Below are 72,089 nucleotides of genomic sequence, written 5' to 3' on the forward strand. Positions count from 1 at the left end.
CATGATTTCGATCTTCCCGGTTGAAACGTGTTTCAATTCCATGTAGATACATAGAGAAAAAAGTAAGATATTCGTTGTTGATGTATGCCTCGGCAATGGAACCTTCAGGTTGTGCCTTGTTTCGTACATATTGCTTTAGTGTGCGTAAATACCTATTTCAAGATCAAACATTGGTTCAGTGAAAGACAATATAATAGAGAGATTCAATAAATTCAAAGTTACCCGTCTTATGATCAAAAGCAAAAGCAAAATCAAAAGCCAAGTCAGGTTTAACAAAAGTAATAGGATTTGGAAAATTATCTAGTATGGGTAGATAGCATCATCAACAATATGTTTGATCATTTTGTAAAATATATCTACCATTGGATTTTGTATCTGATAACTTGTAATATAATCACATGTATAGACAGATCACCAATCAACTGAATTTAAAAAAAACAAGCTACTTATGGATATGTTTATAATAGGTGGCATTAGTGAAGGTTTTACGTAATTGTAATTGTATTTAGAAACACGAACATAATCTAATACGGATACTTGAGCAAAGTATTAAAACCTCAAAAAATGAGACTAATTGTGATATTAATTACCTTTCGATTGGGTACATCCAACGATATTGCACGGGTCCACCAAGAATAGCTTCACGTGGTAAGTGAACTATCAAGTGAACCATAATATCAAAAAATGTTGGTGGAAAAATTTGCTCCAACTTGCATAGTAATACGGCAACATCCGTTTCCATTTTCCCTAGTACTTCCAGTCTTAGTGTCTTCGAACACAATTCCTTAAAGAAACCACCAAGCTCAACTAACGCACTTGATATATTTTTTGGCAGGAAACCACGCAGTGCAATAGGAAGAATCCGTTGTAGAAATACATGACAATCATGGCTCTTCATTCTAGATATCTTACCATCTTTTTCCTTTACACACCGAGCAATGTTCGACGCATAGACGTCTGGAAACTTAACCGACTTCAACCACTCGCATAATATCTTTATCTCTGGAACTGATAAAGTATAAGATGAAGGTGGATTAATTAAATTATTACCTATCTTAGTTAGATGTAGCTCCTTCTTCAAACCCAATCTTTCCAGGCCTTCTCTAGATCTTATGGTATCTTTAGATTTCTTCTTTATGTCCATCAGTGTTCCTACAACACTATCACAATTATTTTTCTTTATATGCATGACATCAACGTTGCGCCGCAATTTATTAGTCTTCCAATATGTTAATTCGAAAAAAATAATCTTTTTTGTCCAATTTAACTCAAAATCATGACGTTTCCTTTTTTTGATATTTGGTGCCTTCCCAAAATCTTGCTGCTCGACGACTTCTAGATACAATAACACATCATCTCCAGACAACTCCTCTGGCTTTGACTTTTTTTTCGGTTTTTCCATCAAATAAATGTTTTCCCATGTCTCTCCAAGCATGAGTTCGTGGCAAAAAACGACGATGACCCATGTAACATATCTTCCGTCCATTCTTCAACCACATCGAACGTGTATCTTTATTACAAACAACGCAAGCTAGATACCCCATGAGTACTCCATCCAGATAAGTTTCCATATGCAGGGAAGTCATTAATCGTCCATAACAATGCGGCATGAAGCTGAAATACTTCCTTTGAATCTGCATCAAAAGTCTCCACACCAATTTCCCATAACTCTTTTAATTCATCTATCAGCAGCCTTAGATAAACGTCGATATCATTCCCGAGACGGTTAGGTCCTGGTATTAGTAGAGTGAAAAATTTGAAGGGATCTTTCATGCATCTCCAAGGTGGAAAATTATGCGGAACAACAATTACAGGCCAAATATTGTGTGGTTTTCCATTGAGGTCATTAGATGGAATAAACCCATCGCTTGCAATTCCAAGTCGGACATTACGTGAATCTTTGGAAAACCACTTATGATTCTCGTCGAGCTCTTGACAAATTTTAGAATTTGGATGCCTAAACATATTTTTCTCCCCGTTCCATATTTTTTCCAATATTTCATATCTTCAGCAGTCATCCTTGACATGAATAATCTCTGCAGCCTTGGCTTAAGTGGAAAATAACGCAGTACTTTCTGAGGTATGTTCTTCCCTTTCCTTCGATAAATTTATACCTCGGCTCATTACACTTGGGACAGTTTTCAAGGTTCTCATTTTCCTTCCAGAAAAGTGCACAATCATATCTGCATGCATGAATTACTATATAATCAAGTCCAAGGATCCTCAATAATTTCTTAGCCTCGTAGTAGGTCACTGGTAGTGTCTCACCTTCAGGCAATGCCGCGTTAATTATATCAAGTATCATCTGAAATGATTTGTTATTCATGTGATTCATTATCTTGATATGCATCAACCTCATAAAAAACTCTAACTTCGAAAAGTTCTTGCAATTAGGATACAACGACTGGAAGGTATCCTTCAAGAGACTATCAAACATAGATATGTTTTCACAACTGTCTTGTGTACCTGAATATTCATTGTTGGTTGCTCTGTTACACACATCTTCAAGAAGTTCACTAACCCCATTAGATGTACCGCCTTGTATTTCTTCCTCATCCACATCGTCGTCGTCAGAGACAATTTCATAATCTTCACCATGGTGTACCCATAGAGTGTAATTCTTGTATATGCCAAAATCTTGCAAGTGTTCTTTAACCTTCTGGATTGGCTCCAAATGCCCATTTTTTTATCGGGCACACTTGCAACGAGTCCTTCCCATGCTATCTGTGTGATCGCGAACAATCTTGATAAATTCTTGGAGACCTCTTTTATAATCAGGATACAACCTAGGTTTTCCTTGCATCCAACTCTTATCCATATTTTAGCCGTTAAATTCCTGGAACAACAAAATAATTAGACTCAATACTTTAATACGGGAAATAAGAAATGAAAATAAGAACGATTTATACTTGATCCAAACCAAGAATTAAATGTCCCGAAAAGAAGCGCCAGAAAAATTTAACAAGAGATATAGGACAAAATACTTGAAAAATATATGTTAACCATGTTAGAATTCCCACGCAAGTGAACTCCACTCACCCCTGATATATTAACAAAATAAGTGTGGAGATCCTGATTATGAGAGACAAACTAATACAATAGACAAACTCAAAATAATCATTTCTGCGACAAACTCTTCGGAGCGATGAATACGTTCCTGCGGTGTGCTACTAGCCAACCATTGTAATTATACTCAACAAAATCACACCCAAGCTAACTTCCCTGACCTGGGTGGTCATCCATAGAAATAGATGAATGTACAACTTGAAAGTCAAAAAAATATGAGTAAGATTAAAGAACCTTCCTAAACAACTTGACTGCCATCAAGTAACATTCAAAATACACATCTTATGTGTTCTAAACTTCTATGAGCCAATAAGATGGTGCTGATAAAAACAAGTCAAACTTCATAGATTTTGGCTTATTCATGTAACATTCAGAATTTCCAAGCTCTACACATAAAAGTTAAGCATTCTTTATTTTCTACATGTTACGTACTAGCACATGAGACACAAAATCATAAAGTATTTGGTTCATCATTCAAGGAAGAAAAGCATGTAGACTTTGATTGATCTAAGATATAAATAATTTGTCTAACTAGCAGAATATGTACACAGAGATAATTTGACTACGGATCCCACTTCCCTGCAACATTAAAAATGAGTTTATGATATTTAAAAAATGCCAACATCCATCAAAGTATATAATGTACATTAAAATATAAACAATTTGCAACTAGAGTTATTGTTGAAGGGTTAAGACCAGAACATGCGATAATTTCCAAAGTAATGACAAGGAAAAGTATTTTTGGCATCTAATTTATTAGATATCGAGGCTTTGATAAAGATGGTTCAGGGTTAGTATATCTTTTTGTAATTTTATGTGATTGCCTTGGTTCTGAAGGTACTAATTTTCAGTAGCACTGAAAGACAAATCGAGATCGTCTTGTGGGGACATATTTTTTTAGGTCTCTTTACTATTTCAGTTTCCCTGTAGTTTCTTTCTAGTGAACAGAGCTACGCAAATTTGGGTTATGAATGCAAATAGACTCTTGGGATTAGGTTTGACTCCAACTTGACATTTAAATCTGTAATGTGAATATCATCTAAGAAACAATCAATTGATGAGAAAGGTATAGACTTAAAAAAAGGGCCTTGTCAATTTCATATGGGTCATAAGGTGATATGTTGAACTTGAACATTTGTATTTGATGTCCCTCTTCAAGCTACAAAAGATGAACCACGTTTTTTTCTGTTTTGTTTCTTCCCGTATGGACAAGGGGCACATATTTTGGTACATCTAAGTGTGGATTTGTTCAGGATTGACAGATTGGTCAGAGAGTTTGGCATTTCCAGTAATGTTTTTGCTCTTCTTCTGGTACTTCCTTGCTTGTGTAATATCCTCTGGTTAATAGTGCTCCATTTAATTCCAGACTTCAGGACATAACTGGATATGAAATTGGAATTGCACCTGGTAAAGTGTTAGCATCTTCCTTCGGAGATCGAATGTTGAAGAGTCCACTAACTGATCTTCTAATGAAAGACGGAAGAAATGGTACAAAGGAAAATCTTGTATTTTTTTTTATCTGAAGATTTTAACAATTACTCGGTGTTACCTTTCTATTATGTTGTGGCTTCTCTAGCCAATGCCTTTGATACTTATTTGGCTTCATGCATTGATTTTGATGTTTCGGGTAAACTAAATGGTAAAGGGAAGCAGACCAAAACCCGATACAACCGTACTTCCAATCATTGACAAGTTTAGAAATCTTGCTAATATTATGCCTGGTGGAAAGGTTTTACTCATTCTCTTAGTCATTCTTAACTTAATATCTTCTTCACATGCATATATCAATATAAATTCATGCCTAGGTTGAGTAATCATCTCACTCATGCTGGAAAAATTCCAATGTTGTGAAAAAACACAACCATGATCTCATTGTTAAACAAATGAAGAAGTTTTGATGTGTTTCTTCCCTTCTATTTTTATACTAATAAGGCTTTACATCATTTTTTGAACTTCTATAACACATTAGTGTACATGATTTTCCCATACGTGACAAAGAGTGCATTGACAGTGGTACTGAACATGATTGCAGCGTGTATCCTTGATCGAACAAGAGATTGTGGAGATGATAATGTGTCATGTAGTGATATGGAATTTTTGTTCCATCTTTTTGGGAGTTAATCTGCTAGAAAACCTTTGTTTAAACAGTTAAAAATAAGTGCTAGAGATATGAAATTTTGATGGTTTTTCTGCACAAATAGGTAATGGAAGTGATTGCTTATGTGATGGAGTTCGAAAAAACCATGGACTACATCTTATTATTGTATCTAATGTTGTTTCAGTTAATTGTGGGATTCCCCCCCACCCAAGTCCCAAGATTTTTAAAAGTTCGGGTACTTGATTTCATATTCTGAAAATTATTAGGTTGATTTTTTCCCCCAAAAGTGCTAATTAGTAAAGATTAGATGAATTTTTTAGGTCAAAGAGGTGCCCTCCTACAGTACTTTGTTAGATGTGAACTTAATATTTGGCTATATTTAAATTGTATATACTGGAAATATATGTAGATTGCATTTAATGATTTTACTTTTACTTACTGATTATTGGGCATAAAATCCTTTTAATCGTGGAAAAAGTCTATTACTAGTCCGCCAAAAGAAAAAAGATATTCCGCCAAAATTTTCATGATATTTCAAAAAGTCCGCCAAAATTTTCATTTATTCTAGATTGTGGCCATAATCTCGGGATAACTGACCACGTTTCCCTTTTTTACTGAAACAAAACCTCTTTTCATGTATAACAAAAAAAAACTCAAGTACAAAACCCTAAATATGAACTTGAAAGAGGTAACCGTCTTAACCTTTGATTTTGATCTTCAATTAATTAATGAGATTCTTCAATCGACCGACAACGCGGCTGCTTCATTTCGTCTAGTGAGAACGCTTTCTCTTTATTAGCGCTCTGTGGCTCTCATAGGTCTCTTTTCTTTGACTTGGCTCATAAGGTTGTTGACTCGCTTACTTGTTATAGTAAGGACCTACTTGACTCAGCGGTTAGAGTATTACTTTCATACGACAAGAATCATTGGTTCAAATCCAATAGTAGGTAAGGTCACTAATGACTTGCTTTGTAAGAGAAAGTAGCTTCCAATTCGAGGACTTTCATGGCAGTATAATACAACCTTCCATTTCCCAGAGCAGAAGAAAGCAATTATAATTACAAATCAGTATTCCTAATCTCTCATCCTAATTATCAGTATCCCTAATCTCTCCTACTAAAACAGAGATCTGTTTTGGGTTTCTGATCAGGGACTCAAACTGGTATTTAGAAAGATTATTGATTACTTCTTTTTTGTGCTGAAAATTTGAGAAAAAACATCTTGTGGTGATTTATCAAAGTTTTTCTTTAAACTTATTCCTTCAATTTTTGATTTTTATTCTCTGGTTTTCTCTTTTGTTATCTTTTGTTCTTTTATTAATTTGGTTTTTGAGTGTCTACTGTTCTTTCTTGTTAACCTTAATGCTTCCGGTTTATTTTCCTTTTAGTTTGTTGATCATATACTTTTGTGTTTCATTTTCAGGAGTACTACCAATTTTAATCAAGGGATAATGGCACCGGGTGGAGTTAGACCCCCTCGCACATCACAGGAAGCCTCTCAGTTGTCACGCACTGGTAATTGAGTTAATCACATACCTACAAATATATATTTTTTTTGGAATTATTATGTTCATTATTTGAAAACGCAATATTATCTTTTTTTTTAGTTTAACTCTCATATCTCTTGAAAAATATAGATCTTCCAAAGATTCATAAACAAGGAAGAGGAGATGCTCTTAATGCAAAGCTTAATGATCACATAAGGAAATACCAGAAAAAACCTACAATAATGATCGAACTAGGTCAAAATATTCCAACTGGGGATTGGGCCACCGAGTTCTGGACTGAAATAGGCATCATCGTCAAAAAGTTTGCACCGTGGTCGACTTGCTCCAAATGAAAGTCAATTAAAAAACCAGATCTGAAGAAATTTTATGATCTCATATTGGTAATCATATACTTTTGTTTAATCATTTTAGTGTCCCTACTATTCTATTCTTCTTGCACAGACTATAGCTTTATTAATTCATTATTGATGATTGTTACTGGTGCTAACAGAACTTTGTTTGGTGATTGTGAACTTAGGAAAAATTCACTATTGATCTGTATATAGTACACATTCATAAGGCGGTCAACACAGTACTAGCAAATGATTACAAACAGTTTAGATGTATACTTCACAAACATTACCTGCAGTACAAGAAAGATGGAACAAATCGAGAAAACCCGGATCATAAGGTCAAGCAGGAGGATTGGGAGAAACTTTGTACTTAGTTTGAGTCTGATAAGTTTCAGGTAATATTGGTGTTCAATCCTTGTTGTATTTATAAGATTTATTTGTGCATGGTAGTCATATTGGTGGTGCTTAATATTTATAACATCTATGTGTAGTAGTGATCTGTATGTAACTGTCTTGTTTGGATTTGAATGCAGACAAGTAACACTCAAGGTAAACAAAGTCGAGAAGCGAATACAACCGTTCATTGTACGGGGTTAAAACCTTTTGCGCGCTATAGAGAAGAAATGGTACTTGTGTCTTCTCTGTTACTCTTTTATAAATTTATGGTTAATACTGAATCTAATTCTTTTTGGGGAAACCTTTAGTATGATCTAGAAACAGGTGAAGTTGTTGACCAAATTGAATTCGACAAGTTAACCCATTGCAAAAATGATGTTTGGTCCTGTCATACGGCTGAGGAGAACTATGTAATACAAGGATTTTTGTTGTGATTTTCTTTGAAATTTTTTATCAGATAGCTATTATTTAGTTTTAGCTCATGTTCTGTTATTTATTGTTAATTATTGTGTAGGGTAAAATGCTTGAACTCCGAGCTGCGCCTACTCCGAAGGTTCAACACCATTGACCGATGCTCAAATATGTGAGGAAGTGCTAGGTGTAAGATCCAGTTATGTCAAGGGTCTTGGTCATGGGTATGAAAAACGTAGCTCGTCTAGCATTGAATTTATAATGCAGAGTTGGGCGAAGCTCTTAGGCGGGCAGATGAAGCAGAGAAAAGAAATAAGGAACTTGAGAAAGAGTTTACGAAACAAATCGCACAATACAGGGTCTGGTAACTGACACAATGGTCAAGCAACCGAGCAACAGAAACTCCATCGCTCGATGGTCATTCCATCGTTGTCGCTAGTCAAACTGTCGCTCGATGATTAGAAAATCGTTAAACAGATCTTCATCCAACAGTTAGTATTTCCCCCTCTATAAATACCTAATTTTAATCTCATTTCAACTCACACCAGAATTTCTTAATCTCTCAAGATTTTTTCAATCTCTCTCTAGAATTTCTCAATCTCCAATTTTTTCCATCACTCATCCAATTCCTTAGAGAGCATGGCTGATAATATGAATCTGGCTGAGTGTATGGCAAACCAATGTACTATCCAAAATTGAAGAGCCGATAATCGTGCAATCGTAGAAACTAGGAGAAGTCAAATTAGGAACGTCAAATGAGGCGAAACCTAAAATTCAAAAATGCGGAAGATGAATGTATTTGCAGGAATTATATTGATTTTACAATGGATCCAGCATTTCATCACCAACTATTGTGGGAAAGGATTTATGTTAGATTTCAAGAACAAACAATGAACCTACGCGGTGGTAGTCTTTCAGATTTGATTAACCGCTTCGGTATAATTAGCAGGAAGTTAGTTGTTATGTTGCTATACTTCAACGAGAAGGTCCAACCTTGAGAAGTGGTGAAACCTTGATGGAATTTCAGGAAAGGTGTCATGTGGAATATCGTCGCATCTACGGGGAAAAATTCCATTTTGAAAATTGTTTCGAGATTTTAAGATGTTCGCCCAACTATTTTAAGTTGTTTCCATTTTAAGATTTTAAGATGTTGTAATTTCTCAATTATCCACCATTAATATTTGTTTAAGTTTTAATTAATTTGCTATTTTGTTTAAGTTTTAATATTTGTAATAGTTTTAATATTTAAGAATATAATTAATATTAATTTTCAAAAATATTCGTCAAATTTTAAATTTTATTTAAACTTCACAAAATTTAAAACTTCAATATTAAAATAGTCATTTTACAAGACATAAAACTAGACAATAATTGGAAAGACTCTAAAAATAAAAATTTGGGAAAATGTTCTTCATCTTGTTCATCTTCTTCATTTCACCAAACTTCCAATCAATGCGCTCATGAACGGAATCACATTTGTTTATCTTCTTATTTGGCTTCAAATTTGTTTTGCCTTGAACTTGAACTTTCTTTGCCTTCATCTTGTTCATCTTCTTCCTCTTAGCTGCGGTTTTGACTTGGTTAACATCCAAAACTTGAAGACATCTTTGCTTTTTTTTGGCATATGCATAGGAATAGGCCTTACAAACTAACATTTATTAGGGGGAAAAGTTATTGCGTCTGCTAAAACATTTTTTATCTAGCATCATAAAAACAAACCACCGATAAATACAAACCAACATTTCATAATTAAATTTTATAACTTTTTCATTTATCAATTTTTTTTATTAAATAACATGTAAAAAAGTAATTTCCTTTTTTACAAGTATATCAACAACCAATGATGTGTAAATGGTGAATAGTGACACTGCTTGGCGTAGATAAAAATGTGGTAAAAATATTACTCCTTATTTGCCGTGGTACACTCTACACAAACAGGCACAACTCCCGAGTCCCAACCGCTCCGCTTCACTGAATTAACTCTCAAACCCTTAGGCGCGCCTTTTTGGCTGAAAGTTTTCACTTCCTTCGCTTCTTCTTCTTTGTTTACTGCTAAGATCTTACTTAGTGCTGCTCATGTTGATGTTGTTTTATTTTGGATCATGATCTGCAGCAGCAGTTACTCATCTACTTGGATAATGGATATGGAATAGGTGGAAGTGCTATTCATTTGGCTGCTGCTGGAGGGATAGTTCGATGTTCTTAAGTACTTGATTGAGGAGATGAAACTTATGTGGATGTGGAAAGTAATTGAGGTATTTAGTAATTTTGGGGGAATTCTTGTGATTCGATGATTCTTTGGTGTTGAGTGTTCTCGCTTGTAAACTGCGTGATTGGATTTGTTTTTTTCCGTCTATTTCTGTGTTAGGGTTTGGAATTGGAAATTGTTGTTTTTGTATTGATGTATTGGACATGTTTAAGGGTTTTCTGAATGCCTATTGCCACACCAAGTTACATGATCTCCAACAATATTTGTTTTCTTTTGTGTGGTTCTCTTTTTCGGTTTCTGTCTAATTGTACTGAAAATGGTGTGGGTGTTTTTGGATTGGATATTAGATGATGATGAAGCCATGACAACATGGGTTAATGAACTATTTTGGTTCCAATGTGTTATCCAGACATCTTAGAGTAGCCTAAATAAGGCCCTGGTGTTTTTTTCGTGTTGCAGGGCATAACGATATCATACCTTTGTTACTTCCAAAAGGTATTAATGTGGATGTTTCGAATGGTAATGGCTCACCGCTACAATATGCTGCCGTTGCTAGCAAATATGATATTGTTAAAGTTCTTCTGGATCATGGTGCCAATGTGAGTAGCATTTACCTTCTCTTCATGAATAGGCGTGGCATTCTGATTAACGAAGATTTAAATGAACCCATAATCGTAAGCTAGATATTATCCTGATTGGATGCGGTCTGCTTGATCATGACATCTGCTTATCTCTAATCGTGAATTCGAACTAAAAGCTTACATCTTCTATAGTTGTTGAGTTGAATCTCTGCCTAATGTTGGTTTATAAGTCTTTGCCCTTCAGCATACTTGTTGGGATGATAGTGTGTTCATAATACACCTCCTCTCTATGTACATGGTTGTTATGTGAAAATGACAAGAACATAGAATCTTTCCTTCTACTTCCACAGTGTCTCCTTCGGTTATTCTATAGTCAAGGGGGATCACTGAATCTACCTTCTGTTTATCTTTGCAGCCAAATCTAGTCTTGTATGATACATTTACTCCACTTCATTCATCTATATATGTCCAATCTTGGCAATGCGCGGAAGCATTACTGAAGGTAGAAATATTTTCTAACTATTACATTTTGCTATATTTACAGTTAGTGTATTTTCAAACTACATTCTTGTTGGATTCATTAAATCTGTTAAGACTAGTTTGTATGATTCAAACTATTACTTTTTGCTATATTTACAGTTAGTGTATTTTTCTTGATTTCAGATGTATATTAGGGAACTTTCCATGTTTTTCTTGGTTCCATTTCTTTTCATCCGGCCTTTAGGGAGTTTGTACAAGTGGTGATGGGGTTTTCGTCATATGTTTATTATACCATTTTTGGGTTTGTAAATAATCCCTCTACATTTTTTCGTCTGTGTAGGAATGTGCTGATCCAAATGGTGGATCAGATGGAACAAGAGCTCTGCCACTAGCAGCTGTAATGGGGGTAGTAAAAATCATCAGGCTGGTGCAGATCCATATGTTACAAATATAGTAAGCTAGTTATACTTTCGGTCTCTGTTCATTTATCGGACATCATTTTGTGTATGGAATGAGCGTCTCTTTAGATTTTATAAAGCTCCAAGGGCCACTTTGAGTCGAGTGATCAAAAGGATTGCCTTGAATACTTCGTCCTTGTGCTAAAAAGGCGCAATTTTTGATTTTTTTGTGCTTTCGTGATATGAAAAGAAGCGGCACTATGAGATGATTCGTTGGTCTCACTATGGTAGTCTGGGTTTTGAAAGTCAACCCTTTTTTGTCAGCACGGACTAAAGCCAATTGAAGTCTCAGCTTATAAAGATAATCACCGAGGTGTTGAAATTCTTTTTCCTGTGACTTCTCCTTTTCCATCATATGTTGAGTGGAGAGTAAATGGAATAATTGAAGCATGCAAATTCTAAGGAGTTTGACAATAAGGTAAATACAATATGTATATTTATTTTGAGGTTTTGAATAGTGTCTTAAGACAATAAGCTCACTATCTTTTCACTGGCATACTGTAAATCAAATTACTAGAAGTTCTGGATCGCATTAGGTTTGTAGTATCATGCCATACCATTTTATACTTGTTTTTGTTGCTCACTATCATAAATGTGTAGTTCATAGAAACTTTTGAAGTGAATTTATTGTATTAATATCCATTATTGACAAATGATTCGTCAAGCGAAGGCGGCTTTTGTTGAGGCAAAATCAAGGGGCACAAGTGCATTCCATAGAAAGGAGTATTGGCTAGCAGTGTATTGGTAGACAGAGGTATCTTTTTGTAACTGAAACACTATAAGGTTGAGCGTTTAAGTGAATTTCAATTTTATTGAAAACTTTTGAATGGAAGGTGAAATAGAAACAAACACATGTTCCTTATATATTGTTGTGAATTGCAGGGAATATTCACATTTATATTAGAAATGTGCATTTGCCATATCATGATCTAGAAACGAAATAGGGTACAAGCCTTCATTTTTCTTTTGGTCAGTAACTAAATTTTCTATGCAGTTTCTTACTTTCTTATATGCTTATTTCAAAATCTATGGTCTTTCAGAACCGGGGTTCCTTTCAAGTCTCAACTGCACGGTTTTGCACAAGAAAGAGGGCTTCTTTGTTCCTATCATTAGTACTTACCTATATCCAGTTGAATGACCGTGTTTTTCGTATTACAGGCAAAGAAAGCATTAAGAGGTTTTGGGGAGATTCTTGTTCAAGTGAAGAAATTTGTTGAAAGAAAAGATATGGGTGATGTGCAGTCAATACTACCACGGGAGATTATTTAGTCCTGTTGCACGCCGTCAATGGTCAGATGGTAGGAAGATCAGAAGCCGAAAATGTGTACATGGGCAAATGATTTTCAAAGGATCACGATAACATGAATTGTTGTCGCATTTGCTTAAATGGTTTCATAGAGGTAATGCTGATACTTAAATTCAAAGTTTTGCTTCGGAGTATAGATTAAATGATTTATCCAGACATAATTGCAAGCCAAGTTCTACTCTGCAATCATCTAGTTTCCTATATCCCTTAGAAGTACATCAGTAAAAATAATATCATATATTAAATCTTAGAGTTGATTTATGAAAATCTTTAGCAGCTTTCAATCCTCCAATCCTAGTTTTCTTGTATCAAAGTTGTATTGAGTCATTTTATTTCGTACAGAGGCATCATTGTCAAAGCTTTTTCTGCCTCTTAAAGTGGTTAAGCTTATATTTCTTCAATGATTTAGTATTTAGAATAAGTCCAAACTTCACTTGGTAACATGTAGCCTCTAGAGTCTAGAGTAGTCCTTCCACCATACCTCGATATCTTTGTCCTATTGGAAGACTTTAGCTTTCTCATGGAATTTGTGGGCTTGCGAGCAAACATCTGACCTGGTACTAGTATGTCTAGTGTTAGTTTGTGCCATGAGATAATGCGTCTGGAGTTTAGCTACTCAAGCACGTTTTGTTTTTAGATTACATCAATCACAGTAATCATTAGTATTGTTTATTGTAATTACTTTGAACAACTTGTTTGTATGCTTTAATCAACTTCTTGTTTTGCTTAACTCTTAAACTATCTGTAATTATTTTTCATGGGTGTTGGGATGAGCCCTTTGGAAAATTGCCCTTTGTACATTCATGTTTCTTTGAAAGAAATTTCTGTTAGAGTGCAATGCAAATTTGTTCGAAAAAAATATAATCTTTGAAAGAAATTTATGTTAGAGTGCAATGCAAATTTGTTCGAAAGAATATAATCTTCATTAATGGTGTTCTGAACATTTAATCAGGTAACCAAATCCCAATGTTTCGGTGATACAATTCATATATGTGTTTGCAGTGCAAAAATGTCCATTGCATCTGAAGAAATATGAAACCTTGAACTTCTTTTCTCTGTTATAATTTAGGATGTCAGTTTTATATCTTCTAATTTCTTCTTGTTTGGTTTACGTTTTAGCAGAATCCCATTGACAACTATGAGTTTTGGATATATTGAGAGCTTAATGCAGTCCTCAGAAAAGAATTCAAGAAGCAAGTGAGTAGCTGATATTCAGAAACAAGTTTAAGAACTCTCACTAACATTGGCTGCTCTGAGATGAAATACCAATTTTTACATTTTATATTGAAGAGGGCACTGGCTAAAAAAGGCTCTGTAGGATGGAAAGGTGTGGCACTGAGAAAGAAGAAATAGATTTGTTATCAAAGAAGCTCTTAATAAAAGGTAAGGATGATTAAAATTTCTCTTCAAGAAGCTCAAACACTTCCTTTATCTTGATTATTTTCCGATGTAATTTTTTTTTCCTGAAGCATGATGTAATATTATTATTTATGTATCTAATTGTATTTTTTTCTTTTGCAGTAATTTCGCATTTGGAGTCGTTGATCATCAACTAAAGTTGTGTCTTCACGTTCCCCAACCAACCTTTCAGAAACGAAAGACGAAAGGATTACTAAGCGATTCAATCATTTTATCAAACTTTCATATTTGCTTAGAACTTGAAGCATAAAATTGCCTTAACAGGTTTGATAGAGTGGAATCTTTAAAAAATCAATCGAAAATGGAAAGTGCTGGTTGCCATCTCCAGATGTTTCTGAACCAGAGCATTTAGGGAGGACACGGGATCTAAAGCATAGCGATGCAATCTCTTTTGAAGAGAGAAAAAATAACCATATATTGTTTTTCAGATATGAAAGTAGGCACGACAAAAACGTTGATATGGAAGCTGTTCATATGTTTAGATAGATCCGCATAAGTTTAATCTCTTGATATAAGTTGATGAGCTATCTAATACATGCATAAACTCATTAATATTGTATGAATTATTATAATGCAAAAATTCTGGTAGTCGTGATTGCTAATTTATTGCTTGACTCGACAGGATCAAAAGGAAGAGCTCAAGATGCAGAGAAGAGTTGGAGGAATGTGAGGCGCAAAATGGAAGTGATAAAGAGAAACTTATCGATGAGAAACAGAAGGTAACATCCCCTCCTCAGTATAATGATAATAGTTCCAATTTGATTTTTAAGAGAAACACAAAAAGATCCGACCACACAAGACTAGCTACTGTTGTTCCTTGATGCTGTTTATCTTAATTCTGGGTTATCTTAGGTGCGGGCACTTCAGTTAGCGGGACAATGCCGTTAATGTAAGGAGAATTCAACTCAAACTATTGCTGCCATGATGGTCTCAGTGTGGTATTTACCATAGTACTTGGGCATAAAGTTGCTTGGTTTCCCTTTATCGCAGCTTTATTTGTTCGTGAACTATGAACCTTACTTGCAATGTTGCAACTTGTGTTACTTATCCGAATCAAGATTTGTACAATGTGTTAAATGTAAGAATGAGCTGTCTGTTTAACTTATCCTCGGATCTTTATTTGGTTTGTTGTTGATTTCGCACTAGAGATCTTCCTGATGAGCAACTAATCGTAGTGCTGCAGTGGTATGCTAAGCTTAAAAAACATTTAGGTCGTTAAGAGAACCACTGTCCACTTCTTCATAGGTCGTTGTTTCAAGCATCTGCGATAAGACTAGCGATCCCAGTATCTGTAGCTGTCCTTCCACTAAACATCTGCGATAAAACAGTGGAATTTACATGCAAATTCAGGAGTATAGAAATCTCTGAAGATCAGTTGCATAATTATTATTATTATCTTTCTACATCGATACTACAAAATCTGCTGCAAAATCCTTGACTTGTTTGTGCTGGTAAACAACGACCTAGAGGTTACAGCAACAGCACTGAACTCCATTATTATTTATCATCTTTAATACGTAAACAAAAAAATTATTCTAATGCTTTTGAGAGAGGTGTACGTCAATTTTAGCACACGACTCCCAACTACTGCTGTCAAATCCTTTGGCATGTATGGCTCTTTCTCTGTCACAATTTCAACTTTCAAGAGGTGTGCACCTGTTCCAATGATTGTCGCCGCCATTACTCCACGCGTTTTCCTTGTTTAACGTGATTTCTCGACTACCAGAATAAAACACCAACACGTACATTGAAAGCTTTCTGATAAACAGACTGACATAAATGGCATAGGGAATGCGCTAGTTCCCAATATCGACCTGAACCATGCGCATGGTAAGGGTGTTATTAGGTTTATCTCAATTTCAAGTTAAACTCGATAATACCACCGAAATTATCGTACCAGTCTCTTTAAAGTTCACAAAATTAAAACGTAGGCGTATAAAAATTGGTCCACAGTCCGAAAGCCTAGAAGCCGTGGGCGTAGGGTTGTCACTTCAAATGCGCCACTGACTAATTTAAATGAATACTTGTCAGTTGTCACTTCAAATGCCAACCGGCCAACTCTGTCAATCAGATGGATCAGATAATGTTGATTCAAATCCTCCCAATCATGACCGAAGATCTCAATCATGTTATGCGCACCTCCCATTAACATGAGGAATTATATTTCATTGTGGTAGATTTTGAGAAATATACCTCTTCCGGAACTGGAATCTTCAAAACTTGATGCTCATAAACCAGAATGAATCAAACACATTTGGAACGATTTTCATGCATCACCTTTCCTTAACCCGGTGGGAAGTCTAAGTTTATGCTTGCTTCTTCGGGATAATTAGAGAAGAAAGAAATCTGATGATTTAATAATTGTGAAAATTAAATTAATAAGAAAATCCACATTAGATTTGACTAGACACCTTGCCAAGTACTATGTCGGTAGCTCATCAAGATTCAAGACTCCTAGCTAGCCCTCGTGACCTCATAGGCCGTAGCTAATATCGTTTTTATTTTCAACTTCAGTTTAAATTTCACAAAATATATTAATTAAGTATTTTTACATATAAATTAAATTTGGTAAAAACTAAAATTGACAAAAGAAAAAAAAATAGTTAAATTTTTTTTTCTTTAATTTATCGTCTTTACTAGTCACCTAAATATAGCTCCATAACAATAATAAAATCTAGCCAAAATAATTACGGAGTATTTCGACCCTGCAAGGAGTCTAGCCATAGCTACAGAATTGAAAAAGATTAAGAACAAATGTTATAAAAATTTAAAGTAAATTATGCTCGGAAAGAGGGCACTTTAATTTTTGAAAGATAGCAGTACATCCATGATCCACCCCACTTCCCTATTATTATACGCAAATTGTGATTGATACCCTTTCAAGGGTACCTGCAAAACAAACAACAAATATGGATCAAGGTTATATCACACAATTGTACTTCTCTATCGTATCACTACCACTGTCGAGCCTTTGCAGATTATTGTCACTATCGTACGAGACACCTCCTCCTTCGAATCATTATTCACAAGTGTGGTGGGGACAGAATTTCCAGTTCGCTCCGAGGATTCGCATACCACCATTGCAAAATCTCTGCCATCAAAATCTCAGTCTCTAATTTCGCTGTTTTTGATCCAGAATGGTTTAGTAGAGAGTTGTAACTAACTTGTAATCCTCGTTCATGTAATCATAACAAAAATATGCTAGCTGGTAGCAGACTTGTAATTGTGAGTAAGGTGAATCGGGTATCCTTTTATACTCTTTAGTGGCTGGATTCCAAAGACTAAAGAATTCTGTACCGGTGCTGCAGGCAGACCAAACAGTTGCAAGAACCAACCATACCAACTAACTTTAAAGATTTAAATGGGTGATGCTCCCTTACAAGAGCGTTATCATAAAATTTACTTGTAGAAAATAACAAATCTTTTGTTATATTGTACATATGAACTGCCTGAATTTTCTCTATCATAAACACTAAGCATGAACCTAGAGTACTTGTTGATTTTGAGTGTATAATGAAGATGTAACTTAACGAAATCGGGGTTGGAAATTATGGAAAACCATGTCTTAGAAACACACTTACATTGGTAATGGTATGTCTTTCAAGCTAAACAATTCTTTTTTAATGTAAAGAATCAACTTCATTTTGAAGCCGTTTCCAGAGAGTAAAAGTGGTGCCTAATGCCGTGTTGAGTTAGCAAGTCTCCTTTCCGCGTTTGGTATAAAGCAATAGTCTCTTGTTTCCAGTCAACACTCCTTTGTAGTGAGGTTGAAACATGGCATCCCATTTATTATTGTTGGAATCGCTGGGCATACCTTTGCTAACTCAGAAAATGATGGTAAGATTTAACTGCCATCATTTTCTGAGTTAGGCATACCTTGTTTCTGAGTTAGGCATATCCAATATGCCTTTCTTTGATGGTAAGATTTAACTGCCAAGGAAAGCAATTTTGTCCAAGTTTTTTTTCTTTGCTGTTGGACTGAAGAAAAGAAAACACTTTTTTTTGTTGGTCGGTGAAGCAAATGATGGTATGATGTTTAACGTCGCTTCTGTAGATTTTGCGGACACAAGATATCATTTTTCTTAGCAGAAAGTTACCTTTTCTTGGACACAAGATATCATTTTTCTTAGCAGAAAGTTACCTTTTCTTGGACACCGATTTTACATTGGAAGTTCTTCAGTAGAACACACAAGAATGCAACCAGTTCTGTTACACCAAGTCCAGATAGAAAGTAATCTAAATGCGCTTGATTCAGGTTTTCTGCAATCCATCCGTGTATTGACCTGCTGCACTGGTTGCCTTCTGAATGACGGATATATGGAAATTGAGGAAATGTCCTATGCCAAACTGGACTTCAAAACAAAAATACAGACAAAATACAGCTTGCTACTAGACCACTAGCATCCATAAAACAGCATCATAAATCTATAATAGAACTAGATTCCTAAGACTTAGTTTTCTTAAATATTTAGATATAGACCTCTTTCTTGACCTCTTTCTTTGGATAGACCTTATACGACAAGTTTACACACTCATCTGGAGTCAAATCTGAAAAATAGGTTAATCCAAGAATGCAGGAAGACTTGGTTTGGTTATGTTTATGGACACCGGCGGTTTTCTTGAAGATTTCAAATCTCTCTTTGAAAGCTTTTCTATCATCCACATCGAAATGGTGTTCATTAATTGATAACCACCTCAAAAACAGAGCAGGAGCTTATCCTCAGAATTGATGATATCATCAGTTACCTTCACAGCTTCACGTTCCCTTGCAATTTTCAGTGCCATTTTTGATTACAACCAGGGTATCCTGAGCTGCACATGAACAAACATTTAGTAATGAGACAACAAACAAGGTACTAATAATTCGTCGCAATACAAACCAAACACAAACCTGAATATTGTGGCCACACTCCCCAATCTCCAACTCAATGGTATAGCAGCAGTCCAAGCCTTTGCACCAGTTGCAGGCAGCTGCAAAGTGAAAGGGAATTACTATTGCATCTGACGATATCAGAAAGGCAAATCCATCCAATGGAAGTTCACTAACCATCAAACAAATGCCTACAACATTCGACCCTAAATCAAACGAGAACAGTTGCATCTAGCAATATTAGAAAGGAAAATCTATTCCAATTGAACTTGACAAACCAACATCAAACACCTACAACTTTCAACCCCAAATCAGACCATAACAACCCAACATCTCCATTTTTCACTGAAAATTAGCATCTCAAAACGACAATAAACAGCATCATAAAACTAAAATATAATAAGGAAAATAAGATATTAATAATATTGGCATAACAAAAAAACATGATCATCTGTCATATATTACGATTATGAAAAACCTCTGTCATGCCTTGCATCTGACAATCTATTCCCAACAAAACCTCCATTTAGCATAACAAAGCTATCAAATCATTGGATCTAAATCCCTAAATCAAACAAAGTCATGATTATTTCTACATCTAAGAAAAATCCGAAAAGAAAATGCGTAAAACATCACAAAAGAGTTACAAAATCACAGAGCCAAAATCAACATTTTCAACAAAAATTGGAAAATTAAAAGTGATAGAACAACTTAGAGGTCAATTAAACAAAAACTTACGCATCTGGAAGCTATATTAGCAGATTTAACAGCAGATCTAGCTGATCTCAGGAGAATCCAAGTAGCCATCAACACAAGATGATTTCAGAGCAAGATATTTTATTAGGGTTTCGGTTTTGGAACCTCTTTTTTCTGAGCCGCCTTTAAGTAATGAGGTGGTAGAAGTTTCTGGACTGGTTCTTTTGAACGAGGGCTTCGTTTGGGATCGCCAATGGGTCCGGTTCCACGCAGATACCACTAGATCCGTATCCGACTCATTGAACGAGGGTTTTCAATGATCCGAGATAACAATTGGCTTTTTTTTTAAAAAGAAAGAAATTTGTTTTACAAAGAGCTGGTTGGAATCCCAACCATAAGTTGGGCTCCAACGCTTTTTAGGGACGGAGCTGTGTATTGAATAAAATACTGAAAATCTCCACTAATCGTTGTTAAATCCTTTAGTCTTTCGAAAAAATTACATTGTCAATCCCCCTAAATAAATTGCAAATACTGTAAGGACTATTTAGAAATACTCTTTTAAGTTTGTTAAGCTTTTTGCAAACACGTGGGGAATGGACTATCGAAAATGATTGATACATTTCGGATTAAGCATCGAAGATGCACCATGGAGACAAGAGCAGTTGACCCACTTCCCATGGTTCTAATCCCACTGCTGAGAAGCTGTTGGAGACCATTGATTTCCCCGAAGTGTATTCCACGGTCCCTAAATTCGGTGTGTTTATCAATGCTCATGAACTATTTTCTGCACTTTTGTTTGACTTTTCTTAGCCTGGACACGTAATTATGCTTGTTAGATACGTGTATTTCTTTATAGTTTATCTGTTTTAATCTTTAGTCCTTAGAGATTTGGGGATTCTGTATTGATTTTTTAATAAATTTATATAGGAAAGAATATCGAGAAATGAGAAAGAAAGTGAACAAGAAAACTAAAATAAAGCCTCTTACCTGTGAAATTTTTCATCTTTGTTGGATCGACAAGAAAGTGATTGTATTGATCCTATTGGGGGTATTTTTTTACTTTTTATCAAAATTTGAGAGATGATGGGCCAGATGACTTAATTAGTGAGGCAAGTGCATTTTGTGCTGCTAGAAATATAGATGTCCTAATTTCGATTCTAATTATGTTCCATTAGTAAGAGGAGTTGGAGCTCGTCATCATTGAGTACTTTTACGATTATGGAACATTATCGTGTGGATAATTTAATGCTGCTATAGATGCTCAGTTAGAACTGAATAGCATGTTCAACGAAGAAACGATGGAATTACTTATCCTTAGTTCAGCTTTGGATCCTCGTGAATGGAAAAAATCATTTAGAGTTGATGATTTTGCAGATTGGTCGATAAGTTTTATCCAAAGGATTTCACGGAACAAGAGAAATTACACTTGAAGATACAACTTTGACATTATGAGCATAACGTCGTCTCTTATGAAGAGTTTAACAAATTGAGGAATATATCTAGTTTGTGTGAATGGTTGGTGAAGAATGGAAAATCGACTACATATTCTCTTATACATTGAATGATAGAACTTGTGCTTACCCTACCAGTTTCTACCGCAATAACAGGGCGGGTTTTTTCAGCAATGAAGATTATCAAGACTAGACTTCATAGTAAAATGGGTAATGAATTCCTGGGAGACTCTTTGGTAGTGCATATTTAAAAAGAAATTGCTAAGAAGTTTAGCATTGATTCGATTGTTGATGATTTTCGAGATTTAAAAGAACGTTGTTTAATATTTTGATAATTAGTTTAAATGCTTTGGTTTAATAAAAAATTTAATGATTTGTGTAAAAAAAGATTTAGCTTCGCCCCCTTGTTTGAAAATCCTGGCTCTGTCCCTGCACCTTTTTGAATAGCTAAACCTATTATAATGAAAAGAAAATTACCAAATTTAATATTTACATCATGCTAGTTATATAATTTTTCAATCTTAATAAAAACTCTATAGTTTCGACACCAATCTCACCTAGAGTAGTAAAAGCCAAGGTACTAAAACTATACCCATTAGTTGTACAAATATCAAGGTATTTACATCCTTTTACGCTCAACAGCTTTAAGCAAAGCATGACCCGGCTTAAAAGCTTCTACACCACCCCCGGCAAAAGGAGAAACCACCGTCACATCCAAACAAGTGTCACGACCTTCCTCCCAATTGTAGACAAGAATATCCGCTGGTCTAGAATCACCTCATCACGAGATAAGAAACCCAAAGACGCTTCAAATTTATGGTGCCATGTAACAAATATCCGCAAGAGTGTCGAGCAATGTCATGTCTAAATTTGATACCAACATCATTAGCACAATGTAAGGCGTGGTAGCCATATACATCCATATCCCTGTTACAACACAAGCACACACTGTTTTCTGCAAAGAGGGGAATGCCTAGCCAATAACTAAGAACTGCACAAAACTGACGCGGCCCCAACTTCTGTCCAAGATCATCCACAAGTAATATTGAGCATGCTTGGTTTTATTACATTGCCAAAACACTGAGTCACGCCTTGACATATTGAAAAATGAGGGCATGTCTTTCGTCACACCTGCAAAATACTAAACTTTTAAAGAATGCATAGGATAGGGGAAGTAAGGAGATTACTAAGTTGATACGAATCAATACCACACACTTGAACAAAATGTTCAAAAGCCTATTGATATGATGGACCTTTAACTGAAATATTATCTGATGTTGACACTAGTGATGTATTGCATAAGATGTTCTTCCGTAAGTGTAGGGTTTGAGAAGAAGAAGCCAAAAAAAATATATTGCATTGTATCAAACATAGAATAGATACCAAGACCACCATCTCTGATTGGAAGAGACACTAATCTTTGTTGTAATGGCCCAAAACCTGGTCCATCACCAGTCACTAGTTGCCTCATATACTTATTAAGATAATTGTGGAATATTACATGTGCGTCTTTCAAATAACTAGGAGCAGTAGTACGCATCGCAAAAGTAGAATTTAGAAACACATGTGCAATTCCGGGAAAGTAGCAACTCGCTTTATGGATCTTCAAGTTTGCATACTGCCGTCATCAACTGAATGGTCTTATGTACTCTGTCAAGAACCAATTGACTGCAAAAATTAGAATTTATACTCACATGACCACCAAGTAATTTAACTCCTATTGAAGATCTACCCATATCATAGGGAAAAATATCCTTTTGCAGACTTCTTACATCAAGAGAGGGCCAAAATAATTCAGTTTTTTGTATGTTAAGACGGAGACCAACAGCCGCACCTTCATTATTAATAATATGAAAGGCCTTAGAAACCTGCATGGGTATCTCCTATAATGGTACCATCATCTGAGTACCATGCCTTCAAATCAAATTTACATTGTTGAGAGATCTTTAAAATTAGAGGATGCAAGTTCAGTGAGAAAAGTAGAGGCCCTAAAGGGTCCCCTTGTTGTACGCCTTGGCAAAAAAAGAGTAGAAGCACCATAATATAGTTTCGCAAGAGAAGCATAACAGAATTCAACCCATTTAGAAATACTAGGGCATTTAAGACGCATTTCCCGAAGCATGGCAGACCTTTCCACGAGGTTAAAAACATTACTGAAATCTACAAGAAGCATAGACATGGAGGTAAGACTACCTTTCTCATCCAAAATACAATTCACTGAATGTAAAATAGACTCACCTCCACATAGTACACCAACGCCAAATTTGAAATCACTTAAATAAGTGGTCATATCCTTACTAACAAGGGATGCAACAACCTTGGAATCTAGTCTTCTCGATATAGTACAAACTGATAGGTCTAATCCCCCCTCGGTTTAAGTAAAGGAGTAAGTGGTGCACTAGCTATAAACTGACCAAGCTTGGAGGAACTTACCATCTAAAAGAATTTAAGCATATAAATCTTTAACATTTTTCAACCAAACAACTACAAGGAAACAACACAATCACTAAGTCACTCATTTCTAGCCTCCGTTGCGCAACTCTAATAAATCTGCAAGGATGTCAATTGGGTGAGATGACAGCTCAATAAAATGCATTCCCAATTCTTTAAAGATGCTCAAACATATTCATTTTATCAAGAAAAAACATATAACAAAAACGCATTACAACTTCAATGATTTACTTATATGTCCATCAAACAAACTCATTTTTTTTATCTTTATGCACGAGTTTCCTCGGTTCGTGCCCCGCATTCAAACAAGCCTATATATTTATTATAAAATCACATTCTCATACAACATACAAATTGATGTTCCAAACATATCATGAACAAGTTGTAATTTCCCAATAATTCTTAACTTGGCAATCACACTATCATATCACACAAGACATATATAATAGGTTCACACTTGAGTTCAACAATTTATTGAATATTTTTCGCACATTAGTTCATAAAACCAATAATATTTTCCAACAAATCAATAATCTAGATTCATTACATGATTCAAAAATTAATATTGTCATCACAACAAGTAAACATGAGTTCACTAATCATCCATTTGGGATTTAACGCATCAATTCACAATTCATCCATTTAAGTTTCGACTCATGAGTTCATAAAACCAAATATATGTTCCCAATAAATCATTTAATCTATATTTCAACACATCTCACTAACAAATCTTGAGTTCACAGTACCAAAACCTTGGTTCGTACACCCACATATCGTTTATCAGCACGGACATCCTCCATCGATGGTCTAGAACAAAAGTTCCTATGGGGATCATACCCATTTTATCTCGGGGATCATTACCCATTTCATTCGTAGTACGAAAACCTTGGTTCGTACACCACTTATCATTTACCTGCACGGACAGCCGCCATCGATGGTCGGGAAACACAAGTTTCCATGGGGATCATTACCCATTTAACTCTCGGGGATCATTACTCGCTATTAGCATGAAACAATATTCCATATAACGGAAAAACATGAACTCATTTCCTTTTATAAAACATTTTCACATGAAACACAAACAACCATGGCATAACAACATGAATTTATTTCAAGCATTTATACAAACAAGTTAACTGCATCCATATAACATCATATGTTTCATAGTGATACCTTTATCAGATCAACCTAAAAAATTTAGTTCACATTTCTGACACCATAATGTAAAACATATGAAAATTTCATAGTAAACCAACGGTTAAAACAAAACTTATTGAATTTACAATTACATTATAGAAATTAGGCAGATTACATGTAATTACTAAGCAATTTATGATAAATTCATATCAACCTGAAATTGAGCAAACCCAAAGCAAAATGAAAGATATAACAAATATACACAACTTTTGTCAAGACTAAAAATCATTATAAAATCATTAAGATTTCCCAAATACAGCAAAATCACAGAAAAGAGAAATTGTCCAGATGTTCAGAAACTATCGGTCAAATTCAAAGAAACCTTCAACGGTCAATTTATGGTGGATTATTCTCAAATTTGAACTACAAATACCTAATTATATTATCTACCATTAAGCAAAGGCCGATCATCAATCAGATTCATAAAATTATACTTCTAAATTTCAGAACCCTAATTAAATAAGATTAAAGAAAGATAAAATCAAAGTATACCAAAGAAAAACACATAGAGAAAGGGATTAAACATTCTACCTTTCAATTGCTACAAAATCCTGTTGATTTTTCTTTAACCTTCTTCTCTAAAAATCTCTAGCTGCATCTTTCTTGTTCTCCTAGCCTTATGTTTCTAACTAATAAATTTTCTTTTCTAAACCATTTTATTTTATTTTATCTTTTCATTTTCCATTAATTTGTTTATTATTGGTTATTCTATTTCCACCCTAACTTGTAGCCTTTCTAATTCAATCCACTCACCTAATCTAAGGCTAAGGAATAACAACATAAGACACAAGGTTAACTAATCCGGTATAATCCGATCCGAAACAGTAGCTAAAAAATACAGGGTATTACAATTTAATTCCAAGTCGGCCGTAAGTTACATTTGTTTGTCTGTTGCTAGTATCCAACCGTAACTATTTACGGTTGATAACGTTTAAGCCAAAGCCAACCGTAATCAAACTCAAAATTAAACTTAGATTATTTTGCTCAGGATGGTACTGTTAAAATTGAAACTAATTAACCGTAAATAATTTTACGTTTACAAAATGAACCGTAATTGGATATTTATAATAGTTTTTTAAGATTTACGGTTGGTAGTTCTTCAATCACCAATCGTAACACCTTCAAAAATGGAGTTTACGCTTGATAATTGAATAACCAGCCGTAACCTCCAAAGGTGTGTTTTATTAATTGGCATGTTATGCATAATTTGATCCCTACAAGGAGTATGCTTGAGAATATAGGGGTGGTTCTTTCTTTTTACAACTGTCTTTGTTTGAGCATTGTTCGATCGAACTCAAAAGCATTGCGATCTTAAGCTTGTTTATCAAGTTTATTTGTCAAAACAGTCTTGATGTCTAGTCTACTTATAGTTAAGTCTCAGAGTATGATAGAATGTGTAGTTCAGCTTTATACTCCACGACGTTCATCGATTGAAAACGAAGAACTATTAAGGGAAAATTGTGGAACTTCATCAACAAAAGGTATGTGGAGACTTAAACTCATCTATAACTTAGAAAGTCTATGTAAAAATCCTCAAGCTCGTCAACGCTAATAGACTAATCTAGCAATGGTCAAGAGAGGAATTAGCGACTAATGACTCGATTAATTAGAGATAACCTTAATTATAATAAATTAATCTAACAACGATTTAGATATGAAACTAGTATCATTGAATTGGTCTCGAAAAGTTATATGAAATGGACTGCTTGCACACATCATTCATTCGGACACCGGATGAAGATAACCCTACTGGCTGCACGTGTCGAAGCTAGTGATGACTAAGAGGAGTTTTGGGTTCTTCAGAGATGAAGAATGAAAGGGGTATTGTTGGATTAAGGATGTGGAGATATTTTGGTGGTGAATTAAGGAATTAGGGTTTTATAAAAGAAATTCAGAGAAGACTCAAAAGAGGGAATTGTTGTTCTAGGATGATGATTGGAGTTGGGTATTAAGTAATTAAGTAAATTAGGCTGGAATTGTATGTGAAATATTATCTCGGATGATGATATGTATGGTGGTGATTAAGTTCAAGATTTGAAAACATCAATTTTAAGGTTTTGGTAGAAATAAATTGGGGGAAGAGCAATTCAGTGGATGCTGGTATTGGGTAAGATTTTGATTGCTTTAATTTTGGTATTTGAAGGATTATTAAAGATTTGTTGAAGTTATAAGAATTGGAATGAATTTAATGAGGTTGAATTATATATTTGGTGGTGATGTTGTTGATCTAGTAGGAAGGTTTCTAAGTTTCATGGAGGAGTGGAACTAGTGGTGATATGAGGTTGACCAAATTTTAAATGAGGGTCTGGGAATTGAGATGTTATCTGGACAAGATTCAGATGTTGAATTAGGGAGTGGTAATGATGTTGCTGGTGGTCTGAATTGTGTATAGGCTGTATTTGCAGTCTAGTAAGAGTGTTAGTTAAGAAGATGGTTAAAATGGATGTTATGGTGTTATTGCTGAGTTGCAACTGTTAATGGTAATGAAACTGAGATGTGCTTTAGATGAATGTTAGGAGATTACAATTGTGCAGATTTGTTGGTGGTATTGAACTGGTGGTGTTGGCTGTGAAGATGAGATTTTGGGTTGAACACATGTGATAGATGGGAAGAGACCATGTTTAGAATTGGATTGAATTCTGGTTGTTTTTAGTGAATACATGTGAAATGAGATAGAGAAATGGCAGTGATGAATGAGATAACTGAAAGTCAGAAGTTAAAAGGAGAGGAAGAATTCCCAGATTGGTTGTGTTGAGATTGAGTTACAAAGGTGACTATTGGTGTAGGTAGAGAACTGGAATGAGTTTGAGGATTGATATTTTGTTGGGGATTGCTTGTACTGATAATGATTGCAGTTGAGTATGTAATATTAGGAATGGTGTTACAGGGAGTTGTTTTGGGTTTAGTTGGTAGCATCTATGATGAGTTTGAGAAGATGGATTGGTAATATCTACTAGGAATGGATTATACCGTGAAGGGTCACCGTGGTGATGAAATGAGAACTGACTGTGAATTTGGTATTATGAGATTGAGTTATAAGAATGAAGATTAGATGAATGTTGTGGAGTGGAATCTCTCTTGTAGAAGCTTAGAGCTGCAATTGCAGGTAATTAGGTTATTTGTGTTTGTAATTTGATTATGAAGTTTTCTTTAAATAAATGTATATAGAATTGAAATGTTAAAGAAGTAGAATTGGAAATGAGATTATGGTAGGGAGGAATAGTTGCTCAGTTTGAGCTTAGTTAGTGTGTTGAGTCACCATTATGATGTAGTTCAGCTTCTGGCCTGTGGAAGGGCCTTAGTTTGTATAACCTGGATTAATCTTGTGGACTGAGTCGACTCACTGTTTTTCCTGACTTGACCTGAGTTGGACCCTTGACCCGTTTTGACTCAGTGGACCATTTGACCAGGACCTTGACTTGACTTGGACGTTAATTGTTAGTTGACCCTTGACCGTTAGTTCGACCGTTAGTTGATTTTGGTGGACTTGAGCTTAGGGCAGTTTCCTTAATTAGATGTTTTGGACCTCTTGTGGTCCGAATTTGACTTTGGTTTTTTCTACAAAGTTGTAGACGTTCACAAGACTTAGTTAATGGGCTTAGAACCATTAGTTATAATTGTATGAGCCATGTATGAGCCTTTTAGATAATCTCTTAGAGTACTTGTGTGATTAACAATTAGTTATTAACAACGATCGATTCAAAGGATGAACCAGTGGATCGTGGATCTCGAGGTGCGCGTAGCTTATCATCAAAAGAGGTGGAAATTCAATTAACTCTTTTGCAACCATTGATGTTTTATTTTTAAAAGATTTATGTTTTATAAACTCATGCATTGTCTGATTATTCTTTCCATGCATTGTTTAATTTAAATTCCGATAGTTATGTTATTTCTTTTAATATTTCCATTGCTTGGAAAGGAGTGCTTTGTTTTACTTTGAATTATGTTCCATTGTTTGGAAATGAACGGTAATAATTGGTTTGTTTTATGAGTTGTTGGGAAATAAGAATTTCTTTATGTGGTGTATAAGATACGCTCCTTCATTTATACTTTCATGCACATTTGGGTGCGTAATTGTCACCCAGAATATCTAGGTGTGTAATTGTCACCAATTTCGGGTGTGTACATTCACCCACAGATTATCTAGGTGTGTAATTGTCACCACTATTACGGTGTGTAAATGTCGCCACAGAAATTATGATTGGTGTGTAATTGTCATCAATCCGGTGTGTAAATGTCATCACATAAATAAAGAAGGAGTTAGTTCGATATACATGTTGTAGTTCAATGAGTTGGTTTCTTTTAATATTTGGGAAAACATGTATTGTTTTCCAAATCATGCCTATGTTTGCTCAAAATTTAAATGTTATTTCTACTGGGCACCCCTTTTAGGGATGATTTGCTTACCCATTCCCACTTTCAGTTTCATAGTCAGATCAAGATGTGCACGTGGTGATGGAAGCTTCGAGGATTTAATTATGATAGTTAGATAACTTCTGTTATTTTTGATTTGTGTTTATATTCTATTTGCAAACCAAAACACTAATGTATATGTATCATTTGAGAGGAGTTCTTGTATTTATTTATTTCTAAGCGGGGCTAAGTTTTGTAGCATATTTATTAATTGATCATTTAAGTAAATGATTTAGTTTTTAGTGCCTTTTATTTAGTTAATCTCTTGGATTAGTCAGCTGCTAGCTTAGGGGGCGTTACAAAGTTGGTATCAGAGCTCACTGTTAGATCTTAAATGGGAAAAGATAGAGATAGCCGGTGCCAGTTAGAGAACTAGATTAGTTTAGAACTGGGTTGGGTTTGTGAGATAAATCTTAATTACTAAAAGCTATCAATAATTAAAAGATTTATTTGATTGATTGATTGATTTGTTTGTTTGGTTGGTTGATTGTATATGTAATGAAGTAAAAATTGTAGGGTACACCAATAACTTTAGCAAATAAGAACTTGAGAATAATTAATCTAAAAAGGGTGAACACGTAGACAATATAATACTAAAATAATAGTGAGATTAGTATTATTGATGGAACATGTAAATCACATGGCAAATTTACTGAACATATTGATTTTGAAGAGTAAACAAATTATAATTACATAAATGTTGATAATATTTTCGGGACTTAATAATAATTGTAAGAGTAGTTAGAATAATAGTTCAACAATCAATGTTAGTAAAACAGATGTAATAGTAATAAGTTTAATAAAGTAATGTTAGCATTTATCAATTAGTATCATATTAAATTTAACTTAACTAAAATTTCAATAAGGACATATAACGAAAAAAAAATTATGACTAAATAACTACATAAATTATTTACGCTTATCTACAAATAAGTTTTGTAAATTAACTAATTACAAATTATCTTTAATCTAACAAATGATCTAGTGGATCTCTAAAATGAAACAAATATAAATAAAATAGTAATCATAGTATTCTGATGCTTAGTGCAATATTGAAATTAAAAGAAAATCAACTTGTATATTAATAGGACACTTTACACTAATAGCAAAATCTAAAGACTATTAGGATGTATTATAATCTTATGCAGACTCAAATTTCATATTAAATTATCAAACCAATATTTAATAAGATATAGTATGCAAATTCAATCTGAGTAAATAAAATATTTTGCATCAATTTTATGTGAAAATAGAATTATATTTAGAAGATTAAGGCTTAGTGTACCAACTGGACTAGCAACTTAAGGATTATGGGAATAATAATAACACAGTTGATGAAAGTACTTGAGTAATTAAATTAGTAAGAAATTTATAATAGATAATATTTGGAAAAAAAATTATATATGGCATTACAACAAAGTTAAAAATATCAGATTTTATAAAATTGAAGTGAAATCGAAATTGGATTATTTATATTGGTAAAAGAAATTTATAAATAAATAATAACAGTAAGAAATAAAATAAAATAAAAAAAGTGAATTTATTTACAAGATTTACACCGACTACGATAATATTTAGAGACTAATTAATCTTAATAAATTAATATTTAGTTAATCCAGCACTGGGAATAGTAAGGTTGGTAATTCTGATGTGTTCGGGTGATACTTGTTACGTAGGTAGGATTGTCAGGAGTCATGAACCTAGACAGGGCAACTGCATTCTTGTATCGCTAGGCATTGAAGGGAGACTTGTTTCTTTTAGTGGACTAATAGATCCCAAATTTTACTTGGAAACTTATTTATAGAATAATTTCTCTCGCAATTATAACTAGTAACTCATTGAAATGGAAATTAGTATTTTGAACCTAGAGCCACACATTTTAGTTGTAGAAGTCGTATATGTTTGTGCTTTATTTCTTATTGTTTGCGCTTAGATAGGAAATAAGATTATTCTTTAAGGTGGGAGTTTTTGAAGACCAGAAGGACATGGTTTGATTTTCGAGGACGGAAATGAATAAGGTGGGGAGAATGTAAAGACCCTCAAGCTCGTCAATGCGAATGACTGGTCTAGCAATGTTCAAGGGAGGAATTAACGACTAATGACTCGCTTAATTAGAGATGAACCTTAATTATAATAAATTAATCTAACAACGATTTAGATACGAAACTAATATCATTGAATTGGTCTCGAAAATTTATATGAAATGGACTACTCGCATGCGTCATTCGGACACCGGATAAAGATAACCCTACTGGTTGCACGTGTCAAAGTGAGTGGGTGTCTCATCACCTTGGTCGGCCTTATCTTCAGATAGAGAAGATAACTCTCGTTTCTCTTCATTATTTTTCTTCTTTCTTTCTTATTTCTCCTTCCTTCTTCGTTTTTCGTTCTTCTTTTCTACGAATTCGAGAGATCAATTGAGAGATTTATGAACAGTATAGGGTGGAACAGATTATGGCTAGCTCTTAGTGATGTTGTTGTTGTTCGTTGCTGATCCAGACTCGAAGGAGAAAGTGAAATAGAAGTTAGGGTTTCTGAAAAATTATTTGGAGTTCAATTAGGTGATGATTAAGAGGAGTTTTGGGTTCATCAGAGATGAAGAATGAAAGGGGTATTGTTTGATTAAGGCTATCGATATGTTTTGGTGGTGAGTTAAGGAATTATGGTTTTATAAAAAAAACTCAGAGAAGATTCAAAGAGGGAATTGTTGTTCTAGGAGGATGATTGGAGTTGGGTATTAAGTAATTGAGTAAATTAGGCTGGAATTGTATGTGAAATCTTATCTCAAATGATGATATGGATGGTGGTGATTAAGTTAAGATTTGAAGACATCGATTATAAGGTTTTGTAGAAATAATTGGGGGAAGAGCAATTCAGTGGATGCTGGTATTGGGTAAGCTTTTGATTGCTTTAATTTTGGTATTTGAAGGATATATATTGAATTGTTGAAGTTATAAGAATTGGAATGATTTTACTGAGGTTGAATTATATATTTGGTGGTGATGTTGTTGATCTAGTATGAAGGTTCTAAGTTTCAGGGAGGAGTGGAACTAGTGGTGATATAAGGTTGACCAGATTTTCATGTGGTCCGAATTCCACTTTGGTTTCTTCTACAAAGTTGTATACGTTCACAAGACTTAGTTAATGATCTTAGAACCATTAGTTAGAATTGTATGAGCCATGTATGAGCCTTCGGCTAATCTTAGAGTACTTGTGTGATTAACAGTAGTTATTAACAACGATTGATTCAAAGGATGAACCGGTGAATTGTGGATCTCGAGGTAGGCGTGGCTTGTCATCAAAAGAGGTAGGAATTCAATTAACTCTTTTGCAATCATTGATGTTTTCTTTTACAAAGATTTATTTTTTAAAAACTCATGCATTGTATGATTATGCTTTCCATGCATTGTTTAATTTAAATTCCGATAGTTATGTTATTTGTTTTAATCTTTCTTTTGCTTGGAAAGGAGTGCATTGTTTTATTTTGAATTACGTTTCATTGTTTGGAAATGAACGGTAATAATTTATTTGTTTTATGAATTGTTGGGAAATAAGAATTTCTTTATGTGGTGTATATGATATGCTCCTTCATTTATACTTTATGCACATTTGGGTATGTAATTGTCACCCAGAATATCAAGGTGTGTAATTGTCACCAATTACGGGTGTGTACATTCACTGGTAGGCCTCAAAGATATTAAATTTGAATGCAAAATGTTCCCCGGCAACGGCGCCAAAAACTTGGCAGGCGTCTAAAAGGTCCTAAAAATTATCCCCGGCCAAAAACTTGGTGGACCCGGGAAAGCGTGAAAATTAAGCGTAATAAAACGCGGGCCTACAGTAATACCGCAAGTGCACGGTCGTTAGTTGTAGCTCGTGCAAGTACGGGTCGATCCACAGAGATCGGGTGTGTTTTGGAAGTGTTCTAGCTAATTGGGTTCCTAAATTGCTATTGGGCTATGAATCCTTTTGGCTTAAATTGGGCTTTGAGTACTAATGGGTTTGAATGCCCTTTGAATGAATTGGGCTCTGGTTTCAGTGACTGATTTGAGCTTTGGGCTCAACAGTTCAACTGTGAATTGGGCTTAACTATTGAACTAGGCCTTTGGGTTAAACAACTGGGCTTTGGTTAAGCCTGAATTGGATTGGGCTCAGCTTGATGGGCCTTTGCTTGGCTGCAGGAAGCAGCAGCAACAACAGCAGCAGCAGCAGCAGAAGGGCAGCTGCAAGGGAAGTGGAGTGGCAGCAGGAACTGCAGAAAGGCAGCAACAGCAGCTGCAAGGGAAGGAAATGCAATGCAGCACAAGTGCTGCACAGCAGCTGCAGGGTAGTGGAATAAGAGAAATGCAACAGAGTTGCAGCAAGCTAAGAAAAGTAGCAGCAATAGAGGTAAATCAGCAAAGAAGAAAACAGCAAACAAAATGAACATGGAAATGAAAGTAAAACAGTGACAGAAACAAAGAACAAAGCAACTACAAGTATAAAACAGTGCAAGATGAACCAAGGCCTAAGGCCAAGGGCAGGGATGTGGTGAAACTGACAGAGCAAGGCTAAGGCAAAGCTAAGGCAAACAAATAGAATGGGAAGAAAACTAGCTTGCTATGAGCACTAGTTTCTCCCAATGCTCAATCACAGTGCAACCTAAGCATACAACAAGAATGGCAAGATAATCAGCTTGCTATGAGCACTGATTTCTTCCATTGCACAATCACACCAATGCTTCACAGATACCTAGCCTAGCATTCCATCAAACTAACAGCAATTTTAAACATAACAGGAACATTTAACAAGATATTCTAGAGTCTAACAGAACCTTAACAACATTGAACTAACAGGATACTAACACAACTAACATGAACATAACTGAAATTAACAATGAACATTTAACAGAAACACTAACATGATATTGCACAGACATTAACAAAATTTGAACTTAACTGAAATTGAACTGAAACATGAAAATTAACAGAACTTGAAAGTTCTGGATGCAGGCTAGTCCAAACATGGTTTTTACAACACACCCATAGTTCCTATTTATAGTCCACAACACAATTTCCCTAAATTACAAAATTAGGGTTCTTCCCCAAAAATCAGTTGAATTAGGTTTTGGTAATTCTTACCCACAGTGATGTGATTACACGCTACTGACTTCGACCCACGCCTCTAATTGTTCTCCTGATGTTATCCACGCCTCCAATTGCAACTCTATTTCACCTAATTTGTCAATTTCACCTCTAGGATTCCTGACATGGGAGAGGCGTGAAATTGAGTGATTAGGAGGACATAGAGTTGGTGAAAGGGGAAGTAATGATGTGGGTTAGGGTTGTTGAGTGATTTGAGAGCTCGTATTGAGCTGGTGGTGGTGGCAGATGGAGTGGGTGGCAGAGGTGGAGAAGGTGGTGGTGTACGGTTTCTGCAGAGGGAGGTGATGGAGGAGAGGGCGACTGAGTTTGGGGTAGGGTGCGTTTGGGTGGCTGGTATAGGTTCGGTTGCTAGGGTGTTAGGCGGCTTCATCAAATTGGATGAACAGCGAGGATGAGCCGTGGGATATGGAGCTGGTAGGTAGATCGGATGGTGATGTGAAGTGAGGCTTGTAGCGACCGCTAGATTATATAATACAACAAAATCAACGATGCCAGATGGAGTTAGGTGTTGTAGTGTTAGGCGGAGATATCAAACATTGATGCACAGCAAGGGAGCGACCGTTGGATTCAACTACCATCTAATCTGAAGGCTTGGAATTTCAGCGCTGTGGTGCTTGGCAGAGACTTCAGATTTTGATGCTCTATGAAGGAGCGACCATCGGATGCTTCTGAGAACTGATCTGACGGCTGAGAACGGAGGCGTTTTTGTGTGTAGAAAATGAGGTTGTGCGCACCATTCTTCGCAGCTTCCTTGCGTGATTTCTCCCGGCTTTTCACTACTTTTCTGCTCTTTTTGCTCCGCAAGTCATCCAGACTTTATTTATTACCTAAAAATGCAAAATTAATTAATAAAAATATTTATTCTTGAAAACAATGAAAATACAGAATATGGGATAAAATGTAGAATTAATGCATAAAAGATGAGTTAAATGCCAACAAAAAGGGATAAATATATACAATATTTGGCACTCATCAAATACCCCCAAACCTGAATTTTACTTGTCCTCAAGTAAAACAAAACTAAGGAAATCCTAACTATACCACTGTCGCTGGTCTCTCGAATGCATTTAGCGTATGCACTAAGCCTTTTAAACCACTAAGTGTCCCTAGTGGACGAGTTGAAGTCTCGTGAAGGTTTACCAGAGGTGTGCCTACAAAACCTAAGGACAAAATATAAGCTCAGATTCCATCAAACGTGACATGTGCAAAACAGTTAAGCTCACAGCAAAATGGAGATGTCAATCTAGCTATCGAAGGCACAATCCTAGCACTGATAACAAAAAAAGACATGTGATAAGAGTGTAAAGTGTATCTACACATGTGTAAAGAAAGATTTGAAGTCATGACTACTAATCACCAAGAGATAGTTTCTCAGGCTAAGAACTGAGGTCGAAATCTAGCTAGCTGTCCGGACTTTACGAGAATTGTGAATGAGTTGGAGGTATTTCACAATTTCTCGCGTTGTACATCAATGGCATACACCCTCCTTGCTTATAACAACGAAACAACAAAAGATGACTATTTACATGACTCTTATTTACATTGACTACTCTCTTTTATTTTTGGAACAAGAGAGGATGGAATTGAACAATACTTGATTTTTTTGGTATTTTTCTGATATATATATATATTTTTTTTTTCTGAATATATACATCGTTTTTTTTTTTTTTTTTTTTTTTTTTTTTTTTTTTTTTTTAAGGAAACACTTTTGATACATAACAAAAAGGAAACAAAAATTACATGACACTTTGCAAGAGGTAGCCCTTTTTGATGCACCCAGTTAAATTCGATGGTTGTCTTTCTTAATGTTACCTCCATCTTCTATCCCAACCAACCAAAGAACAAGCTAGTCAAGTTTCGTTCAGTATTCTAAAGTGATTGGCAATCGTAACTTCCTATCCAACACCTTGAAGATCGAGGCCATACATGTATTGGTAGATCGTGCGCGTGCAAATTTCTTATCACTATGTGAATTGTGCTAGAATCAGGGTGCCTAAATATCTAGACTAAGACTCCTAAAAATAATACATATTTGCACAAGAGTCAACATTTCAAGGTAAATGAGCTCCATTTTTATGATTTTTCATTTTTTTAATTTTTTATGAATTTTGATTTTTTAATTTTTTTTTGGAATTTTTTCAATTTTTTTCAAAAAGAAGAAGGAGTTCGTTTTTAATTATAGCATATTATCGTGGCATCTACTCTATACCCCCAAACCTAAACTAAACATTGTCCTCAATGTTTCAAAATATGGAAAGAATTAAAATGCAACATATGGAAAGGGATATGCTGAGTAGAGTAAAAGGAGAGAGAATACCCGATTTCGGCGAAAGCAGAATTAAAACTCCGTTATTCAAGGCAAAAATCCAACATATTTCAGCCGAGATCATATTGGATTAGCAAAATATATACAAAAGGAACAAAATGGTTTTTAAAATTTTATCTACTGGATTATATACAAAAAAATTCACCATACACTAAAAGTCTAAAGAGTTGAGGATCAACCCAAAAGAAAAAGTGTAGAGATAAAGGGAGTTTCAAAACACTAAAATTGGACTTAAATGGGAATGAGAGTGAAAAACCGAATGAATCACCCCTAAACCTAAATTTTTCAATAGGTTCACTTTTAAGCACAAAATCTTTTAATTTTAAGGGTTCAGGATTCAAAAGGTCTAACTCATAATGGACTGTTTTCGGGATGGGCAAACATGCAATTTCCAACTGTGGTTCCTTAAAAGTGTTATATTTTGAAGCAAAATAGTCCAAGAGGACTTGGGAAGCACACAGTTCCAATCCTAGATTAGGAATTTTCAGAAAAGTTGGTTTAAAATTTTTGTTACAAACCAAATCTAGGTTGGGTGGAAGGCCATCAGATTGTGACTTAGGTAGAAGAATAGGCATATTATTATCAATCAAATCAAAATCTTCTAACTCATCTACACATGTCACATCATGCTCACAATCATCAATCACATTGGCAAGATTACAATCAGAATTATCAACATCATCAACAGGTTTATTCTCATGTATCGGCACATCAGGGGAAACATCACATGGAATACTAGAAGAAATATCATGCATTAAGGTCGGGGCAGAGAAGCCTAATGTATTTGAACCCAGAGGTTCCATAACATTTTCAGTATAGACATGTTCTTCTAACATAACATCATAATCATCATCATCATGATAGGCATTTTGCAATCTAGGATAATTTTCAATCCTAAGGTCGGAGCTATTACAAGAATAAAACTCTAATTCATGAGGGTGACTCATATCATGTGGTGTTGTTCCTGTTTCCCTAACGGATTCCCATTGATGGGTTTTCTCTACAATCTCGGCTAAAAAATTCCATGCATCATCCACAGATTTATCAATAAACTCACCATTACACATAGATTCAACCATGGTTCGAGATTTAAAGTCTAGTCCCTCATAGAGGATGACGACAAGTCTCCACTTCTCAATTCCATGGTGCGGACATTCACTCAACAAATCATTAAAACGTTCAAAATAGTGAAAAACAGTTTCCTCATCCAATTGGACAAAACAATTGATATTTGACGAATAGCGATGGTCCTATGATGTGGAAAAAATTTTTGGAAAAATTGATTAGTGAGTTGTTCCCAAGTGGTGATTGATTGTGGTCTCAAACCGTAAAACCATGTTTTGGCCCTTTCTTTAAAGAAAATGTAAACAAACGCAATTTCAGAGAGTCTTCGGACAAATGATCAGGTTGCATAGTCCGACAAATTTGTTCAAACTCTCTTACATGAGTATAGGGGTTCTCAGAATCGAACCCTCGAAATATAGGAAGTATTTGTATCATGCTTGCATTTATTTTAAAAGGGTTATTGGTTTGAGGTAATACAATACATGATAATGGAATTTTTATTGACGGATACATGTATTCATGGAGAGCATGAGGTTGGCCCATTTTGAAAGACACAAAGCCCACTATTTGGTTTTAATGGGTTTTCAAAAAAAAATTTGGTTTTTTTATGGGAAAATTTTGGTTTTGATGGGATATATTTGAAAAAGAAAATTTGGTTTAAAAATGGGAGCAAAGTAGAATTTTTTTTTTTTTTTTTTTTTTTTTTTAAAAAAAAAATAATAAAAAGAAGAAAATAAAATTTGGTTTTTGAAATGGGAGCAAGCCCACTGTTTGTCCTCTAATGGAATGGAAGGTTGCGGCTCAAGAAACACTAAGTTTTAATTTTGAAAGTTTAATTTGGCCCAGTTGGTTAAGGCCCGACGTTTGTTTTAAAACTTTGGTTTCGAGGTCCACTCTTGAGTGGAAGCAAGCCCACAATCGGTTACAAGCTCAGCTGGGTTTAAACCCAGAGTCCAAAATACAAGTCCAATGGAAGAATTTAAACAAACCCACACAAAATAAATACAAGCCCACAAATTAAACAAACAAGCCCAAAAATAAATTATTACAAACCCAAAATAGAAAAATAAAAAGCCCAAAAAATTGGGTTAATTATTACAAGCCCACAATTAAAGAAATTTGGAAGCCCACAGGTTGGGTTCTCTCAATGGAATGGGTTTAGGCTTACCTTTTTAGCACAGCCCAGCTGCTCTGATATTGTTGCAAAAACCCAGTTGGGTTTTGGTTCTTTTCCTTGGTGGCGTCCCAGCAGAAGAAAAACAGGTTCAGAACAGCAGGTCCAACAGCAAATGAAGTGAAGCAGATGCAGATGCAAATGCTATGAAATGAAATGCAAAAATAGCTAATAAAAACACAGATAAAACACAGCACCAATCCCCGGCAGCGGCGCCAAAAACTTGGTAGGCCTCAAAGATATTAAATTTGAATGCAAAATGTTCCCCGGCAACGGCGCCAAAAACTTGGCAGGCGTCTAAAAGGTCCTAAAAATTATCCCCGGCCAAAAACTTGGTGGACCCGGGAAAGCGTGAAAATTAAGCGTAATAAAACGCGGGCCTACAGTAATACCGCAAGTGCACGGTCGTTAGTTGTAGCTCGTGCAAGTACGGGTCGATCCACAGAGATCGGGTGTGTTTTGGAAGTGTTCTAGCTAATTGGGTTCCTAAATTGCTATTGGGCTATGAAGCCTTTTGGCTTAAATTGGGCTTTGAGTACTAATGGGTTTGAATGCCCTTTGAATGAATTGGGCTCTGGTTTCAGTGACTGATTTGAGCTTTGGGCTCAACAGTTCAACTGTGAATTGGGCTTAACTATTGAACTAGGCCTTTGGGTTAAACAACTGGGCTTTGGTTAAGCCTGAATTGGATTGGGCTCAGCTTGATGGGCCTTTGCTTGGCTGCAGGAAGCAGCAGCAACAACAGCAGCAGCAGCAGCAGAAGGGCAGCTGCAAGGGAAGTGGAGTGGCAGCAGGAACTGCAGAAAGGCAGCAGCAGCAGCTGCAAGGGAAGGAAAGGCAATGCAGCACAAGTGCTGCACAGCAGCTGCAGGGTATTGGAATAAGAGAAATGCAACAGAGTTGCAGCAAGCCAAGAAAAGTAGCAGCAATAGAGGTAAATCAGCAAAGAAGAAAACAGCAAACAAAATGAACATGGAAATGAAAGTAAAACAGTGACAGAAACAAAGAACAAAGCAACTACAAGTATAAAACAGTGCAAGATGAACCAAGGCCTAAGGCCAAGGGCAGGGATGTGGTGAAACTGACAGAGCAAGGCTAAGGCAAAGCTAAGGCAAACAAATAGAATGGGAAGAAAACTAGCTTGCTATGAGCACTAGTTTCTCCCAATGCTCAATCACAGTGCAACCTAAGCATACAACAAGAATGGCAAGATAATCAGCTTGCTATGAGCACTGATTTCTTCCATTGCACAATCACACCAATGCTTCACAGATACCTAGCCTAGCATTCCATCAAACTAACAGCAAGTTTAAACATAACAGGAACATTTAACAAGATATTCTAGAGTCTAACAGAACCTTAACAACATTGAACTAACAGGATACTAACACAACTAACATGAACATAACTGAAATTAACAATGAACATTTAACAGAAACACTAACAGGATATTGCACAGACATTAACAAAATTTGAACTTAACTGAAATTGAACTGAAACATGAAAATTAACAGAACTTGAAAGTTCTGGATGCAGGCTAGTCCAAACATGGTTTTTACAACACACCCATAGTTCCTATTTATAGTCCACAACACAATTTCCCTAAATTACAAAATTAGGGTTCTTCCCCAAAAATCAGTTGAATTAGGTTTTGGTAATTCTTACACACAGTGATGTGATTACACGCTACTGACTTCGACCCACGCCTCTAATTGTTCTCCTGATGTTATCCACGCCTCCAATTGCAACTCTATTTCACCTAATTTGTCAATTTCACCTCTAGGGTTCCTGACATGGGAGAGGCGTGAAATTGAGTGATTAGGAGGACATAGAGTTGGTGAAAGGGGAAGTAATGATGTGGGTTAGGGTTGTTGAGTGATTTGAGAGCTCGTATTGAGCTGGTGGTGGTGGCAGATGGAGTGGGTGGCAGAGGTGGAGAAGGTGGTGGTGTACGGTTTCTGCAGAGGGAGGTGATGGAGGAGAGGGCGACTGAGTTTGGGGTAGGGTGCGTTTGGGTGGCTGGTATAGGTTCGGTTGCTAGGGTGTTAGGCGGCTTCATCAAATTGGATGAACAGCGAGGATGAGCCGTGGGATATGGAGCTGGTAGGTAGATCGGATGGTGATGTGAAGTGAGGCTTGTAGCGACCGCTAGATTATATAATACAACAAAATCAACGATGCCAGATGGAGTTAGGTGTTGTAGTGTTAGGCGGAGATATCAAACATTGATGCACAGCAAGGGAGCGACCGTTGGATTCAACTACCATCTAATCTGAAGGCTTGGAATTTCAGCGCTGTGGTGCTTGGCAGAGACTTCAGATTTTGATGCTCTATGAAGGAGCGACCATCGGATGCTTCTGAGAACTGATCTGACGGCTGAGAACGGAGGCGTTTTTGTGTGTAGAAAATGAGGTTGTGCGCACCATTCTTCGCAGCTTCCTTGCGTGATTTCTCCCGGCTTTTCACTACTTTTCTGCTCTTTTTGCTCCGCAAGTCATCCAGACTTTATTTATTACCTAAAAATGCAAAATTAATTAATAAAAATATTTATTCTTGAAAACAATGAAAATACAGAATATGGGATAAAATGTAGAATTAATGCATAAAAGATGAGTTAAATGCCAACAAAAAGGGATAAATATATACAATATTTGGCACTCATCATTCACCCACATACTATCTAGGTGTGTAATTGTCACCACTATTACGGTGTGCAAATGTCACCACAGAAATTATTGTTGTTGTGTAATTGTCACCAATACGGTGCGTAAATGTCACCACAGAAATAACGAAAGAGTTAATTCCATATGCATGTTGTAGTTCAATGAGTTGGTTTATTTCAGTATTTGGGAAAACATGTATTATTTTCCAAATCATTTCTATGTTTGCTTAAAAGTTAAATGTTATTCCTACTGGGCACCCCTTTTAGGGATGATTTGCTCACCCATTCCCACTTTCAGTTTCAGAGTTAGGTCAAGATGTGCACGTGGCGACGAAAGCTTCGAGGATTTATTTACGATAATTAGATAACTTCCGTTATTTTTTATTTGTGTTTATATTATATTTGAAAACCACAAAACTAATGTATATGTATATGTATCATTTGGGAAGAGTTCTTGTATTTATATATTTCTGAGCGGGGCTAGATTTGGGTTAAGCTTTGTAGCAGATTTCTTAATTATCGTTTAAGTAAATGATTTTGTTTTTAGTGCCTCTTATTTAATTAATCTCTTGGAATAGTCAGCTGCTACCTTAGGTGGCGCTACAGTCTATTTCTACTATATCTCCTTTTTGGGACAAAATTCGTATAGTTATATATAATTCAGTATATGCACATTTGATATTTCGAGCTGAGTTTAACTCACTTACATATTTATCGATATATGTATTTGTAAGCTTTCTCTTTAACCAAGTTCATCTTATGTTCTTGACGATAGTAAAACGATAATCATGTCAAAATCTCCTTGGATCATCTTACATGATTTTTGTGAGACAGTAATTTGATGTAGACTTAGAATATTTCATATTGATCATTCGATCACTTGAAAAGTGCTTTGAAGCTAATAGTTTATGTGTGGAATCTATTCCTGTTTTTCGAGAATGTTTCAATGATTGAAATGAGAGTTTAGAACTATTAACTATGATTGGATATAGCACATTATGCGTACTTGCATATGTGTTGTCTAAGACCGGAAATCTAGTATGCATACCCTTATGCATACTGGTTGGTCAGTTAAAGTCCGGGAGCTATAGTATGCATACCTGTATGCGTACAAGCGAATTCAGTTGAAGTCCGGGAACTTTGGTATGCGTACCCGTACGCACACCATATTCAACTGAGCTAGTATGTGAACGGCAATATACATACCCGTTCGCATACTGGAAAACACAGTTCAAGTCCGGCTACTTAGGTATGTGTACCCGTTTGCATACTTGAGTGGGTTAAGTTCTAAAATTGCTTTATCGTGAACAATATATTTAATAATAAGGAATGCATTTTTTTGCAATGCGTGGATATAATGTTCATGAGTTGATTCAAGTGTCAAAACCGATTTTGCTTTAATTATGTCTTATATACTTCTATGAAAATATATACAATTGAACAACTCTATAGCTAGTTTCATTTGAGTCACTTGAACTAGTTATGATTGAGATGAACAAGGTTGATAAGAAAGTGTTCATGTGGCTAACTTTGGTTAACTATTGTTGAACCAATCATGTGTCCACGTTCAGGTACGATTACCCATATCTAAATGAAGGCACATTTCATTTGTGTATAACAAGCTATGTTCGATGTAACGGTTGAAAGATATTAGCTTGAATCCAATCAAGTTTTCATCTAACGGTGAAAACTGAATGCTTTGTTACCAAGGTAACTTAGAGTGCAAACCCTGATTTGAAGACTATATAAGATGGAACTCTAGCAACTGGGAAACCTAATCCCCACACCTCCTGTGTAATATACTAGTTGCGACTAGAGTCATTTCTCCTTTAACCTTAGGTTTTTTTCCAAAAGCTAGATTCTCAATACTTTTATTTTTTGAGCCAAAAAAAAGTAATCAATTTTCTTCTTCGTTTTGTTGGTTGTTTCACACTTTGAAATTTTTCTGGAAAGATTTCAATAAACAGTCTTTCTGTGTGGACTTCCCATTCTTTCATAAAATACTAGCTTTCCTTCTACGACTTGGATGGCTAATAAATTATTCATTGTCTTGAGGTATGCTAATGCTAAGAAAATCTGATTTTTATCTTGCTTGGTTTAATTTACAACATCAAGTAATTGGCTTCTTTGTTTCCCCTGGATACAAATAAACCTTTTAGGACATTAGGAGTGAAGACACTATGAATGCCTATATACTAGCAATGAATGTCCCTTCGCCAGAGGCACTGAATGATAATGTCTCCCACATCGTTTAAGCTGTAAGACATTGTGGGGGTGATCCCGCCACATTTTTCATTTATGCTGGGGCATGGGTTCTCACGCGTTTCCTCTGTGTTGCACTACTGCAAAGGCACGGCGCACCCCCACCGAAACTAACTAAAATACTTTAGTTCTGGATCTACTTCCAGGCCTGATGCACCCATATCCAAGGTAAAATGCAGTTCTTGGTTATGTTGTGGGTTATACAATAGGTGCCTTTAATTCTTGTTGTTGAGCTGATAAGTTCGTTATTTGTTATGATCTGAGAAGTCTAATAACGCTTGATGATCTCTGAAGTTCAACTTTTCTTGTACCTGCTCCAGATTTATCACCAAGGCAGCAAGCAATGAAAACCATTTCCCTCCAGGCTCAATATCAACCACCAAAATTTACTGCGACTGTAACCTTGCACCACTGATAAGGTAGCATATTCAATTGAATAGTTTACAGAAGTCACCAACAACGATCGTCTCAAACCCAAACTTCGATTTCCTTTTTTCCCAGAGATACTGTCAAAAGGACCCTGCTTTTGGGCGCAGTGTTGGCAAAAAGATTATAGGTCTACAAGAGTATGTGTTATGCATAATTGAATAAAGGTGATATTGCTTTTGAAGAAGCTACCCAATGCATGTTGGGAAGACCAGACTGGCCTAAAGATTTTTATAGGGAAGCAGTAGTACTCAAACTTCCAAATGTATATCTCCGTCAATATTCAACATAGTTCAATAAAACAATCTCCAGTGTTCCTAAAACAAGTATTGTTAGGTCGTAATCGTCTATTTATTTCAAACAAACAAACACACAGATAAAATATCAAGCAAGCACTCAACAAAGAAGGAAAAATGAAAGCAAACCAGGACATAGAATTTATAGTGGTTCAGCAATTTGCTACGTCCACTGGTGATGATGATACCTTTCACTATATGAAAATCTCTGAAGAACAACTTACAAGAAAACCTTGGTGTTAGCCCCTTCACGTTTCTCCCTTGTTTACATCCCTAAGAGCAACTGCAGTGGTGCGATCAAAACCAAAGATCAAAGATCAAAAAAAAGATCAAATTTTGGGTTTAGTCCGTGTTGTCACGTAACGGTGGCGATTAAAATTTGGTCGCGCGTAATTTAAAGATCCGCCCCAAAATAATTTCATCGGGCGTATCTCAAATGTCCGCCCAATCAATCACCATGCGGACTTTAAGTTTACGCCTGTCAACAGGCGTACTTTAAGTTTACGCCTCATTTTTTTTTTTTTTTTTTAATTTGAATTTTCATCGGGCGTAATTTAAATCTCCGCCCGTTAACAAGCGTACTTTAAATTTACGCCCAGCAACAAGCGTACTTTAAATTTACGCCCGACTGTATTAGGATTTGGTATTTGGTCGCGACCAAATATGGTCTGGAATTTGATCTTTGGCTGGGATTTGATCTTTACTCCGTCCCACTGCGTCACGATCTCATCCCAAATTTTTGGTTATACTCGCCCACTGTGGATGCTCTAAGAAAGTAATACTCTCAATTCTGTAACCTCATAAAAAAGAAACAGGCTCTCACTGTACGAAAAACTATTAGATTCTAACCCCTATTTATACTAGACAAAACTTGGATGTCAAGTATACACTCTTGCAAGACACGCATCCAATACTTGCGAGATAAATCCTGTCCCAAGTGTAGAAATACTTTACTTCCAAGTCTTAAACACTTGGAGACCAAGTTTCTGCCGTAATGAATTAACAGAAAACTTCACAAATCTCCACCTTTGTTGATAATCGTTCACATGTCATTATTATTCTTCAATTACGTATCATCACCCCTCATTGCACCTTACGATGCCTACACTGGCAAAATGTTGATTAAGTTCAAACAATGTTTGAACTTACTCAATGGTACCACCTTCGTCAGCATGTCTGCAGGATTATCGTCCGTGTGAACACATTTATCAGATTCATTAACCTTGAAGCCATTAGATATCATTACATGATTAAATTTTTCATGCCAATGTTTAGGTGTTTGTTTTAAACCATACAGAGATTTTTTCAGTTTGCATACTTTATCTTCAAAACCTTCCACAACAAAACCTTCAGGCTGGTCCATATAAATCTCTTCATTCAATTCACCATATAAAAATGCAGATTTAACATCCATCTGATGTATATGCAAATCATAGATAGAAGCAATAGAAATCAGCATCCAGATAGAAGTGATTCTTGTGACCGGTGACTAGGTATCAAAGAAATCTAATCCTTCCTGTTGTTTATACCCCTTAGCTACCAACCTAGCTTTGTGTTTTTCTATATTTCCATCTGTTCTAAGTTTAATTTTGAAGACCCACTTGTAACCTATGGTTTTAATACAAGGAGGTAAGTCTACAAGCTCCCAAGTTTCATTTTGTTGAATGGAATCCCACTCATTATTCGAAGCTTCTTCCCAGAAGGGAGCATCCAGAGAAGTCATAGCTTCCTTATAGGTTTTGGATTCAGACTCTACCGTAAGAGTCACAAAATCTGGACCAAAACTTTTCTCGGTTCTAACCCTCTTACTTCTTCTAGGTTCGGTTTCAACATCTAGAGACGGGGGTTGACTAGTCGAAGGAACATATGTGAGATCATTGCGGACCCTTTTGAGAGGGCCATACCCTAAAGGGAAAATGTGTTCGAAGAACATTGCATCTCTAGATTCCATTATGGTGTTCTAACCAATGACCATGAACCTATAAGCACTAGTGTGCTCATGATAGCCTAGGAAAACACAATCCAAAGTTTTAGGTCATATTTTGGTTTTCTTGGAACGAGGAATGGCCACCTTGGCCAAACACCCCCACACTTTAAATTATGCACATGAAGGTTGTCTTCCTCTCCATAACTCATATGGAGTTTTGTCAGAATTCATAAATGGAATTCAAAATATAGCAAGCAAAGAGAATTGCTTCCCCCTACAGGTTCGAAGGTAGCCCTGAACTAGCTAACATAGCGTTCACCATATCTATGAGTGTTCGGTTTTTCCTTTCAGCTACTCCATTCGACTCAGGTGAAGAAGGTGCAGTAGTTTCCTGAATGATGCCATTAAGTTTGCAAAATTCTCTTATAGGTATCACATACTCACCGCCTCGGTCTGACCTAAGAGTTTTAATAGTAACACCTCTTTGGTTTTTTACTTCAAGTTTATATAATTTGTAAGCATCTAAGGCTTCATCTTCACTTCTAAGAAGATAAACCTGACAGTATCGTGAGTAATCATCTATAAAAGTGATGTACCATTTTTTACCACCTCTAGTTGGTATTGATTTCAAATCTCCCAAATTCGAGTGGATTAATTATAGGGGAGTTGTACTACGTTCAACCTTTTTGTTAAAGGGTTTTCAAGTTTCACATTTATGACCTCTGTCAATGTTTATTTTAGGAATGCAGCCTAAATTAGCAAGTCTTTCTATGGATTTGAAATTAACATGTCCTAGTCTATCATGCCAAACATGTGAGGAGTCACAAACATAAGCAGAATAAAATGCATTATCATTCAAGTTCAAAGAAAGTACACTAAGCTTAATCATGTTTTCAGTGACATATCCTTTTTCTACGAAGTTACCACCCTTAGAGATTACAACTTTGTTAGACTCAGCTAAAAATTTAAAATCTTTCCCAAGTAAGATGGTTTCTGAGATAAGATTATTGCATATGTCCGGGACGTGATACACGACATTCAATGTGAGAGTTTTTCCTGAAGTGAGCTTCAATTCAACCTTGCTTTTTCCTACCACTTTATAGGTAGAAGAGTTTCCCTTAAACAATTTCTCATCGTCTCCTACTTTGTTATAGGAGGAGAAAGCATTTATGAACTTACAGAAATGCCTGGTGGCTCCAGAATCTAGCCAATAGTCTCTCACATTGGTCATATTAGAGACAAGGTTGACTTCAGACACCATGCCAATAAAATATCCAGAATCATCTACTACGTTTGCCTTATTTTTCTGTTTAGGATCATTTTTGGTCTTTTTAGGTGCCCTACAGTCTTTGGTCATATGACCAGTTTTTCCACAGTTATAGCAGTCGCATTTGATGGTGTTTTTGGAGATATCACCCTTTGGTTTAAGATGGGTACCTTTGGAGTTACGACGTTTGTTACGTTTACCATTTTTGCTGGATTCTCCGTGCCTTTTCTTTGACGCAGAATTATCATCCAGGACATGAGCTTTGTTGGACATGTCTTTCCTCAGCATCAGGCTCTTGTCCTTGCAGCACAGAAGTTCCTTCACCTGGATATTTTTCCCTAGCTCCACCATGGTGATTTCGCGATTCTTGTGTCGCAATCTCCTCTTGTACTCGTTCCATGATGGTAGTATATTTTCAATCACTGCAGATACTTGTAGAAATTCATCAATATGCATGCCTTCAGAAAGAATTTCGAAGAATTGTTATTCCAGGAACCTAGCCACCAAGAAAGAATTTCGAAGAATTGTTATTCCAGGAACCTAGCCATCAATATGCATGCCTTCAGAAAGAAATTCATCAATATACATGCCTTCAGGAAGAATTTCGAAGAATTTCGAAGAATTGTTATTCATCAATCGACGAATTGTTCTACATAAGGATTTTCATCAGTCATCTTATATTCCAGGAACCTAGCCACCAAGAACTTCTTGCTTCCAGCAGCCTCAACAAGATATTTTTCTTCTAGGGGTTCCCATAAATCAAAAGCAGTAAAATTTTCCTTTGCATTATAAAAGTCGTACAAGGAGTCACCCAGACAGTTAAGAATATGGTTTTTGCACATGTTATTCTTCCCAGTCCACCTAACCAGTCTATCTTCATAACCACAGTCATGAAGCCTTCTTGAGGGTCTTTCTAAGGCAACTTCATTTAACCTTTGGTCTTTTAAGAAGAATAACATTTTGGACTGCCATCATTTAAATTCTTTTCCACTAAACTTTGGGGGTTTGTCTGCAGTACTCTTTCCCATGTTGTTACAACAAAAAAATATAGTAAAGAGGATATTTCCTTTAGATTGTTGGCGAAAATGTAACAACAATCGTAGTAATTGAGAAGAGAATACTTAGCTCAAATCGACGCTTGACCGATGTTCATGGAGATGCACAGAAAAAGGTAGAGGCACGTATATTATATGCTGTACTAAAGGCAATATAGCCTGCCACTCCTCTGAGATGCTATAGCAGTTGGCGAGTCACCTCCAGGATACAACTACTGATAGTACCCCTTGATTTAAGATTTTTCGTGGGGTTGTAGTAATGAAGGTTCGAACTCTAAGACTTGTGAAGGTGAAGGATTTTTAGATTTATAAAAATTATATACAAAAATATTGACAAATTGGTAGAGAGGTACTGGGACTAATGATTCGGCCAATTTTCATAACATAGGGCTCAATGATTTATTCTCAACAATAATCGTTCAAAACATATATGGACTCTTATTTTGCCAAAGTAGATTCTCAAAACATTGATTGTAAATGTTAAGCATGGAACATCAAATCACCTAAGCTAAGCATGACCCATCTAATCAAATAACACCCAATTTAATCAAATATTTCAATTATTTTAACGCAAAAGTCTAAAAAAGAATTAATAAAATTGCTTATGTATGAAGCTCGGCCTCCTCCGTCATCCCAGTGTTGGGGTTTAACTCATCATAGTAAAAATGCTCTCAAAATAATTTATTATGGCTCAAAAATGGTTTACAAATGATGAGAAGAAGAGAAAATGGTGTAAAACTGTAATCTGCGACGCACAAAAAGCGTCACAGAATGAACGATAAAAGACAAGTGCTACTGCTGTTTAGACTGTGATGCGACCAACGGCTTGCGTCTTAGACACTGTTCATAAACGACTGTCCTTGCGAGTCCGTTCTTCGTGTTCTTGGCGTTCTTCATCATCAGCAGCAGCAGCAACAGAGTTTCATCAACTCTTGATTTCTGCTTCTCTGGACCTCCTCTCGACCCCAAACTCTCGACACCCCTTCTAGTAGACCCAAAGATCATATTTATACTCAAAGACACGCTGAAATCCCTCTCCATAACTCCAAATAATTCGTCTTTACTCGCCAGTGAATAACATTATTTTTGAATATTTTCTTACCAGATTTGGAATTTCACACGTAAACTTCCTCCCAGCACGCTCCAAATCGATTTATCACGACCCAAAGTGTTGCTCGAGCCATCAAACATGAGCAGAACACTTCCAGAACTCTCCATAATGCGTGATTATCTTATCCCTGTGTGTGTGTCTGTTTTGAGCTCATGAATTGTCTAGAAAATTGTAGCCATTTCTGGGATAAACGAACACTCACACTAGCTTACTTATGTCATATCACAACTTCCCACCAAATTTCAGCGATTGAATCGCACTAGGATACCTTCATTTTCTCGATCACAAATCTGCCAGTTTTGAATATATTTTTCCCGCCAAAAAGCTGCTTTTGAATTTAAATAGAAGAAGGATGCCCCTTAGCCAGAGCTTGGGTGTGAATAGCAATTGGGGTGGAAATAGTAATTTTTGGGTGGAAATAGTAATTTTTCGGGGTTCCTCCGGGACATTTCTGGGACGCCCTTAGTAATTTTCTCCGGGGTGTAAAACGCTACTTTTCGAGCCTATTTCGCCGCAAGGGATTATTTCTCTAAAAATTCCTACAAAGACATAAAATAACGAAATTAGTACAAAATCGAGTGCCAACAATATATAGTATTGAGATCAAATTAGACACAAAAATGCGTCTATCAAATACCCCCAAACTTATTATTTGCTAGTCCCAAGCAAAACTAAAAAATAAAACCGAGTTAATCTCGGGCGGGTTTAACAGAGGTGTACCCACAAAAACCATGACTTCTAATTGGTCACAAGTATCCAAAGAGTTATGAGGACATACATATTCTCAACCTATCTCCAAGTGACTAGAATGCCAGAGAAATTAAAGGTGTCATCTCTAAAGCTGACTGAAGAAAAGGGGAGACACATCCGCACGACTGCTAGATAAAGAAATATCCGCTACCCAGCTAGATAAACATTGTAAGATGCGTCCGCTGCTTTACAACTGGATAAGATTAGGAGAGAGATAAAGATGAGAGGGACATCTGCTACACAGCTGGACTAATTACGTGTGATGAGTTAAACCAGTGCTAGAAAGATCTTGTGCCAGATTGAAAGCAGACTAACAAAGCAACCAAAATGCATCTTTCTTCGACTCTCTCACAGTGCTCAGTAGAAACAACGCCTTCTTCGGTCTTCAATTGTTGATGATAAACTCTCGAACCTCATAGAACCTTGACAATTAACTCTTCTCTTCGATTTCTTGCTTGACTTATAAATTTCTTCTTCCCTATGGCCTTATTGAATCAAAAAGAACGTAATAATGTTTCATTTTATTTTATTTTTTTCATTTTTTTTTCATTCATTTTTTTCATTCATTTTTTTTTTTTTTTGAAAACAAAAAATTACAAGACAAAAATTTACATGGCCATGAGAGAAGGACTTTCAAAACTTGGATCTTCACAACTTGTGATGTCTTGGTAACATGAACTTCAACAACTTATATCATTTGCTCTTGTAACTTCTTGTAACTAAGTCTTCAACTTTGATTTTTGAATTATTTCTATTGTTGCTTCTAAACCTTAAACGTCTTCAACTTTTTCATAAATTTTGATGTCACTCCGCTTGTTGATGATGATAAGTTTCTACTGAGAGAGAGTCGTAATCCAGTAACTAAGACTACATTGTGAGGTTTCTCTGTCTTTCTGGCATTTCCTTCTGACCTACTTGCCTTTCCATCATGGATGGTTAGGTCCATCACGGTTACCCTCTAAAAGGAACAAGTTCTCTCCTGAATTTCAAGGATCTCAATGTATTTTTCTCTAATGTCTCAATAGGTTGTTATCTCTAGCATTCCAATTTCTATCTTTTCGGTGAGAAACAGTATGTAAACTTAGCTAACCGGGTACTATGTGACGCTAGAAGTTTCAAAAATGCGACTAAAATGTTTCTCCCATACCCCCAAACTTAAATCTAACATTGTCCTCGATGTTCTAAAGATGAAATTAAAAGCATGAACAAGGAGAAACTGTTACCAATGAAGCAAAAGAGATAAGGAAATATATTACCATGTCGCATGAATATTGGGTTACCTCCCAAGAAGTGCTAAGTTTAAAGTCTTCAGCCAGACTAAGCAAGGATTAGTCACCACGTAGAATCATATAGTAGTAGCCGGAATAACTGTGGGTCATCTGGATCAAAAAGTGTTACCCACAAGAAGAGGAAACTGCAGCAGACCAAGAAGATACCGAACATACCCTTTCTTAAGACAACTACATCTAGTTGTGGTTCAGGTTCAGGCTCTATAAAAGGGTCTAAATAAAAGGTTTTCATCGGTTGGATTTCCTCAAAGCTAATATCCGGTTCAGGTATTAGAGTCTGGAAAAACTCAACTAAGAACTTATAAGCACATAACAACAACCTGAATAACTGGGGATCCTCTAAGTCAATCAGATTTGACTCACACAGCTGACCACAATGAAAGAGGTGGTCTTCCTTAAGAAAATGCGTCGACCCTAATATCCTAAAGTGATTAGGTTTAGTCTCAAAACTTAATAACCGACACATCTTAAAGTCAAAAGTTCCCACAATTGGTAGAAACGTTTTTGGTGGGAAAACAAAGTCAATCTTGGTATTATTGCCTGGGTTAACCACATCAACCATAGGATGGGTTTCTAACAGTTGAGACTCGTGTTGAATATTATTAAGTTCGGGAAAACGAGTACGAATATAGTCTCGTAAGATGGGTGAGGCATTGATGTCAAGTCCCAAGTGAAGGATATTTTTAAGAGTTAAAGAACACGGAGAATGATAATCACCCCCAAACTTAGAGTTTTCGGCGTCTCTAGGTAGACTGGTCATAATCTCCCTAATTTCTAGGTCATCAGATTCCTGAAAGTGGGCGATTGATTTTTCTAAGTCAAGTTCATCCCGCTAATCTCTACGAGTTCTTCTAAGACTATTGTTTCTAAATCGTTTGACTCGAAAACAGTACTCTCAAGATAAACTGGTTCCTCTAAACCATCATCGGTTTCGTAATCATCGTCTAAAACGGGGGTATTTCTAGTCAAATCCTCGTCCTTTTGAATAGGTAAATAATTATTAAAATTATTTGGATTTGAACTAGAAATATCATTATAATCATCATCACCATCCTCCTCATCATCATCATCACAATATAATTTTTGATATTCACGAATTCTCAAGCTTTGTTCCCAACTACATGGTCTATGTTTATAATATTTCTCATAGATCGTTAGAGGTGATTCCTCAATAAATGTTGGAGTATCCATATATCGCTGCCCACGCATATATTCACCAAGAGTCATTTCCGAAGACGTTTCTTGATAACGAGAATTTCTAGACATATATTCTCGCAACGTCATCGCAGGTGGCGTCTCCTCAAAAGGATTCATCACCGAAGAAATATAAACTATAGAGGGATTCTATACAATCACAAACAAGGCCGACTCGACTCCACCAAAGCAAACCTAAATATTTCTAGCAAACAAAAAGCATGATGGCTCCACTTAGATTGTTTCTAGACCAGCTTCTATCTCTCGAAGGGGAATTCGTTACAGTTTGAGCAACCCCTCTGGATCAATCCGAGCTAATGTGAGATGAAACTGAGGTGAGGGAAGCTCAATGGAGCTTTGATACCCAAGGCCTCACCGGCGTTACAATGCGGCTTGTTTCAACTCCCAAAAGTCACCATGAACTTTGAAGTTGCTTAAAAGGTAACCAATATCCTTCGAAAAAAATTTCCTAACAAGCTCGATACCTTATAGGTCTCTATCTAATCAGATTTTAAAGCTTGGGTTCGCATTAGGTTTTGTTTTCCTAAAACGGGCAAGAAGGGAACGGTGATGAAATCCGAACCCTTATCTTGTTTAGGCCAGGCCTTGCCCTTTACTAGGAAAATAAAGACAGTCTGGTTCGTCCTCAAACAATTATCACCTTAAGGCATACATTAACTAGCTTGCAGGGGATTCGCGAGTGTTTCGATTGGACTTACCTCCCGTACCAGACGGGGGATGAACCGTTGTCGTCGACTCGGGCCACGACTCCTATGCCGTGTACGAACCCGAGGGGCCGAGACGATATCGTAATCGTCGTCCTTCCCTGCACACAGTTTATATAAGTTTTTTTTTTTTTATTTTTTTTAATAATAATACCCTTCCGTAGGGTTAAAAAAAGAATAAAGTCCAATTGTCCAGAATAAAGTCCAAATAAAAAGTCCAAAAATTTCAAAAATTATGAAAGATAAAGCCTATTTACAAATCCTAAAAAAAAAATATGTCTCTTTTTTTTTTTTCTCTTTTAGCTTTTAGCTTTAAGCTTTTTGTTCCCAAGTCCTTAGTATTCCACTTCGAACCTGTAAATCAAAGACACAAAAAGAAACGTAAAAAGGAACAAATAATAGTAAAAAAAATAATAAAAACCTAAAAATTCTACCTATACACAAATCCGCGTCGGCGGCACCAAAATGATTTAAGATTTTTCGTGGGGTTGTAGTAATGAAGGTTCGAACTCTAAGACTTGTGAAGGTGAAGGATTTTTAGATTTATAAAAATTATATACAAAAATATTGACAAATTGGTAGAGAGGTACTGGGACTAATGATTCGGCCAATCTTCATAACATAGGGCTCAATGATTTATTCTCAACAATAATCGTTCAAAACATATATGGACTCTTATTTTGCCAAAGTAGATTCTCAAAACATTGATTGTAAATGTTAAGCATGGAACATCAAATCACCTAAGCTAAGCATGAACCATCTAATCAAATAATACCCAATTTAATCAAATCATATTTCAATTAATTTTTAATGCAAGTCTTAAAAAGAATTAATAAAATTACCCATGTATGAAGCTCGGCCTCCTCCTTCGTCCCAGTGTTGGGGTATAACTCATCATAGTAAAAATGCTCTCAAAATAATTTATTATGGCTCAAAAATGGTTTACAAATGATGAGAAGAAGAGAAAATGGTGTAAAACTGTAATCTGCGACGCACAAAAAGCGTCACAGAATGAACGATAAAAGACAAGTGCTGCTGCTGTTTAGAATGCGCTGCGACCAACCGAAGTGCGTCTTAGACACTGTTCATAAACGACTGTCCTTGCGAGTTCGTTCTTCGTGTTCTTGGTGTTCTTCATCAGCAGCAGCAGCAGCAACAGAGTTTCATCAACTCTTGATTTCTGCTTCTCTGGACCTCCTCTCAACCCCAAACTCTCGACACCCCTTCTAGTAGACCCAAAGATCATATTTATACTCAAATACACGCTGAAATCCCTCGCCATAACTCCAAATAATTCGTCTGTACTCGGCAGTGAATAACATTATTTTTGAATACTTTCTTACCAGATTTGGAATTTCACACGTAAACTTCCTCCCAGCACGCTCCAAATCGATTTATCACGACCCAAAGTGTTGCTCGAGCCATCAAACATGAGCAGAACACTTCCAGAACTCTCCATAATGCGTGATTATCTTATCCCTGTGTGTGTGTCTGTTTTGAGCTCGTGAATTGTCTAGAAAATTGTAGCCATTTCTGGGATAAACGAACACTCACACTAGCTTACTTATGTCATATCACAACTTCCCACCAAATTTCAGCGATTGAATCGCACTAGAACACCTTCATTTTCTCGATCACAAATCTGCCAGTTTTGAATATATTTTTCCCGCCAAAAAGCTGCTTTTGAATTTAAAGAGAAGACGGATGCCCCTTAACCAGAGCTTGGGTGCGAATAGCAATTGGGGTGGAAATAGTAATTTTTGGGTGGAAATAGTAATTTTTCTAGGTTCCTCCGGGACATTTCTGGGACTCCCTTAGTAATTTTCTCTGGGGTGTAAAATGCTACTTTTCGAGCCCATTTTTCCGCAAGGGATTATTTCTCTAAAAATTCCTACAAAGACATAAAATAACGAAATTAGTACAAAATCGAGTGCCAACAATATATAATATTGAGATCAAATTAGACACAAAAATGCGTCTATCACCCCTCAATGTAGCATACAACGAGAGTATTTTTAGAACTTGGCAGTGTTTAGGAAAACATAAAAAAAGAGAAAACTTGAAAGTAAACTTGTTTACTGAAAGCAGGGGGAGAGTAGAAGAAGAGATGTTTCTCTGTTGTATTTCTAATGAGCTTACAACTACTCTCTTATATAGTGTTTATGTCGTTACAAACAAGAGGGAAAAGCCATGCAAAGAACCCATGCGTATGACAGAAATACTGGTAATGTTTGGTTAAAAACAGTGCAAGACAAAATCAGAGAGATGTTTTTGTCAGCCATAGAACAAGGTGTTGCTTTTGCTTTTGTCAGTCAGTCAAAAGCATTCGAGACACACAAAGAAGCCAAGCCAAACACGTACAGACAAGGAGTAAGATTCTTCTACACGTGTGGAAAACACGTACCAAAATTTTCAGCAAAAAGATAGGATCTAATGTACCCACACCCGAACCCGACCCGACCCGCCAGTCCGCCTGGAAGGACGGCGACGTGCGTGCTTCGGTGCAAAGCACCGCGCATACGGGAAAGGCAACTTTGCCCTAGTCTAGGTCTTCTCCCTCACATAAAAATGTGTTGACCCAAGGGCCATGCCCCATGCCCTTTTAGTCAATTCTATGGTATTTAAGTCTAAAACTCTTTAGATTTTAGTCTATGTGTGACTATTGTTTTATCTATTCAAATGAAAAAACAACTAGTGGGCAATAGGTCTAGGGATCAAAACATAGTCCATGCAAATTTGGTTTTTTGGAAAAATAAAAACTGTATTTTTCTAACAATCCCCCACATGAATGATAAAACATATCGACGAAATACGAGAAAACAAAATACATCAATATTATGCTAAGGTGTCCCAGAGATTTAACCTTAACTTAGTGAGAGGTTACCGGAACTGCTTGTTGTTACGGTGAACACAATGTCTTGAACCGCCAACAGTGAATGCAATTCAGAAATAACAACCACACTTTGATGTCTCAAAGAAAACAAAGCTGCCAAGCTCTTGCCGTTGTGCCCGTTTTGGCCATGGGCTTAATCCTGGACTTAATGAGTGTCTCTAGAGAAAAAGCTCAAATTCTCATATGAAGTGGCCGCACTTCCAACTTCCACATAGGTGAGTCCATTAAGAGTGTCCTGCCACACCCCGCTTTAAGCAAAGTCATGGAACTCATTAAGATCTTGACAGATCATCATAACTCATGCATGCAGCACTATCATACGGTTACACCATAGGGAGAGACAAAGATAGTGCTCTCTCGACATCACCAAAAATTAGTTGTCTCATTGAACCTTGATCTTAGAGCTCCATTCACAAGGTTGAGTGCCATCATGGCGATTTATTCTATGAGCTTGAGTCCCATCCCCTTCGATGTGGATCTAACTACCTCTCGAGATAACCCTTTCGTCAAAGAATCTGCAATATTCTCTTTAGACCTCACAAAGTTTAAGACACTTGTCCGAAAGGGCGTGGGTTCAAATCCAACTGTCAACATTTCATTTTTATTTGACCGTGGGTTCGAGAGTGTGCGAGTGAATAACCAATGTTACTCTTGGTTTTATTAAAGAGCTTCAGGTCAAGTTAAGGTAACCAACAAAAAAAAGCTTTTGCACGCTGACTAAGGGCCTTGACCACGGGATTAAAAGTCACGCGCTCTACCACTGAGCTAAGTTGGCTATTCACAATGTTGATATAGCCGTCTGGCACAGAGCAATTTTTGACTAATCAGAATCTTGACAGTGAAATCAAGATCCATCAGTTCGGATTCAGATAATATGCGACACAGCTGAATGTGTAAACTGCACTCGTATTAAATTCATGTATAGACCTTCAACACAATTTTGAAAATAGAGAGAGCAACATGACTTTTTACTTGAACTGAGATATAATATGGTAAATTTAGACTAAGACCATACAACTTTGTCAGTGTGCCTGCTCGATCAATTTGGACAGCATTTGGGTCGCAAATTTCATATGCTAAATTTGATAGAACATTCACAACATATCCTATAAGAGGCCTAGAGACATTTTAGTTTGTAAACACTCGGCTGATAGAGAAAGAGCTTGGTACAGGCAGGCCTAGCTCCGGATAACGCCATTTCAGTAGTGGGTCAGCCATCGTAGTGAATTCCTCACCGCCCACTCGCCAAACAAGAAATTCAATCAACTGGTATTTGCTCGATAGAACTGGTTGAGTTTACAAGTGTTCGTAAATAAACAACCCATTCAGTGCGACTAGTCTAGTCTCTGCCTTGCGCCCTGAAAACAGTTCAAGCAAGACAACTCCAAAACTGTAGATGTCGGATTGTTGAGTGAGTTTTAAAATCTATATGAAGTTCAGGTTCATGGAGATAATACTGATGGATGAGACGACTTATATGGCCAGACTCATCAGGTTCTGGAATGCGGTTTTTAAACCCGAGGGAGTTCGACAGCTTGGGGTGATATTCTTCATCGCATAGGACAATATGTTGGAGGGTCTGACATTCCATGAATTACAGGAGGATTTGATATATCGTGCTAGTATTTTATTCCTTTGGGTCTCAATGCAAGAAAGAGATTAAGTTAGTGGGTGATGTTACGGATGGTTTAAGAGGCTTTTACAAATGAACTGTGGGAAACGTCAACTGGTCAGGGTATCTGTAGAAGCAAAAATAATTCCTTCACTAACTTGTCTAACTGCAACTACCTGTGAAGATAACATCTGTACATAGTTTTCAAGTGGTACACTAAAATCTTTGGCCAGGCTAAGGAATTCTGGGGGAAAATATTCCTGGTGGCAGCTGCAAGTTCTTAGAAACTTTAGCTTAGTGAGACTGCGGTATAAATTTCATCACTACTGGACCTTCCACCAATTCTTAAGAATCGAGATAATCTACGCAGACAGCAATTTGCACAATATACTTTTTCTAGAAAGGTCTCAAACCAAATACAATTTAGAGCTAATTAAACAAGATACAATAAAGTTTCAACCCATAGTTCCATTTGAAGTCAGCAGCACCCCCATCACAACTACCACTAGCATCCGTGAAACAGCATTATAAATCTATAATAGAACTAGATTCCGAAGACTTAGCTTTCTTAAATATTTAGATATAGACCTCTTTCTTGACCTCTTTCTTTGGATAGACCTCATACGACAAGTGTGCACACTCATACGGAGTCAAATCTGAAAAATAGGTTAATACAAGAATGTAGGAAGACTTGGTTTGGTTATGTTTATGGACATACCGAGCAGATTCCTTGAAGATTTCAAATCTCTCTTTGAAAGCTTTTCTATCATCCACATCGAAATGGTGTTCATTAATTGATAACCACCTCAAAAACAGAGCGAGGAGCTTATCCTCAGAATTGATGATATCATCAGTTACCTTCACAGCTTCACGTTCCCTTGCAATTTTCAGTGCCATTTTTTGATTACAACCAGGGTATCCTGAGCTGCACATGAACATAACATTTAGTAATGAGACAACAAACAAGGTACTAATAATTCGTCGCAATACAAACCAAACACAAACCTGAATATTGTGGCCACACTCCCCAATCTCCAACTCAATGGTATAGCAGCAGTCCAAGCCTTTGCACCAGTTGCAGGCAGCTGCAAAGTGAAAGGGAATTAGTATCCGCATACTAAACTAGGAGCACCTAAATACAACCAACAGTGAACCAAAATTACACAAATCCTGATTTCTAGTTCACATCTGAAGGGGAAAAAAATGATTCTGAAAAAAACAACCAAAAAATGATGCACTCATTACTATTGCATCTGACGATATCAGAAAGGCAAATCCATCCAATGGAAGATCACTAACCAACATCAAACAAATGCCTACAACATTCGACCCTAAATCAAACGAGAACAGTTGCATCTAGCAATATTAGAAAGGAAAATCTATTCCAATTGAACTTGACAAACCAACATCAAACACCTACAACTTTCAACCCCAAATCAGACCATAACAACCCAACAAGCAAACAAAATCTCCATTTTTCACTGAAAATTAGCATCTCAAAACGACAATATAATAAGGAAAATAAGATATTAATAATCTTGGCATAACAAAAAAACATGATCAATCTGTCATATATTTACCGATTATGAAAAACCTCTGTCATGCCTTGCATCTGACAATCTATTCCCAACAAAACCTCCATTATAGCATAACAAAGCTATCAAATCATTGGATCTAAAATCCCTAAATCAAACAAAGTCATGATTACATCTAAGAAAAATCCGAACAGAAAATGCGTAAACATACATCACCAAAAGAGTTACAAAATCACAGAGCCAAAATCAACATTTTCAACAAAATTTGGAAAATTAAAAATGATAGAACAACTTAGAGGTCAATTAAACAAAAACTTACGCATCTGGAAGCTATATTAGCAGATTTAACAGCAGATCTAGCTGATCTCAGGAGAATCCAAGTAGCCATCAACAATACAAGATGATTTCAGAGCAAGATATTTTATTAGGGTTTCGGTTTTGGAACCTCTTTTTTCTGAGCCGCCCTTTAAGTAATGAGGTGGTAGAAGTTTCTGGACTGGTTCTTTTGAACGAGGGCTTCGTTTGGGATCGCCAATGGGTCCGGTTCCACGCAGATACCACTAGATTCGTATCCGACTCATTGAACGAGGGTTTTCAATGATCCGAGATAACAATTGGCTTTTTTTTTTTCTAAAAAAGAAAAGAAATTTTGTTTTACAAAGAGCTGGTTGGAATCCCAACCATAAGTTGGGCTCCAACGCCTTTTTAGGGACGGAGCTGTGTATTGAATAAAATACTGAAAATCTCCACTAATCGTTGTTAAATCTTTTAGTCTTTCGAAAAAATTACATTATCAATCCCCCTAAATAAATTGCAAATACTGTAAGGACTATTTAGAAATACTCTTTTAAGTTTGTTAAGCTTTTTGCAAACACGTGGGGAATGGACTATCGAAAATGATTGATACATTTCGGATTAAGCATCGAAGATGCACCATGGAGACAAGAGCAGTTGACCCACTTCCCATGGTTCTAATCCCACTGCTGAGAAGCTGATGGAGACCATTGATTTCCCCGAAGTGTATTCCACGGTCCCTAAATTCGGTGTGTCTATCAATGCTCATGAACTATTTGTCTGCACTTTTGGGTTTGACTTTTCTTAGCCTGGACACGTAATTATGCTTGTTAGATACGTGTATTTCTTTATAGTTTATCTGTTTTAATCTTTAGTCCTTAGAGATTTGGGGATTCTGCATTGATTTTTTAATAAATTTATATAGGAAAGAATATCGAGAAATGAGAAAGAAAGTGAACAAGAAAACTAAAATAAAAGCCTCTTACCTGTGAAATTTTTCATCTTTGTTGGATCGACAAGAAAGTGATTGTATTGATCCTATTGGGGGTATTTTTTTACTTTTTATCAAAATTTGAGAGATGATGGGCCAGATGACTTAATTAGTGAGGCAAGTGCAGATTAAATATGGATCAAGGTTATATCACACAGTTGTATTTCTCAATCGTATCACTACCACTGATGAGCGTTTGCAGATTATTGTCATTTCTTTGGGCTTGATTCTGCCACGAGGCCTTCAGTTATTACATCAATATATGTTCAGGAAACCTAACAATGCCATGGACATTGCATCACAAAGGATATCCCACTCAAGGAGACTAAATTTAAACATTCAAAAGAGAGCACCTAACGGAATCTCAACTTTCAAAAGAGAAAAAGAAGTAAATTAAAACATAAGAACCTATATACTCACTTGGTAATGAACTAAGCGTTTCTTTGTAGTATCAAAGGGATTGGGAATCTCAACTTCAATGACCTATCAACAAAGAATGTAAATGTAAGTCGTGATAGTACCACTATCCAAATAATGATTTCACCGGAGCAATGTCTATAATTCAAACACATCGCGTTCATATTTCATTATATCAAAGAAGAAGTAATGTGTTGCAAACTTCGCCTGAAAGTAGGGATGGCAATTTGCGCCACACAGACCCATCCCCGTGGAGGTCCGTCCCTATGGATTAGGGTTCATCCGTATAAACGAAGCGGGTATGAAATCCCCGAAAGTAGTGATGCGGTGATGGTGGGGATGAGATTCAAGGTCTCCATCCCATACCCATCACATACCATAACCTATTATATCTGATTGAGTAACTTTTTTGGAAGATAACGAAGAATGATTAACATGGAGGAAGATAGTTAATAATGAGAAACTAAAAAGTAAAATGAATCATAGTATTTAATTTTGGATCAATTGATTCATTTATTTTTCAGTTTATTTGGTTATTATAAACTTAAAATTTCAGAATGCACTACTTAGGTTAGTTCATTGTTTGAACCGTTATACTTATTTTTAAATTATTATTATTTATAAATTTTTTAATATTTATTATAATGTTATGGTAACCAATAAGAAACCCATCCTCACTGGGATTTTTCATATCCGTCCCCGTTCCATTCTTATGGGGAGCGGATAGGAGATGGGTTTTGGTTTTTTGAACGGGATAGCGGATGGGATTCAAAGTCCCCGCCCCATTGCCATCCGTACGATGAAAGAAATTAGGAGCCACTGCATCTCCCAAATTAACAAATATACAATGTTCCAATAAGCAAATCGATCAAAAAAAAAAAACAAAACAAGAATATGAAGTTACTTAACCTCGATGGCGCAGGTGCCGAAATGTTGTTTTTTCCCTTGGCCGGAATGAAGTATGACGTTACGTAACCTCCAACCCAGCGCTCTCCATGCTTCTGCAACACCTTTGGATAAAGATGCCGATACCTCTGTTGTGATCATCCATTGTACTGGACTGAACCTTGCATCTCCAGACAATTAATCTCCTTTGGGAGTGACCAAGTTTTGCTTGATTCATCGTACGAGACACCTCCTCCTTCGAATCATGATTCACAAGTGTGGTGGGGACAGAATTTCCAGTTCACTCCGAGGATTCGCATACCACCATTGCTAAGAGGTGCGTCAAAATCTCAGTCTCTAATTTCGCTGTTTTTGATCCAGAATGGTTTAGTAGAGAGTTGATTGTCCGTATGTTAGCGAAAAGTGGAAGGGATGAGTAACGAGTGAACAAAATCAAGAAGAGCTGAACTTAAGAGATTTAAATATTTGTGTTTTTTTTCTCGCTTTTCGCACACCATTACCTGCCTGAATAAGAATTTAAGAGGAAGAAATTCTTCCTCTGGTTTTACTGATGTTAAGCTACCGCAGATGGTTGTAATAAGAAAAGTGATATTACTAGGGTGAAAAACACAGTTTTTTATGCCTACATCATACAAAATCTTTTCATTTTCTCAGATTCCATCCAAGAGTAAAACTGAATTAGCTTTTAGTGTCCAAAAAACTGAATAACTGAAACATACTCGAGCAGGAAAAGCTTCACTAGGGGATAATCACATTCAATATTCTAACATCCATGATGGGTTTGCAATTATCGTCAGTCTCCACCTTCCCTATACCCTTTATATAGTGAGTAGCAATTAAGACTCAAGACTTGATATTTGGCTTAGTAATTAACTTGATGTTTGTTTGCAAGTACGTGACTGAAGATAATATACCTGTACTACATCCATTCCCTTCACAACTCTACCGAACACAGTGTGCTTATTATCCCTCTCTGGATGCGCCACAGCGTCGGTTATAAGGAACCGAGAGCCATTAGTGTTCGGCTCCCCCTCATTATCCATGGACACGGTGAAAGGTAAGTCATGCCTCAAACTGCACATATTAGAAAAAATAACCAGTAAGCTTCCTAACAAATGAGAGCCTGACGCTAAAATGTACAGGTTAAGAAAACAATCAAATGTTTAACTAGCTTTTACAATGTCATTCAGAAAATAGGAGTTACCTTTCGTGGAACTCATCCTCAAAGTTCCCACCCCAAATAGACACCCCATTGGTGAGAGGTCCCGGAGGAGATCCGGTCTTTATAACGACGCCTCTTACAACCTTGTGGAGAATAACGTTATTGTAATAACCATTGCGGCAGAGAGTGATGAAGTTGTCCACAGTTTTGGGGCATTCTTCTCTGTACAGTTTTATGTAAATGTACCCCAGTTCTGTGTGCAGAATCTGATTCAAAAGGCCAATACATGGATAAACCATACGTATATAACCAAAAGTGAGTAAAACAAGTACAATTACAATAGAGTGAAAGGAAAAATGGACCCACCGCATGATCTACAAAAGAAGTTATAACAGATGAAGCAGCAACCAATTCCTCAGCAGGGAGGTTTTCATCCCTTCCGTTGTTTGGTTCTCATCGACTGAAATATTCATAAGTAATAACATAAATTTGAAATCTAGACAAAGTTTCGGGTTTTCTTGAAGTTTTGGTACATATTCACAAGTTATAAGGGAATCTGACAGCAAATCATATAGCAAGCAAGATAGAAAAGAGACTCTTTTAGATACCTGAACAAATAGATTCTGTGTTTCTTGAAAGCGCAGCAAAGGAGAGTGGGATCTGTCGAAGGATCTTTGCTCTCGTCGACATTAGCTGCAGCTGCAGAAATTTTTCTCACCTTTGTACTTGTGTAGCCTTGATACAAAGCAATTTTTAAAAATCTATCATTCATCTCAACCTTTCCAAGAATTTGTTCAACTTCATTTGTCTCTAAATTTACTATCTGTGCACATACAATTAACATAAAGAAATTTCAATATTAGTACTGGCAACCATTAACTATTATGCACATGTGAGAACAATAGTTTCGTAAGCCTTGCCTTAATGCCAAAAATTGTTGTATATATGATGAAGTTAGAGCTCTCATCAAAGATCGCATTTGGTTGAGGCACATTTTCAGTTCTCTCTATTTCCCCCTCAACTGCTACTCTTCGTTCAAAATCATTGGCTTCTAACATATAAAGAGGAACATTGTCCCTTTGGAGTCTTTGTGCCGCCTAAATGAGTAGCAAAAACTTATTAAAAGTCTCAAAAAGCTAACTGTCGGAAAGAACTGACTGAAGTGAAAAGTATTATTACCTCCAGGGACTCATCATACTGTTGCCAAAGCGTACCACTTCTAAAATGAAACACACGTATTTTACAATCAGGAGATGTAATGGCGAATTTCTTCCCGTCCGGGCTAACCTACAAAGATAAAGATTAACACCTCAGCCGCAAATACAAAAAGTAGGAAACCTGGTATAGAGGATCCTTCAATCATAAAGCATACTACTTGACATAGGCACTGAACCCATATGGTTCTGGGAGCTGCCTTTCTACCATACCTCAATTGTAGAAACAGAGGTTTTGCACTTAAAAACATCAAGGAGATTGTGTGACTATTCAGTTTGAAATTCACTCTGCAAAATGTAATGGCATATTATCAATGGTAAGAGGTAACTACAAGAAATTTACTCAGAAACCTAAGACTAAGCATGCGACATCAAACAAAATGTAATGGCGTATAGTTGGCCAGATCCTTGTACACCACTAACTAGTATTTCTTTCAATTTCAAATAACATACTTATCTTGCGGGAATTGCAGTTTAACAGAGCACCAGTACTCAATGAAACCCTTATCATCTGCAGATATCACTGTGTCAAAGATATGGTTGTACTTCATTACTTTTACTGGGCCACTGTGTATCTGCATAATCACATACAGGAAAAATAAGAACAGTCGCAAGACCAAAACATAAGCTGATCTAACAAGACTTCCAAGTTTGAAAATCTAATTGGACGGAAATGTAGGTATGAAAGGAGACCTTGGGTCTTCTTCTTTAGCAACAAAGAAAAATCTTACAATGCATGAACAAGAAAAAAAAAAACAGAACAAGAAATACATCTCACTTAATAGCAGATGGCAGGGAATCAAGATAAGCTTGTTCAAACTGCAAAGCACGTTTGCGAGAAGGAGGAGGGCCGATTATTGGGTCTTCTTCTTTAACATTCTGATCTTTGTCCACCAGTAAAGTGTCATTCAATAAGCATTATGTTATTGAGGGATTATTTTCTTTCAAAGTTAAGGGTAATTAAATACCAACTATTTTGTTCCCATTTTGGTTTATGATACCAGTAGAATTGATTTTCTTGTACAACGACTTTACAGTGAAAAGCCCTTTTCATTTAAGGACCAATGTGGTTTGTCTTCAACCTATGTTCCTTTAATGTTTATGTTGCTTATCACTTCAATAGTCTGGTCATCAAAACATTGTTTTAGTTTGTCTAAATCCCACGAGTTTTGGGTAGTAATCAAATGGCAGACTTTTATTAGGCCTTCAATTAGATTACTAGGTTTCTGGATGGTGTGAGTAGCATCTGGGATCCAGATATCGTCCCAAATGTCCACATTTTTCCATTACCAATTTCCCCAAAACAGTATTTTTTAATTTGGTTTATGCCTGTTAACAGGCCTTTCCAAATCCAGCTATCCTTCCTCTTAGGATTAGTATCAATGTGAAGAACATCACAATTAGGATAGTATTTAGCCTTCAGAATGGAAGCACAAAGAGAGTCTGGATTCTCTCTTAATCTCCACCCAATTTTAGCCATCATTGCTAAATTAAAAATTTTCATGTCTTTTATCCCTGATCCCCCTTCTTCAAGTCTTTACACAAAGCATTCCAGTTTTTAAGACAAACCCCTTTTTTCCTTCTTTGCTTAAACATTTTTTATTTTTCCCCCACCAATAGTTTCTTTGTATTTTAGTTATCTTATTGCAGATTTTCACAGGTATCCTAAAGCTATTCATTTGGTAAACATATAAAGAAGTTGTAACATTTTTAATCATTACTGTTTTCCCCTCATTATTATGCTGAGTTCCCTTCCAAGTGAGCATTTTGTTAGTCATTTTTTCGATCAGAGGTTCAAAGCACGCACCCTTTAGACCTGTTTGTAAACAACAGAGAGCCTAAATATTTATCCGTTAAGGGGATAGCAGAGACAGCTAAAGTTTGCTTCACTCTTTGTGTGGTTCAGTTTTAGCACTGAAAAAGACTCCTGATTTAGTAAGATTAATTAGTTGTACAGAGGCAGGACCAAAAGTCACTAATCAATTTCACCAGATTCTGGCACGAATTTTCATTTATATTACAGAAAAACAGACAATCGTCTGCGAATAAAAGGTGGCTTATTGAAGGTGCTTTAGGCACAATTTTAATCCCTTTTATCAGACCATTGTCTTCAGCTTGTTTAATCTTCCTAGAAAGTGCCTCCACACAAAATAAGAATAGGTATGGAGAGATTTGGTCTCCTTGCCTCAATCCTCTAGTTGGTTTAAAGAATTCGGTGGGAAACCCGTTGATTAGAACAACAAGAGTAATAGTTGATATACATTGGTGTATTAAGTTACACCATTTTTGGTTAAATCCAATCTTTTTCATTATCTGGATTAGGAAGTCCCATTCGACATATTTGTTTTTAGTCCCATGAAACACTTTTTTGATTTAAAAATTTTCATCTTATGGATTATCTCATGAGCGATGGTGATGTTTTCAGAGATCTGCCGTCCAGGAATGAAGGCAGATTGATAAGGGGAGATAATCTTGCCAAGAAGGCCTTTCAATCTGCCTGACATAAGTTTTGAGACTACTTTATAAGTAGTATTGGCTAGAGCTATAAGTCTGAACTCTGCCGGAGTTGTAAGATTCAGAGTTTTTGGGATGAGAGATATGAATGAAGCATTCATTTCTTTCGATAGGTTCCAAGTAATGAAGAAAGTTTGAATCATGTTAGTTAAATCTGGACCAATGGTTTCCCAATTTTGTTGGAAAAAACTCGGTGGAAAACCATCCGGACCAGGACTTTTATCTGGTTCCATGAAAAAAGAGAGTTTTCCTTATTTCAGCTTTAGATGGAGTGCTACACAACATGTCATTATAATACCGGTTGGGATGAAGTTTATCATATCTTGGTCAATTTCAGGATTAACCGTAGTAGCAATTATGTAGAAATGGTCTGTAATACAATCAGAAATCTCCTTCCTAGGTTGCTAGATCTTTCCTAAGTTCTAGAATATCAGTAGTTTTAGTCGGGCAGTTTCTCTTTTTATTTGTTCTTGCAAGGTCTCTCTTTATGTTTTCAAAAATTTTGTGTATGTCTCCAATACTGTTCCTATTCCAAAGCATTAATATGTGCTTGACATTTTCTAATTCCTTGTTCACAGTAAAGCCTGGGGTTTGCATTCATTATGTTTTAGCCATTCTCCAAAATATTTAAAAGGTTTAGGCCCGTCATTCCAATGATTGTAAGTGCTTAGTCTAATTGGTATGTGATCAGAGGCTAGAGGACCTAAGTGGTTTACGTTAGAGATAGGAAATTTTATGTTCCATTTCGAGTTTACTAAGGCTCTATCCTGGCGTTGTTCGATATTATTGGTGTCATCTCTATGGTTGTTCCAAGTATAAGGGTAGCCTGTGAATCCTAGATCCATAAGATCACATTTGTTTATGAAATTGTTGAATTTGTTTGCCTCATTTTTCTTAAAGGGAAATCTACTTTTCTTCTCCTCCTCATGTAAAAAAACATTTAAGTCCCCTATTGTTACCCATGGTTTATCCATTGTTTCAGCCATTTCTTTTATGATATTCCAAGAGTAAAACCATAAGTGTCTGTAAGGGCTACCGTAAAAACAAGTTAGAATCCAGCTAAGTGATTATAGACTGAAGCATTAATATGATTATGGGCAAAGTCTATAATCTGAATATTAACATTATTCTTCCAGATTAAACAAAGACCACCAGCATTACCTCTTGGTGGAACTAGGTGATAGTTGTGAACATTTATTTGTTTTAGGATTTTATGCATTTCATTGTTTTGTTTCCGATAAAAATAGAATATATGGATTTTCTTTGTTTAGAGTGTCTAAGAGACTGTTTTTAGCATCTAGTTTTTCTTAAAATTCTAGTGTTGAATAACTTCCTTTCTCTTCTTCTCATCTTTAGTTTTCTTCGTGTTTTGTTTTTGATGCTCAGTATTGTTATTTTTCTCCGGTGTTTGTTCCATGACTTTAAAAGTATTTGATATTTCATTTGTCTGATCGGAAGTCTTAGTCGAATGGTTTAAGCATCCACACACAGCTTCAGATGGGAAAACTTCTAAAGCAAAAGGTAGGGAGGTATTCACATTTATATCGACTAAACATTCCACATTTTTTTTCATCTGGATTTCTACCATATGGGGTTTTGTGTTTCAGATACCTACCTGCAGGAGCACAAATATCAGTTAGATTGTCGACATTTATCGAAGTTGTTGGAGTGTTTTTAATATGCAACCAAAATTTTGTTTTGTAGAAGTTTACCGTGGTCCTTGAATGGGAGTTCTCCAAATAATAGCCAAGCTCCTCCTTGCTTTAGAATATTAAAGTCTTCAACGTCTCTCCGATGGATTTCATAAAAGTTTCTCCTTTTATCATAAAGTTTGATGTGAGCTCCCCCATTGAGATCATCGATGATTTTAGTGATGCCAAATGAAGCTCTACTGCATAGCCTAATCAATTTTTGGTGGGGTTCTCAAATTTTGAGGTTTCAAGAAAATTTTAGGAGTAAAATTTGGTGGGATTATAAGATTGGTTCTCATCAATGTTGTTTCGAGCAAAGCGAAAGAGGTGTGTTCAATTGAGCTCCAATCCTGAAAAAAGGATATAAAAATAAACTAGTCGTGTGTTTTTCTATTAACGGAATTGATGGTCGGATTTGTCAGTCTACACAAACAACACTTATATAAGAGTTGTATCATTTGATCAAATATTTTTTTGTGCAATCAATAGGCAGTCTAAAACAAGAAAGTGCTGGGATTGTGATAAAACATCAATCGATTTATTTGGGAAATAATCGTTTGGTCTTATCTAGGTGGGAACAAATTAGTCTCTTCGCTCTTTTTCTTTCTTCAGCAACTTGGCAAGCCCAGTTGACACAAATGAAGAGGGAAGCTGGAAAAAAGGTTTTCGGTGTCACAGAAACGGTTTTAGGTGTGGAGTGCCAGAGCTTGGGAGAAGAACAGAGATCACTGTAAATCAACTGGTTATTGGTTCTTTAATGGTTGGGGTTGGGGGTCAAAAAAATTGTTGGTCAGAAAATCTATTTTCAGAGTTAGGTGAATTCATCTAAACAACTCACTCAAGAATTAGTTTGAAGAAGTAATACGATATAATGAAAAGCTAAGAATTGAAATCATTCACATAATAAATAAAGGTCAAACTGTCAGAAGTATGGGCAGATTTACAAAAAGAGAATCCTTAAGAAAGTCCATATGGCACAGGCATAAGCTATAAAAGTGCATCTCAAAAACATACGTATAGAGGGATACATTGAATGTTCAGTACATTTCTTTTGGTTTACCTGTGCCTGTGTGTGTCAGTCTTACCGGCTAAAACTGATGAACAACAAAACTAGGTATTCTAGTCATTTCACCTGTTTAGGTTTGCATTGCTTCCCTGTTTATCCCTTCGGAACTATGTTTCTTTAATCCTTGAGACTTGATGAAATCTTCAATTCTTGCTTTCAGCTCAACATCCGGGATAAGCATATCTTGAGTAAGAGGACAATGGTTGTATGGGTCCCACTGTGATAAGACAGGACAAAGAATAAAATTAAGAAACAAAGAATATTTTCGGAAGATTAAACAGTAATGAGGAGTAATGTGTAGGCATTACATTGACATCAAGAAGATGCTTTTGGATAACGGGACGATCCACTGTAATTCTTGAAGACGGAAGGATAACTGGATCTTTCATTAGTGTAAACTGCAACAAGATATATACGTTATTGTCAGCCTCATCTTTGTGTTATCGTCAACAAGATATATAGAGAAGAGCAAAGATCAAAAAAAAAAAAAAAAAAACACTTAAATAAAGAAACTTATTAGAATTGGGTCCAAGAATTCATTAGGTATCTCTTCATCACGTATCTCTCCAAGGGCAGTCTTCCCACTTCAGGAAACCAAATACTTGTGTCCTAAGCATAGAAGTTTATAGAGGTTTGTTCTTAGAGCTAAGTTAGGAAACCCTATACTTGTAGGAAAGTATTCTTTGTTAAGGAATGTGTCCACTCCTATTGATGTGTATAAATAACCATAGAGAGAACTAGAGATAAATACACCAGAACTAAGTAGGAGTTCTCTTCTTCTCTTCTAAAGGCTTTATATATTCCAACCTATACGGTGATATATAAAATTGCTTACTCCTTCTCGAGGATTAAACCTCGTTAAATAATTGTTCTTCTTGTGTATGTGATTGTGTTCTTGGCGAAATTGAGGTACCTCGTGTAGTGCAAACCTAATGCTTCCGCAGGCTTTGGCGCAACATGTTATATGAAGGAAAGTAAAATATACAAAAGCTTCTGTAACTCAAGTTGTTAAAAACCAACTGGGACTAGCCAGCTGGCTAGGGGTCGAACTCCTAGGTTATACAAGTTCGACTAAACAAAATAAAATAAAAAACTCTTCCAATTCACTTTTAGAATTCTGAATATGAAACGACAGGCGGATAGTAGCCCAAAGTAATACTATCCTCGAAGATATCCCATCCACCTTTAGCTATGAATGTCTCAGGGCACTCTCTGATTTGTGTCACAATGTCACTCCAGTTTGGCCTTAAATTGTTCACGTAGTACTTCACGTCTTTCCTGTTCAGACGATCTTTTATTCCAGCAAGAAATTCCAAGGGAATCGAGCCGAGTTGAAGAACATCACGCTCCAAGTCTCTAAATACGACTGTCATTTCAATTTCATCAAGTCCAACGCGCGCCAGGTTAACAATCTGGATGTCCCGTAGTCGGACCACAAGGTAAGGTGCTTCTTTGAGCACAACCAGGTTATAACGAGTCAGGGCACAGATAGTTGGCGCACCTGTGGGAAGATAAGCAGCATCAAATTTGAACTCGTGTAGCGCCTGAAATTTTACACATATATAAGGCAGTCCAGTCTTGACAGCAGACTGAGTTTCTTGAACTTTGTGGACGAATTTTTTTAATTCTTTGTTGCGGCGTTTTAAATCTTTGTTACGGCCGCTGCTGCTAAACCTGGGTTTCCTAATGTTAAACCTGCTGGTAAACCTGGTTTTCCTAATCTTATCTGAATCCTTATCAGATGTCACCTTTGGCACCAAGAGGAACTGGATATCCTTTG

The 72,089-nt window shown here is 36.2% G+C and overlaps 1 protein-coding gene, 2 long non-coding RNA genes and 1 pseudogene across 4 annotated transcripts; 1 reads left to right on the forward strand and 3 right to left on the reverse strand.

Annotated features, from left to right (window-relative positions):
- The first annotated feature begins 9,777 nt into the window (after positions 1-9,777).
- On the forward strand, positions 9,778-15,364 carry LOC113343097. 2 transcript variants are annotated; one of them, XR_003357034.1, is made up of 12 exons: positions 9,778-10,065; positions 10,479-10,618; positions 11,016-11,102; positions 11,421-11,533; positions 11,803-11,956; positions 12,209-12,292; positions 12,421-12,507; positions 12,697-12,938; positions 13,967-14,041; positions 14,135-14,227; positions 14,366-14,982; positions 15,116-15,364. It is a non-coding gene; the product is annotated as an uncharacterized LOC113343097 (long non-coding RNA). The 2 variants fall into 2 exon arrangements; XR_003357036.1 differs by lacking the exon at positions 11,803-11,956.
- Positions 15,365-19,053: 3,689 nt separating this feature from the next.
- Positions 19,054-20,022, reverse strand: LOC113343090. Its single transcript, XR_003357025.1, has 3 exons — positions 19,872-20,022; positions 19,155-19,234; positions 19,054-19,075 (listed from the first exon to the last, which is right to left on the reverse strand). It is a non-coding gene; the product is annotated as an uncharacterized LOC113343090 (long non-coding RNA).
- A 38,872-nt stretch (positions 20,023-58,894) lies between these two features.
- LOC113343132 (thiol protease SEN102-like) lies at positions 58,895-60,537 on the reverse strand. Its single transcript, XM_026587430.1, has 3 exons — positions 60,374-60,537; positions 59,525-59,604; positions 58,895-59,444 (listed from the first exon to the last, which is right to left on the reverse strand). Exons 1-3 carry the CDS (start codon positions 60,440-60,442, stop codon positions 59,096-59,098), a joined length of 498 nt encoding a protein of 165 aa, XP_026443215.1. The 5' UTR covers positions 60,443-60,537; the 3' UTR covers positions 58,895-59,095.
- A 2,566-nt stretch (positions 60,538-63,103) lies between these two features.
- On the reverse strand, positions 63,104-66,518 carry LOC113343102 (annotated as a pseudogene).
- Between the last annotated feature and the right edge of the window lie 5,571 nt (positions 66,519-72,089).

Source organism: Papaver somniferum, unplaced genomic scaffold, assembly GCF_003573695.1.
Source record: "Papaver somniferum cultivar HN1 unplaced genomic scaffold, ASM357369v1 unplaced-scaffold_54, whole genome shotgun sequence".
In the NCBI taxonomy this organism is placed as follows: domain Eukaryota; kingdom Viridiplantae; phylum Streptophyta; class Magnoliopsida; order Ranunculales; family Papaveraceae; genus Papaver; species Papaver somniferum.

Coding starts and splice junctions, on each gene's coding strand:
- LOC113343132 (XM_026587430.1), bottom strand. CDS start 60,442: ATGGCTACTTGGATTCTCCTGAGATCAGCTAGATCTGCTGTTAAATCT. Junction 59,605..60,373: donor CTAATATAGCTTCCAGATGC/GTAAGTTTTTGT, acceptor TTCACTTTGCAG/CTGCCTGCAACTGGTGCAAA. Junction 59,445..59,524: donor AGTGTGGCCACAATATTCAG/GTTTGTGTTTGG, acceptor GTTCATGTGCAG/CTCAGGATACCCTGGTTGTA.